Raw genomic sequence first — 72,089 nt, 5'->3', positions numbered from 1 at the left:
CAATTTGAAGAATGTTTTGGAGGAGAGAAAGAATCATGCTCATGATGTTTTATTAATCAGCTACAATCAGCTGTGACAAGAGAGGAAGGAAAAATGGATATAAACAAGGACATCTGCAAGAATAATTCCGATGTTGATCCCCAATTCTACTCTGAGTCCAACAAGGATGCACAATTATATCTCCGCAACACATCCTCAGGGTTAAGCTCCGTCTTTTACGAGCACACATGAACGTTCAAACAGGTATTGAATATAATTGAATCTATTTAGGAAAAGTTGTTCACTACTCAGGAATTAAATAATAAGGACAACTGCTAAGGAAAATAAAATTCGTTCTTTATACTACCAATTACAAATTATCGGGCGAGCTAAAAAACACACTGGATTTACATATATACATGTATGATCAAGCCAACAGAGCACACTGGGTAAAGAGACTATATTTAACAAAATCATAGATTTTGCTCAAAATTTAGGATTTTCTCCAGACAAAGGGTCTGTTCAGGTTTTAAAAAACTGCAATCTCAACACTGTCTTGTCCGGCGGGGATTGCAACAAGGACACTCTGCATTTTCCACGATTGTCGAATAAATACTTCATTAATCGATGCCATTTTTTGAACTGACACCAAACACTTTTATATAGCTGCTAAAACAATAAACAATGACCTACCTGAGCATCACAGCAGGTGTTTAAAGCTCGTTGTTAAACAACGGTCGCACGCTGTAATGTTAACATGAAAACATAAAACATTTGAAAAGTTAACCTAATTTCTTGGGACAAGACGCCAAACACAAAAATACAGCCACTAGACCCCACCCTATATATTATCTTTTGTTCGACCACCTTGAAAAATCTGTACTTATTTAATAGATTTAATGATACTTCTATAAATTTTGGAATCGTAAAACTGGTGAACTATGATGTATATTCTGAATAATATTAAATATGAATAAATTTTACATTTGCTAATAATTAAATAATTTTTCTTTATTAATTAATGATATTGAAAAACTAATTATAATTGAATAATCAAGATTTTTCGTTGTTAAAATATTTTATCTTTTTTCGCAATACGGATTTTACTTTGGTTTTTATCTTATTCATTATAAGTAGTGTTGATGTCAACTCATTGCTAAACATAATTACGCATTTTCAAGTACGTAATATAATAGTTGATAGCTTTTCTGTGTGAGGTCATCTACTCGTAAGCAAGTGTTTTGATTTGAAAAGTTCATCTGGGTATGTTTATACTTGTATTTATATATCACGGCGGAGCCTCGCTAATACAAAAATAAAATTGGATTTTTTTTTGTCAGCTGTGGAAGTTTCTGCTTGTATTCTTCTAGTTAGTGTTCTGAATATAGATTGGTTAAATTCAAAGTGGTTCTTGTTAAGCTGTGAACAATTCTCAAAATGATTGAAAACTAATCCCACAGTTGGAAAGAATTGGCTAATTGCTACCAACTGATTATGGGCCTTTTCCCAGTTTCTTTTCGTATGAAAGGTTGTGAGATACAATAAAGGTAACGATGTAATATATTTACAATCAAGGGATCCACTAACAGGTAGTGTTGGATCCGTCCCACTTTTAGGACTATATTCCTAATCAGTTTTTTTTTCTCCCCCTTTCACACGGTGTTACCTCATTATATAAAAATAACCAATTTATTTTGTTGTCAGCTGCCGATAGCCTCATCTCGCTTCATATGTCATGGCTACTTCATAATATATTCTTTTTGACAAATAAATAAAGCAATCAGTTATTTTATACTAATACTCCGCTTCTAAAAGAACAGGAATACAATTTCTTGTTGATCCCTCATCCTTTATATAATATATAAATTGGCTATTTTATTATTTCTATGTAGAAATTTTGGCTATCATACTCAAATACAAATGTAAAAATACTCTTTTAATAAGATATTACAAAGCAATATTATCATACAATATATAAATATAAATACTATGTAGATTTTAATGATATGTAATTCATTTTAAAAATCGTGAATGAATAATGTGACACATATAGTCTGGACATAAGCTGTAAATGGCAATTGGAATGATTTACTTATTGGGCTAACTACCAGATTATTTCGGACCTTCTTTCTGTTTCTTCTTGGAAGAAAGGTTCCGTGATACAATATAGGTAACGACTTGTTCAGTCTTTTTTTAATCGGTCTAACCCTGAATAATTGTTTTACATCTCAGCACAATACAGCGATCTCGCATTCCCTCACAAATTAAAGTTTAATACATTTTAAATTGTGAAACAGCTCTTAAAAATAGACTATATTAACAAGCTAATTCATTGTACATTCAAGGGAGTAAGGATATTAAGTTTTTGTTTCTGCGAGCAAGCAGTCGTTCCAGCGGTATTGGAATTGATCCACTGTGAAAATCTTCTTGTCCGCGAAAAATTTCATAATTGACCCATTTGCCTTTATCCATGTGAAGATTTTCTTGTTCCTCTCGAGTCTCCTACCTTCCATGCCCTCTGTAAGAAGGTGGCGTCGGATCCATGTGAAAGAAACTAATCCCAAGTTGTGAGTTATAGCCCTTCTGATGGTCATAGGAGCAACAGATAAGACGTTGGCAAGGCGATTGTTGCGTCTTGACGAGGGAGAGACACAATCTTATTTATAATAGGAGAGATCCAGGATGACCGGGAGAGATGAGAGGAAGAATGACGTGGAGGAATGAAACTACACACTGTTTATATGATCATGTGTATTCTAACTCTACTCTAAATATATTTACATAAGACGACACTATTTATAATACATAAAACTCAGTACTTAAATACATAAACGAATATACAGGAAGATAAAAACCAGAAAGGACATATTAAATACATAACATCACCCCCCAAGCACCAAATCCATGGCGGTGCTTAAACAGGTTCCTCTCCATGAACAGCAGCCTATAGATCCGCTCCATCCATGTCCAGGCGAGGACAAAGCATTCTTCCTTGTATTTTAAAAGTTTATCTCCATAGACGTGCCGTGCTCTCAGCACGCGCACCGGAGAAAGGAGAACAATACTCCTCATAAAGGTTTTAAGGACCCGAGCACCTTGCTCGTCCCTGGGAGAAATAACATTCACCCTTGTTGAGGTTTTAAGGACCCGAGCACCCTGCTCGTCCCTGGGAGAAACAACACTCACCCTTGTTGAGGTTTTAAGGACCCGAGCACCCTGCTCGTCCCTGGGAGAAACAACACTCACCCTTGTTGAGGTTTTAAGGACCCGAGCACCCTGCTCGTCCCTGAGGGGAGACATCTTGCTCGATGTACCCTCATCCAACTCGGGATGATCCACAAGAGAGACCGTTCCACATCCATCAACCAATGATGTGAACGGGAGAGTAGGAACAGTAGAGAACCAAAAGTGCGTAGGAACAAATCCATTTTTAATTATGTGGTCCCTCACCCGGACACACACTTCACTTCTTGAAAGTGACCAAGGTTCTCTTCCTTCCTCCACGAGGCCCAAACATAGGCACAGTCCATATTGCTCCGCCTTCCGCAGACGAACGAGCGTTCTCCCCATCGACGAAAAAGGGCTACCCAACTCCAACAGGGCTAGCTTCGCCGACGATCCCACAGCAGGGAGGTCACGTGATCCTGATCCCATCCTCGTCGCCAATGTTGCGTCTTGACGAGGGAGAGACACAATCTTATTTATAATAGGAGAGATCCAGGATGACCGGGAGAGATGAGAGGAAGAATGACGTGGAGGAATGAAACTACACACTGTCTATATGATCATGTGTATTCTAACTCTACTCTAAATATATTTACATAAGACGACACTATTTATAATACATAAAACTCAGTACTTAAATACATAAACGAATATACAGGAAGATAAAAACCAGAAAGGACATATTAAATACATAACAGCGAATCATCAACTTTTTTGCATGTTGCTCCCTTTTGATGATTAAATGACTAAATGATTAGTATAGCTTGTGTAAAAAGAACGGCAGAAAGAGAATATCAAAAAATAATCAACTAAACCTTTTCATAGTAATGTGAAAATAAACATATTTGACAGTCCACGTTTACCTGCCCTACCCTGTACACTTTTTTTTTAAATTTATGATCACGAGGATTAGGACAATTTTCACATCCCTAGTTATAGAAAAGAAGAAGGAATGTTACTTATCACTTCTCAGTTAGGACCTGATTGATCGGTTACTGTTCACTGATGAGTGCAAAGATGTGTATGCCTCCCTCTTTTAGTTGTGTACAGTTTTACTCTCTCCAATTTTTGTGTATATTTAACAGAATCTTTCAATACCTTTCTCAGGAGGTAAATAAAACAAGAGGTGGATGGTGAGGGGATCTTGTAGATGTAAAGAAGGTATTGTATCTTAAGTTAACCAGGCTTGTGAACGGAATTTTTTTTTTGAACGATTAACACTGAACGCTAAAAATGAGATTTTAGCGTTCCGTTCCAATGGGTAATAGTAATTTCGGAAGGGGTGAAGTTGTTCACCGGATAAATATCCTAGAAAGACGATTATGCAAATTCAGGGGCAATTTTTGAATTAGGGGAAGGACCTAAAGCCTCCACCCCTGCAAACGCCCCTGATAATAATATTCATGTTAATGTGAATTAACCCCTCTAAAAAGTACACAACTATAATTTATGTCCCTTTTACGCAGGAATAATTTAATTTTTCTTGTAGTCAATGAAACACATTCTCACGCTCTTTGTTTTTTATATATGGCTTCAATTTTTCGCATGGATTTAAAGTACTTCACATTGAGTGGAAATACGAGTTAAATTATAAATAAGATGTTTAACATTACTGGTTGCAATGTATTTTTTCAATGTCGCCTTCATCTCGGGGTTTAGTTAACACTATTTATTATAAGAAAAATACAGGAATCATATATATAATGAATGGTTCAATCATTTATATTTGTAAAATGAAAGTAAATATTTCAAAGAGATATTACAGTCAATTTAAGGCATAATATAAAATAGAAATATAATTTATTAATTTCCTAATTCTATAAATATGGCGGTTAATTTTGGCTACTTTAAGTAAAATTAGCGGTGCCTCCAAAGGATTAATCAGAATCATTTGTTCATTGAAATTAACTAATATTTGTTGGAAAATATATTTTATGTTCAATTTTGAGAAAAATTATTGTAGCTCCACTTTGGTTTGACGTGCTACAAATATGCAAAATATGTTGGGCATAAGTTAAATTTAATAGATTTTAAAAATTAATTATGACTTAATTCATCTATATTTACATATGGGATTAAGAAAAGATCGATATGATTGAATCACAACGGACATAGCTATTCTACTTCTGTGAAAATAAAATATTGTAATTTGTAGTCGGCTATCAGTGTTTTGAAGTAGAGTTTGATTAATTTTTTAATGATTCCCATAGATATTTTAGAAACAAAAAACCTTTAGCGCAACAGACATACATGAAAGTGTTCCTGTGTTTCTAGATTCCTTCAGATGAAAATAATGGCGGAACAATGAACGCTAAACGAAAAATCGAACGGAACGCTTACAAGCCTGAAGTTAACATATAAATTCCATTTATTTAATTCCACAAGATATTATTGTTCAAATTTAGGAATTAATAAAAAACATGTAGAAGATTTATACTAAGACAATGCCTTGAAAGATGGTGACGTTACATTTGTAATATATACATAGAATACAAAATAGTTAATTTAAAAAAAAATTAGCTTTAATCAATAAGTTAATTTACTGTTTTTTTTTATTCCAATTATTATTTTTTTACGTCGCCTGGGGATACAGTTGTATCTGAGTTCCAAATAGCTAAGGGCTTCTTAAGGATCTCGAAAGGTGGTTTTATGGACCAGACAGTGTAAATAAAAGTGGGGAATATTATGGATCCAGGTCCGTTACTAAGCTTGTCGGGCCCCTATAATATGATAACTATAATATTTCTTAAGCTAGGGGTTCCTCAACTTTACTTTACCTACCTCCCCCTACACTTATACATTTTAAACTGAGATTCCCTTTATACGAGTTTTTGGGGCCCCAGCTGGAACTTGGAGCACTACGCACTCTGTGTATAAGGTAGCCACCCTGTTTCTATCTGTTTTCTAATATTATTTCCTGGGCCCGAATTTACTAGCAACGCCACTTGTTTTAAGTACCTGTTACAAACTGAGCCGGTATAAAATAGAACTGACACCGGAACCGAGAACCAAGACTGGCCCCGAGACCGAAACCGTTGGAATGAAAGAACTGAGACCAGGACCTATAGAACCGCTAAACCGGAACCGGGAACAAACTCGACAGTGCATTTTGTGTACAGCTATTTTGCTTTCTTTTATACTAATGAAGTGTTATGAACATTTATTTGTTGAATTATAATTAATTAGGTATTAGTGCTATTCTAGCTTAATTAAAAAAAAATATAGGATAAATAAATTGAAATGGATTTGAATATGCAAAACTAAATTTAAATAGGCCATCTGGATATGCTGATAACTTGATAAAATGAATATACAAATTGTTAAGAAGGATGTGTGAAAAGTATCTCATTCAAAAAGTCCAATTCGCACTTTTGATGGAATTAATCCATAACTTCCTTTTGTTAATGTCTTTTTAAAGGATAAACATTTTCATGGACAAGCAGCCTAGATACTTTTTATTCATAGCTGATTTCATTATAGGAAATAATTAAATTAATCCCATAAAATAGTGAATAAAACGTCTCCAAGACCTTTCAAATAGAAATTATGGGAGCTGACAATTTTAAGGCAATTACAAACGAGAAGGAATAACCCCTTGAGTCCTTTGATGACGACTAATGCAGGAGCACTGAAATGCAAATCAATATGAAAAGAGCTCTTTTTGTCCTTGACGGGAGTGCAAACGAATTTTCTTATATTAATAAAGTGTAACAGTTCATATTTTACTCATTTAAAAAAAATAATCAATTTTTTTTAAATATAAAGTTTAAGCATTAAACAATTATCATCTCAATGGTAAATAGATCAGGATTAAAGTTACATTTTTACTGAAAACTGATATCGAAATAATAAATAACCGAATGTTATTACTATTGGAACTGTAATGTTCTACGAACACCACCACACAGACGGAAACAACGGACCGGAGTAGAGTCAATAAAAACACCTTTGGATTGGGGGGTACAATCATACACTAAAACATATATTCTGTAAGGGATTGCATTTAAAAGGATGTACATACTATGACTATTAAAATATACAAACTCGTAAAAACACAAGGTACCCACCTATCTATTTAAAACAAATCCCTACGTCATGATTTAAAAGTAAATAAAAGACAATACATAACAGGAAAATACTTATTAGTTATTTTGATAATTATTTTCATAATAATATTGGAGACGTCAGCAACTGCTGTTCACAAACAATTGAATTTTTTGGAAAAAAAATATTAAATATAATATCTACTGCATAATTTGCCAGAATAACATTTTTTGAGAAAATAAATCATTAATCTTAACCAAAAATATTTTTAGTAAAAAGGAAAAATATATATATATATTTTTTTTTTTTTGGGGGAGGGCACTACAGCCCAACCAGTCTAACCCCGGTGGACGGCCCAGTGGCGTTACCTCATCCCCTCCTAGTAATTTTGGAGAACTGTAACTCAACCTCCTATTTGTCTTCAATTAGTAGCTTAATACAGCATTATCACGACAAGCTTTTTTATACACTCTCAACTTCGATTGTCAAAGTGTTTAGGAACAATTTAAAAAAAAAACATATTCTAGTTAGGCTTCCGTATTTTTCTTGTTGGGAACTTTTAATTATTATTTATACAAAAGCTATTAGTTATTATATATCCTGAATGTATTACCTTATCAATAGCCGAATATGATATGACACGAACTCAAACCGAAGGACCTTGATTATTATAAACTAACATAAAAAATCCAAATCCTATCTAATACCTTATTTGAGATCATAGTACATGTAGAGTCAGCTGCTTTAAATCAATCAAGAGTCCAATGGTGAAAATGTATCAAAACAGCTGAAAGAAGAATCTTTGTACATTTCAAAAAGCGTGGTGTCCCTAACTAACAAAAAAATATACTTATACTTATGGTGTGTCGAATTTCCTGGTTTAAAAAAAATCTTATCAGCGTTAGGAATGGTAAAGTAAGCTGTGAATATTTCTCAACAATTATTTTATTATAATAACTTAGTTGGGAACTGATTTTGGTTTTTTTTTCCTTGTTTCTATTTGAAGGAAAGGTTGCGAGATATAATAATGTAACGACAGTTTAAAGGAAGTTGAATTAAAAGAAGCAGACAAGAAGGGAATTTCCGGATTGTGATTGAATGACTGGCGGAAATAATTTGAAATTCTGCGGGATATGGACATATATATATTACACACGTCAGTAAAATGACGTATTAATTATTCCAACGATGAAGTAATATTGTTGATATTACTCGTTTTAGCTAAAGTAATACTAATATAACAAAGAAGAGATAATGACTCGAGACTTAACAAGGACTTGAGTCCATGTTTTGAGGACTTGCAACTCCACTTGAACTCACACTCAAGGACTTGGGACTTGTCTTCTTTCCATTTTTAAAACTCATGCCTAGACTTGGATTCAAATACTATTTTATACTGAAGTCATAAAAAGACTATATTTAAATTATGGACTTGAAATGAGCTCAAAAGATATTTGAAGACTCAAAGAGGGACTGGATAAAAATATTTGCTGTATTTGAATACTTGCAGTATGAGGACTTTCCATCAACCTCTGTAACAAAGTAATAAGTTACGACTCACTACCCAATACTGATTTATTATAATAACTATAATGAATTGATTTTTTTTTTGTAATCGTCTCAGATGTACATAAAGTCCCTACGAATAAATCCGTGTATAATTCTTGTTTAAAGGACAAGCACATCTGTTCAGTATTCACATTGACAACAAAATATTATATGTCATGAGATCATTGTAAAGGACATTCGATCTTTTAAACAAAAAGGCTTTAGAATATGAATTAAATACAAAAGTAGTAACTTTTAATTATAATTCATTAATTATGATTCATTTTCAGATAGAACAATGCGTTTTTGTCCAGCCCCAAAAAAAAAAAAAAAAAATAGAAAATAATATGTGAAGCCCTTTTTTTACCATTTTTAAGACGAAAATAATAGTTTCAAGTGACCAAATTTACTATATCAAAAAGAAAATAATAATTTATTTAATTTTTAAACCATAATTTTTTTGAAAAGTTTTCTTATGACCTTTTTTTTTTTTTAAAAACCGGGAACTGTTTTTTCAAAGAAGAAAAAATTCGATCCTTTTTTATATTTTTTATCCTTTTCCCCCTATGACGTCATTCATGTCATCTTGGTATATTAATAAGATGTTAAGTTGACCCCTTCATTATGAGAATAAATGTGGTTTCAGGCCTTAACAACCCCTCCCTCTAATTGGCTTCGTGGTTTGTGAAGACCTCCTAATTGATTAGTTCATTCCTGAATGATAAATCATTTGAGTTCAACAAATCATTGTTCAGACCACATCAGGAATGATGCTAATGCCTTTTGGGTATATTAAAAAAAGACACCGAAAATCAACTTGAGACCCCTCATAATTTGAGGAATATTTTTGAGGAGAGCAGCTGAGCAACTTAGATGTGACGAGGGAGTAAAAGGAAGAGCAGAGGCAAGAATTACTCCCACGTTGATCCTCAATCATACTCCTTGTCCAACGAGAAATTACTACTCTGTAACAAATCTTCAGTATTACTCTCCGTCTTTTATGAGCAGACACCTTTGATATTTTCAATCTGCAGATATTTAATTTGGTTTCGTACAAACCAATACAAAAGCTTGTATATATTAGAAAATAAAAGTTCCATCCTCAGGAATTAAATAATAATGATAGCTGCTTAGGAAAAGAAAATTCCTTCTTTAGGTTGACAACTCAACAAAAAAAAAACGGGCGAGCTAAAAGTTAAAACTGATATGCATTACTACATATAACTAAAGTTGATAAACCTGTAGAGAAAAATGCGTGCAAGGAGAAGAGGGGGGGGAGAAAGACTTATGGTATCACTGTTTAAAATACTGCTGTGATTATCAGCTGCCTGCTTTTTTATGATTTTTGAGGGTATAACGAAAGCATTTATTAGGAAAATGTTTAATAAAGATATACTACGAATAATTGACTTAGACGTTTTTTATCCGTGACTGTAGATTTGAAAACGTCACACTCCATGAAATTGTAATTTATTATGAACCATATTCTCAGAATAATAACTAATTTTGGATTTTGACACTCCACATCTCAGTAATTTGTATTACTAAATGCATCTGCAATAAAGTTTGGGACAGAGCTCTGATACTGATTTGATTCGATTTGGAGGCCAGTTCAGTGTTTCTGATCGTTTGAGTATCCAAAGTATTTCGTTAGGCTACAATTTGTGTTTCTTTCAAGTTAAAAATAAGGATTATGTTCTTATGTATCACTTGAGAAAGTGAACTGTAATGAAATTTTTGAAATTCAGTAACATAACATTATATTTGACACTTCTGAATCATTTTAAATGCCTAATTGTGTTCTTAACACTGATTGGTTGAATTTGAATTAGTTCTTGTTAAGAGGGGAACACTTTTCAATAATTTTTGAATAATAATTCAAAAGTTTGGAAGAATTGGTTATCTACTTAGTGATTTTTGGTATTTTTTTTTCATATTAAAGGTTGCGTGGCACAATAAATGTAACGACTTGCGCTGTGAAACTTATGAAATGTCAAAGTAAATTCTGCTTGAGATAGGAATCTTGAATCGGTGTTCATCTTTGAAGGAGTCTCAATGTAAAAAAAAAAAAAAAAAAACCTAAGCTACTACCTTAAATGAGGAATAGATTTCCACATACCAATACCTTAGGTACTTTGTTTGGATTGGAAAGGTCATCCACGTACATCTACAAAATGTGAAATACTTTTTTTGTTAATGTGGTAATGCCGTTGATTGTTTGTCAATTGGACAATTATTTATTTAATTAAGGAAATATTGACATTTACATAATTAGTAATTTTATACCTAATCATATACAACGTCTTCCTACTAAACATAAAAATTAACATGATGTATTTTTTTGTCAGCCGTTGATCAATCAACTCTAATTAACATATTTCTTGTAAAGCAATGAACATATAATTAGTTACTGCCAAAGGTTTATCCTGCATTCCTCGGGCCAGGGAAGGAGCGGATAATCACATTGACAATAGTCATTAGTACTTATTCTTAATGTTTAGATCAGGGGTTGGCAACCTATGGCACGCAGATGCATATTCACTGGCACGCACAAATTAGAGCATATTGCCATAGTTTGTGTGTGTTTTTTAATATTACTGTTGGTAGTGGGACACTCATTGATTATAAATATTGAAGTTGGCTCTCCATGTCTCAAAGGTTCCCTTCCCCTGGTTTAGATCCTTTCAGTGCGGGCGAGCATTATTATTTATGTATTATTATGAACTTACAAAAAAAAATTGTGTTATAAACTTCAAATAACATACCAACATACAGGTGTGCGCGTCTAAAACTGAACACTCCTTTAAATTTTATGCCATGCACATATTCGTGATTTTATTCAGTTGAACCCGGTTTATACTTCGAGGCAAGGGGTTTGACTAGTTATAAACAAAACTCCAGCAAAATCTAAATAGCAACAGTGAAACAACAGCCGAAAGTATGGAGAGACGTCGAGTCGCAATTTTGGAACTTTCCGCGCGGGGAAAAACTCCCACTGAAATTGCCAAGGTTCTGAACTGCAGCCGCACCACCATTTATAGCTTGGTAGCCAAAGGGACTCCTGAGGCGACCACAAGATCTAAGTCAAGGCCTTGAAGTTTAGACGAAATAGTTGCTGCCGTGAAAAAGTCTGTCGAGGACAAGAGAGGCAAAGTCACCGTCAGCAGCCTCTCCAGGGAGTTCAATGTCAGCAGAAGGACCATGGGCCGGCAAGTTAAGAAAGATCTACCCCTTAAGGTCTTCAAGTGAACCCCTCGTCAAGCCCTCAACCCTGTAGACAAGGAAAAACGCCTAAAATTTAAAGGAGTGTTCAGTTTTAGACGCGCACACTTGTATATGCATAAAAATTGTCTAGATGAGAAGTCCATTTTTTATTTTTCTTCAAATAATTGCCAATTCGAAGTTCGGGAAGAAAGTCGCAAAAAAACTAAAAAATAGTTTACAACAAAAGCAGCATTTATTGGTATTTTAAAGAGAAATACAAACCTACTATGGTAAAACGTTTTCGCGGGTCCCATTTTTGAATCTGGGTAGTGATACGAATGATAAAAAGGGATATATAAAGTATATCAGAAACCGAAAAATAATGTGATAATACTCATAATTTAAAGAATGTTTAGCTATTAGATCAGCTGCAGGGAGTCCAACTCCGTATATAGCAAAGCCAAGCTGGAATTATTTTTATGTCGATCCTGAATTCTACTCAGAGACCACCATGGACATAGACTTTAATTTTTAACTCCCTAGCAAACCCTCATTGTTACTCTTCGTCTTCACTCACTATTTATTACTTTACACTTAAGTGTTTTCTCCTTAAGAATTAAATAATAATGACAAGTAGGCTATGTTCCTCTTTTCTCAAATCATCATGGTCAACACAACATCATGGTTCGTTTTTTTTTGACTCACCGGTGGATAATATTGTTTTCAATGAGACCTCTCATAATAATTCAGGCCAGGGCCAATTTCAGGGTTATGGGAGATCTTTTATTTCCTTCCATTTTGAAAAATTGAATTGAATTTATTTCTTTTTTTTCAAAGAAATTTCGCACATGTTTCTCAAATGAAATTTTTTCAATGAAGCGTAATTCTTAATGGAAGTGAAAAGTGGCCTAAGGTGGACCCTGCCATATAGTATTTATCAATTGAAATTGACAAAATTATGCTCTGGAAAAGTAAAAGTTACTTCCATATTACACAAATTTCAAAGGACATATGTATTATTCTGTATGGAGTTGTTAAATCAGTATCGGGGGTAAAAGGATAAAATAGACTCTCGTACATTTTTAAATTTTTGTAGAACGATAATCGAGGGTCCTATTTTTATCACTAAGTTTTTTCTTTAGAATTAGTTATTTCTTATTGTTATTATTATTATTTTCAAATGACTTGTTGCCTGTGAATTTGACGAAATTACCTTTCATTTTTCAAAAAAAGACTTTGGAAAAATTGTTTTTTAATCATTTTGCCATTTGAAAGTTTTTCTGCAAAGTGAGAATTATACCGTGATTACAACCATAATTCGTTATTTTTTAGGGATGGGGGGGGGGTCGTTAATCCCTTTAGCCTACAGATGCTCCTGCAAACGTTTCTAATTCTGAACAAGGAAATGGGTTAAATTATTAAGAAAAGTGAAGGGGAAAATGATATCCTTCCATGAAATTAATTGGTTTTTAAACGGAGGAATGTAAATAGTTTTAAAAATATTAGAAGTTGTTTATTATTTATATTTAATTAGATGTATCAATGGTAATCTTTGTGACACAAACCTTCGGATTAAAAGTGAATAAATGTATGATGAGACCCTCTCTTTAATTTTTTCATTAGTTTTTTTTTTTCCTCTAAGGCCTTGAAACAAAAACATATGTATGTATAATGTATGTTTGTATAGAGTACATATTTAGAAGTACCTATGTATGTAGGTACTAGGGGCCCTCTCCCGGGATGATCTTGTTTTCTTAGAAAATCCCGGATTTATTTATTAAATTAATATCAGCTTCGTAGTTGTTATAATTATAGGGTTACCCATAAGTCTTAGGACAGCAACTTCTACTTAATATTTCTCCTAGACGGGGCATATTTTTTGTTTCTTTTTGTTGCATATGAGTCAACAGTCTCCATCTTTGTTTTTTGTAAACAAACTTTTTTCTAAAAGGTGTTTTGAGCCTCTAACGACTATTATGAACAACAAGCGCGCCATCATTTCGCCTTATTTGGAAAGAAGACCTCAATATGTCCAATTGATCGGTCCACTATAGAATCAAGTGGTATTAGAAGACTGGGAGTGTCGATAACATACCGAGGAGTCGTCTCCCGGTGTCCATTAGGCCACCCAGGTTGATTGAGGGAACAGGTCCACAAAAGAAGTGCTCAAAGATAGCTCATGAGGCTGGTTTGTCTCGAAAAACTATCTGTAGGGTGTCAAGAAGGACCTGGGGATGGAGCCGTATCGCCTACGAAAGTGAAAGTTGGGTTTATTTGAGAGATGCAATAGACATTATTCTCAAAGACGCCCTTAGCCGTAAAGTCCAGGGGGTTGAGATCAGGGCTGGAGGCAGGGCAGAAGTCAGCTATATTGTTGAAGCACAAGTTTTGTTCCTTACTGTCTCTATGGGAGCCATGGGATAAAAACAAAACTTGCTTATTTTTGCGTATTGAAAGTTTGCAACTAAAACTTTGTTACTAAAAGTAACTGGAATAAAATTGTAATTAACGGCTACTGCAAAGTTTGGGTCCTTACTCTGTATAATCTGTAGGATTAGCTGAAAATGTATTCATTCTTCTTCAAATACAGAAATAAACAGTTAAATTTTACTCTACGTATGATCCACTAACAATATCTTAATATTTCCCGGTAAAATTGAAAAAAAATATATATATATCCCGGGAAATGAGAAACCCTAGTAGGGAGTGCACATAATATGTACTTCTGATGTACATTCTGTACACTCTTCAACCCCTCTCTTGACATAAAATAATTCTATATTTTCTACCTTGGAATGAATTTTCATATACTTATATGTAAATATGGAGTATCCTTAAAATATATTTCATTAACCATTTGACTAAATTTTAACCTCAGTAAAAACTATATAAACAGAATATTATAATCATGTCAAGTACAAAGTATATATATCTACACAGTGTCCATGAATAAAATTCAGTCATTTGATTGCAAAAGTTATATGTAATCCCGAAACCACAAATTATAATTTGAAAATCCAATAATATTATTATATGTAATATATAATTTTTTATTACCCTTCAAACTACCATTGCGTGACTAATCAACGCATGATCACTTTTACTTATACTTTTTGTGTGTGTGTGATTATTATTATTGTGGGGCAAGGTGCATCTCTTGATCAAATAGTTGAAGACAGATCTTGATAAGGGTTGATAATATTAAGACCAGCAATCTATTTTTGCTATCTTCATATGCCTATATAAAACATAATAGTTACTTAATCATAAACATAAATGTTTATACATATTCAAACCAAATACACATATATATATGATGTGTAGGTATAAATTGCGATGTCTGTACAAGTTGCAATTGCTTCGTCTGTATATGTATTATTTGATTACTGCATGGGTCATTCTAATTACCAACTATTGACAAAACTTGTACAATTTTATACGTATCCAAATATTATTATAGGTAGTTGTAGTAGAGGAAATCCATTATTATTTCAATATATTTCTATAGTAATTTATTAGACAGTTTTGTGATTGCTTCAGTACTGTATATTGCACGTCAAAGATGGGCACCACTAAAGAAAAAAGTCCCCATATTTTACAGTTTTTCTTCGAACAAGAGAAAAGCGAAATCTGATGGCTAAAAATGTGAATAATGTTTATGGGTCGGATACTGTAAAGCCAATCACGCGCAATTTTAGTTTCATCGATTCCGTTCTCTTCATTTTGATGTCAAAGATGTACGATGCTCTGGAGGGCCAACTGTCGAATATCTATTATGTAAAAAATACAAAGTTATCCGATTGGGTTCAGCATTGAAGCTAACCATTCGATAGCAAGTACTCAAAATGGGAACCCAGATCTGGTAATTTTGACGCTCTGGAAGACCAATTGTCGAAAATGTGGATAAAATAATGGACATGGTGGAGTCGACCGTCATGTACATAAGCAATGTTTTGATTGGTTTTGAAACATTGATGGAAAAAATATCCATTAACAATAATAAAATTCATTTTACTAAACCTATTATATATCATATGTTCTACACAAATTTAGGATGTATGTACAAATTGCCACTTGTACATGTTGAAATTAATGACTCTATTAAAATTACATGGTGATTATATATTATTGAGTTATAAACTGTGTGCATTAGAACTTTATAATGGGCCACATAATACTTCTATTTTTGTCATTTGTATTAAAATAGTCACAAATAACACTCATTAATATATCAACCCTTCATGGAACATTCCTTATCCCAAGTAAAGTAAATTCTTCATCTCCTTTTCTTGTTGTAACTTGTACAAAATCCCAACTAGTACACACCATACTATACGAACTCCGTGCATATATTTTTTGTCATTGAGGATTGATTCATGAAATATTTTATAAGTAGATCGATCAAGTTCATTAATTTTTACTGAGGGTGTACGTAGATATATATAACTTTTAAACTGAGAGATGTATACTTGTAAATTAGTGGTGCCGGAACAATAGAGGCCATTGGCCTCCAATTGTAAGGAATTTTTATACATTGCACATTAAAAAAAAAAAAAAATTGGACTTGTCTAAGAACATTTGGACAATGTCCAAAGTTTCCAAAAAATTTGTTTTTCCAATTTCTTTGCTATTAAATAAGGGTTTATTTGCTTAAATTTTATCCCTTGCAAAAAATTTGAACTCTAAAATTTTTCAAAAAAGCTTTTTTTTGGTCAACTCTTGCAATAATTAAAAATACAATTCTGTCAAAAATATCAGCCCTCTCTCCCTCCTCCTAAAGAAAATTCCTAATCCCAGACCAATACATTCTACCACCACTGTTGTGTATATAAACATCCAAAATCTGGACTTGGGACGACGAATTTGGATATTATAAAACAGGGCGGTAGTACCCTCTGTTCCCACTTATAGAGCCCATGATCCGTATTTTATAGTAGTTTCTTTGAATATCAAATTTTACTGTGAAAAGATAAATGTGCGAGCCTTTTAACTTTTAAATTTTGTAAGGGATACCTGTGTATCAGAGGTGCCAGAACCATTAGCCTCCTCCGTCCACTTGTGTAGAATTTTATCGATATTGCAATAGAAAAAATTCATCTGAACTAATAAATTTCAAAAATTTAATAATAGTTTCTTTGAAGTCCAGTTTTACTCTGAGTGGGTAAAGGGCAAAGAAAAATATTCGGGACCTATTTTTTCTCTTAAAAAAATAATAATTTAACTTTGAATGTTATTTTTGTATTAAAAAATTATTTTTTCCACTCCTCGTTTGGTACACTGTATGTTTTTTTAAAAAAAAATAAAATAAAATGTGGGTCTATTTTATTTTCTATGTGACTTTTGATCTTTTTTTTAAAAAAAAAAGGTATTTATTAATTTTAAGAAATCCACCTTGAGAGGGTTCCGATTTTTAAGAATCAAGAAAACGGTCGGAGCAGATGCTACCTCCAAAACGTCAGAACCGTAAACAGTTCTCAAAAATGGCACATCAAATACTCCACCCCATGGACCTCTTACTTCCGATGGTCCATTTTGTGTATTCAATTTTTCCCATTAAAAATATTTAGCATTTATGACAATTTATTTGGTATGAGAAGTAGCACCTTTAATTTTTTTTGAATAATTGATATTATATTTTTTTCTCTGTCTCTGTGTTTCAACCGTTTGAAGCAAATAATTAAATAGTAATAAATGTCTAATCTTTCTCATGCTCTTTCGATTTCTCACAAGATAATTTTTTTTTATAAAGGTTTTTTAAATGTTTTACAACCTAATTAAAAGGGGTGTCAATCCTGATAAGAATTAGTTTTCTTCAATGAATCTTCCATTTATGTCCTTTATTAATTAATTTATTTAGTTGTCAATTGGACTGTTTTTTAATATATAATAAAATACTCTTTAGTAAAATAATGTTGTTGGCGGTTGCAAAATAATAAAAGCATGAATTTTGAGCTATTAATATAAAGTTAAACAAAAAGAGTTGAGTAATATCCGTGCTAATATCCTATTCCCCTTGCAATATAATATATCATCAATCATATATTTGTATAATTGATGGGCCAATTAGGAATAATAACATTTTTATAAGTCAAAGAGCAACTCCATAGTTGAATATTCCTGGTCTCAGGGACTTAATAATGAGGTTAGTCAGCTACTATTGATTTTTGGGTTGAGGGATTGAATTATGAGTCATGGGTAATGTGTATGGGCAATACAGAGTGACACGTTAAACGGTGTCCTGCAAAATTATTGTTTTTATTTAGGACTGAATACTGCAGTCCAGTTGAGTCTTGGTCCGGTCCAATACAATCCTACATATCAGTCCTAAAACATATATAGTTGGTCCTTGATGACCTCACTCAACTTTATTTCCTTTTAAAAATATAATAATATGATTCTGAGTAATTTCATAACAAGATAATATTAATATGGTTTGCAATTTCATTGCAATTATAATATATTCGGAAAATCAAACTAGTGAACGATAAAAGACAATCCACCCATGCAGACGCTTCCCTAAAAATTATGGGCCCCCTTCTAATACCCAAAAATAAACCCGGCCCTCAGGTTGTACAGGTAAATTCTGGGCCCCAAAGTAGTTTAAACTCCACTACTGCCGCGTTTTTAAGCATAAAGTGTTCCTTCTTATATAAACACCCCACCCACGGATTGTGCAGGTTAACTGATGGGAGTATATTATGGGATATTACAAGGGGTTTGCGATGCTCAGAGAAGTAGGGTGGAAGAATTAAACTAGGCTTGGTTCCAGCAGTTCGCCTGCACTACCTCTGGGCCTATGTGTACTATAGGATATTAAAAGGGTTCCTTGATTCTTAGGGAAACATCGTTGGAGAAATTTAATCAGCCTCAGGGCCTAGTTCACCTACACAACCTGGGGGTCGTGGTATGTTATAACATTCTTGATGCTTACAAAGGCGTTGATGGTGGAGTTTCAACTGCCAGCAGTTCACCTGTTCAATCCGTGGACCAGGCTTTAATATAGGTAATGAGGGAAATAGAGAACATTTTTTTAGATCGCCTTTTTTTGGAGTTGGTATACTGAAGAGACTGAGTGGATCATCCAATGACTTACACTTATAATTCACAAGGAGCAAACCCTCAGCCTTACTCTTCAACTTCCGACATTTAGGAGTACACGTACTAGTGATTACTTTATACGTAGATGTTCTCTCTTTAAGAATTACATAATAATGATAGGAACTAGAAAACGCCGCTTCTACTTTCCAGGACATGTTTTATGCATCTCCGGTTAACATCAACTTTTCTTTTAATAAGACGGGAGCGTTTTTATTTTGTACTGTCCATTGGAAAAATAATTATAAAATTTGACTAATAGTCCCATAATCATGGGATTGAAAGGGGTGATTGGAATAACTATGTATGATTCATCATTAGAAGGGCACAAAATACTACTACTGCAAAAATTATTTTGCTATAGATCTTTATTTTCTCGGTTGTTATCACGGGCCTGACTAATCATTATTGGAATTTATTAAGTTTTGACTAATCATTCGAGTTCAAGTACAGGGTAAAGCAACAAAATTTCATTTCTTATAATCCTTGGCAATTAGGCTGTATAGTTATTAGTGGAGTAGGCGTGGTTTTATCCTGTAGGCAAGATTCTAAAGTTTTCTTGAAAAAAAAAAAAAATTGCTATCCTGCGAAAGAGAAGTGAGGAACATGAGTTTGCCGTAGAAGCTATATATTGCCAAAAAAGGGTTCAATATAATACTTTATAACATTTTACCAGTTGCAATTTAGCTCCTGAGTTTTTATTGGTGCGACTGATTAAAATCCGTCTAATGTATAAAAAACAAATTTTAAATCCATTTTAAAATTTGAAATTTGCAAAATTATTTGAACACAAATGATTCCATGGATAATCATGGAAGAGAGCTAAAATTAAAACAATCACATCTGTTGTCAATCAAGAATTCTAAATTGGAGTGATTTGTTCATATAATATGTTTGGAACCGGATGGATTTTTGAAAAACCAACATTTTTAAGACCTCTGCGGATTTACCAAAAACTCATTATATAAATAAGTAATCATCCATAACTATATAAAAGCTATTTTGCTAAATAAATTTTACATCTTTTTGCATTAAGCAACTATTCCTTTAAAACCTCTCAATGAATAGTTATTCAAAGAGAAACAAAAAAAAAAAAATTAAAATCACTGGGTATTAAAATACCAAAGTTCGGTTTATTCAACAATGGGGGTATGTCATATATCTGCTTATGACTTCTAAAACTGTGTTAAACAAAACTTTAATTGAGTAAAATCATTATAAAATAACTTGTTTTATTGCCTTTTGGAGAAAGGATATTATATTATATTGGTGGACTCTGAATTAAGTTAAATTTTTTAAAAAGTATTTCGGGCGAGTTCGAGTAATACTCGAGTCCAACACTATTTGTTTATGTTTGAAGATATAAACATTTAGATCTAATAAACAGTTGATTATAATTTTATAAATAAGAAACCTATTTAGAGGCTAGCTTGGAGTCTGTTGTTTCATGAGCAGGTGTGTATTTTCAAGGAAATAAATTATTTGGGGTGGCTCTGCCTTAGTTAAGTCATCCTTCATACGTAGGTCTTTTATATTAGAATGGTATTTATACATTAATATATTAAATTTTATTACCCGTCCATTCATATATTATGTAGAAAATTGGGGCTTCATACTTTTCGTATATAGTTTATATGTTAGTCACTCCTCCAATTTCCTGATGCTATTTCCTGGAGGTACACATCCCTACAATATAATGGCATATTATATTTGTTCCAGTCTTCCTAAACCATAAATATTTTTCTTTTTGCTGTTACAGATCAGTTTGAGTGATAAAAGACAGACATGCCGTACCCATCAACATATGTTTAATATGAACAATAATGATTTCTTTTTATTCCAGCATAAAGAGACAGAAATACCCGCTTTGTAAAACATCATTAGTGACATTTAAAACCTTATAATTCATTCTATTGATGTCGTGAGTCTTCATTGTTTGTTCCTATTGATGAATGGTTTAAATGATGGGAATCTCTACCCACATCTTGACCAGAAATTATCATGAGTGACATAACAATGCGTCAATCAGGATCTCCCAAAGACTCCACTACTAGGGGCCTGCCCATCCTACTCCTGACAATATCCTGCTACTTCTATTGAAAGGAAGTGCTTTTTTACTCCACACAGTGATGGGGGGATTGAAGAAGTAAAAATATGGAAATAAAAAGAGGATGTGGAGTACGCGTACTCTACCTGTGATCCAATGAGTTGATAATAATAACAATGGTGGGTGCTGTTTTTTCCCTCCTGTACGTAGTACTACTACTAATACAACCTGTAGGTTTCAAATTAATGTATAAAAATATATATACACTCTACTTAATACTATACACACACACGTCTGCTCCCTTCTCACTCTTTAACCTCCAAATTGTAGTATAGTTGTACTATGTAGTCAGTAGTAGAATTCCTTCATTCCTCCAATCCCCTCGTCTCCCTCTGCTTATAAACGTACACTAAACACTATTGTTTATTTTTATATTATAGTTTATAGTTCTCCGTGATATATGTATGAATCATACAAGCCTCACCACCACCCCGAATATTATTCATCATTCCTTCAACGGACTATGAGCTAAAAAAAGGTAAGAAACAATTGCCAAATAGTACTAAGTATATTATAACGTATATTTGATATTGATGTTTCGTGTTTGAACAACTGTCACTTGCAAACAATGTATTTATTATTAATTAAAACATCGTGTTTTTGTTTTTAGACGTGCCCATACAACCAATCGCCCTGGAGTTCTTCATTCAAAATGCCCGTGGGAAGCTGTCTTAACGGGAACAAGAGTTGTGAAGATAATTTACAACATCATCCTGAGCATCACTCTGGACAAACGTCACATATACTCAACATGGTTGAGCAATTTGCCTTTATGCAGCATACACTTTTACTACAAATATTTCGACTCCCAACCCCTATTCCCTGTAGTAGTGGGAGTAATCATCATGGGGCAAGTTCTTTTATTGAGAAGAAGGTGAATAATTGTCCAACCTGTGTAGCCTTCTCAGAGCTCTGTTGTCAGAATGAGAGTGGAAGAGCATTATTCTATGAATTTTTGGACGTGAATACAACTAATTATCTATGGGACTGCAAACTCGGTGATGCAATACAGAGTATGAGGTAGAAATATAACGACATGAATATAAGTGTGTAAACGGTTATGTTTTGTGAGAAAATGTGCATTTGTAGGGCTAAGATTGTTATAATGTTAAATTTTCCCTCTGAGAAAGTTTCCATAATTTTTTGCATAAATTTTGCTTTAGTACAGTACTTTTCAACATCTGTGTACCTTAATTTAACAACAATGGGATTGTTGAATTGCATTCACTGCAAAGATGTATATCATGCACTCATTAAAAGCCTTTAGTATTCATTATGACTTAAATCTTAATCTTTTATAATTAGGTATCAAGGCTATATATGCCCAGGAATCCTCGTTACGATGACAAGCTCTTCTAATCTTGAAATCATTATTGATGCATGGAAACGGAGAGTTATTAATTCACCAACAAATACGCGAATAACGCAAGTAGGGCTCTCTGGAGGATGTACCATAAAACCTGTTCTCCAAAGTCATTGTATATCCCTACCAGATATACTTTGTCTCATTTTAGCTAAGTAAGAATTATTTAAATTTATTATGTGCTTTGTATTTAGTCGAGGTAGACGTGAGCCTAAATAATAGTAATTTACTGTAATTTAATGCCTTCGCATGCTATCTGTTTTCACTTTTTTGAAGCAATGTTTAGAGTTTACATTATGATATCATTTTTGTATCTTTTAAAATGGAATCTATTCTTCATAATAGTAATATAGTCTATGAATGAAACATAATTACTTCTTCTTCCTTCTCACAAACAATTTGAGGCACTCCAAGGTACTTTTTTGAATTTTGGGATTGTGTCTCATTGTATTATTCCCTTTTTATGAACTATTTGCAGGAAATAGGTGAAATATTTTCGTCTGATAGATATATTTAATTACTTCTTTTACTGAGTGTACATAAACTATATCAAGCGTGAAGTAATGTATTTAGGTTACATTTATTAGAAATTATTATTCCTCTTTCCAAATTTGATTATGTTGTATATACAAATTTTACAAGTTACAACTCAAAATAAATGAAAGGAATAATATTGAGACCACGTGATGAGAATAATCTTTAGATGCTCTATATATTGACTTTCTTAATAGAAAATAAACAATTAATAAGTATGTACTTATTCTGCGGAACATTATCAAGTACAAGTAGTATACATCGACAATCAATCAATCTATCATTATTTGTTTAAAAAAATTTGTTTTGTATATTTTATTTTTTGCATTATTTTTATTATAACATTGATTTATCTTTTTAGACTTAAAGGATCAAACAAATGTGCAAATATCGACAAATTATGCTCAATTGTTGAGTCAGATTGGGCAGGGTCTTCTCGTACGGAAAATCTTCGAGAAACCATTCATTCAACCCTTGGCCAACTCATCAAACAAAGAAGAGTCTATTATACTGGTAATTCTGGATATTTTCTCGTGGATTCATTGGGAGGGAACAATTCATCTACTTCATTTGGGAATAGGTTAAATCGACTTCGGCATTCGTTACGGATCAGTACATCTCCTCCGTCACGGAAGTGTGTTGAAAATAAAGAATGTCAGACGTCTGAATCTAAATTACATGAAGATGATACGCAAAGTGCTGACACTTCCCTGGAAGAAGGATCAACTTCCTCTATTTCACCTTCTAAACTTAGCAATTTGGAAAGAAGTCAGTCTTTAAGGTTGTCAAAGAAGTCAGTTAAAAGCAGTGAAACAGCCGGAAATTCTTTCTCAAATGAGAATGGCTCTGTGTTATCCTTCAATAAAGGTGGATCTTTGAGGTAAAACAAGATTTTAATTCAACAAATACAATTCAAATATATAAATTATTTCATTTTTCAGACTTTCTAAGAAAGAAATGTCCGTCCTCTCTACTTATCAGAGCAATGAATTAGGTTCAGATTCCCTTGTAAGTGTTGCAAGAGAGTCTCCTAAAATTATGGACAGAAAGAATTCATTCCTTGGAAAGCTTTTTAGTAAAAATAAAATAAAACAAGAAGCAAAACCTGAAATTGGAACTTTTTCGGCACAATTTCCTCCACCAGAACTTTTAGAGTCTACTAATACATATCAGGGTCAACAATCTCCTAATCAAACTTCTTCAAGTCCTCATTTATCAAAGAATGATCGACAGACCTCGCCAATATTTCAAATTAAACAAGAAACGCAACAAGCTCAATTGTATTCAGTAGTCAATAAAGGAATACCACGTGGAAATATACCAGCCAAAGCAGATTCTGTTTACAAGTGTCCTCCCCCACCATTACCGTATCGACCACCTCACCCACCCAATCCTTATAGTTTCAACAACACGCAAATAATTAATGTCAACCAATCAAATGAAAAATCTACGACTTGTGATTCTAACGATAACTCACCTGGGTTCTCTTCTTATAACGATTACCATCAACATTCTCCTAAAAACTATTCTTCATCAGGTTCCTCTTCATCTGGCCCTAGCTCTGTAGAATCTCAACCCCACCTATATAACAGAACACTTGTCGTGATTGAAAAAAGTAATAGTGATTTAGAGCATACATTAAAAAATCGAAACCCATCATCACCTCCTCAACAAATGTTTAATCGTACTAACTCTCATCTAAATCCACACAAACCACCAAGAATTGATACCATTCATAATAATCGGAACTTAACTCAAGAAGTTATTTACGAAGTTGAGTCCGTCATTGGCGAGGAGGAAAGAAGAAGTCCCATTTACTCGACTAATAAAGATGAGAATCCTTGTCATGATGAAGAAAAGGATGTTCTAACAGAAGAAGAAACAATATTTGCTCCCAGAAAAATGGCAACAAAAATGGTTCATGCTTCGACATCATCCGACTACCCCAGCTTGTCGGATCTGAATATCAAAGATATGTCGAATCAAAATTTTAAAAGTCTTACAGCTCAAAAAACTCATGGCTGGATTAAGTTTCAATAGCATTGACACTCTTTTGGAAGTAAATGCTGCAGCTGAAGTACGGAATCGCATTAATGAATCCACTGAAACCATAGATTTTGGTGTTATTTAATCATATTTTTGAATAGAGGAATATATATTTTTTTAAATTTTTTTAACGATGCCTATATTAATTTTAACGTCCTACTGGAAATATATTCACATATTATTAAATCTATCTTGTGTTTAAAGAATTTTAGCATTTTTTTTTTTTCATTTTTTTTTTTTGAAAAATAGAAGAAAGTTTCTTGACCTCACTTTATATTATATTAATTTAAATTGTCGTTATCTTTGTTCTAAAAATAATAAAAAATATTCAATCTTAAATAATACTTCTTTTGTACCTATGTATATAAATATAGTTATACTATATACTGAACATGTAGAGCAGCACTTTTTAAATTTGTAGTATCCATGTAGCTTTTGCAGCTAATACTCCTCATCTGAACTATTGAACTCAATTTGATCCTTCCACCAATTCTTAACGACATCAACACCGTCATTATGTCCCATCAATTCCTCATTTGTTTGCATTGGTTCCAATGGCGGAAGAGTTTTATTTTTTCTTCTTATCAGCAAGTTCCCAGAGGACGGGTTCTCCGTGTCTTGCTCACTAGACATCTTTAAGTTATCATTTGAAGGGTGCAACTTAACTGTCGAATTGTTTAAATTGGTAAAAGTACTTGAAGGCACACCGGAAGTGCTCTCTGTTCTTCTAACTGCTGTTTTTCGAACAGAGTCTTCATCAGATGAAGAGAATGAAGAGGAGAATTTATATTTTCTCACTGGACCTGATGGGGTATCTTCTATATTTGAACCTAAGATTGGGTGGCTTGAAATAGCTGTCGATGAAATTGGTAGTGGCTCGTCAGATGTTCTTCTTGTCCCTAAAGTACCTGGCGTGTCATCATCTGGAACATTAGACGCTCCTTTCTTTGGAGAACTATTTTGTTGACTGTCTTTGTCTTCATCTTCTTCCATTACTTGCCCCAAGGGTTCTTCTTCTTCTAATGGTCTCAATGTTTGAAGCAATGGTTCATTCATGGCTCGAAGACCAGCTATCAAACTCTGCTCCCTCTCTCTCATTTTTTTAAAGCATCCATCTAACCACTTTCGTATTGTTAATTTAGCAACTTCTTCTTCAATAATATATTCAAGTTCTTCTCTAGCTAATAGTTCCTCCAATTGTAATGCCTTTCTAATATCGACTGAACGATAAGATAACATACTAAGAACATCATGAAATGTAACATCATCTCCATTGTGAAGTCTTTCTAATTCGTAGCACATATGTTTAAAAAGAAGCCTATCCTTCTGAGGATCAACTTCTAAACGACCTTTGAGAAGACGTAGTATAAATTTGACTCTTCGGACGGGGATCATGCCTCTTTGATTAACATCGACAATATTCCATGTATTTTGAAAATTTCGAATGTCAGCATAAGATAAAAGTGCATCCTCTTCGTTAGAATAAAAAAGTGAAAAATTTTCCATGATGATAGCTACCAAAAGATTCAGAACAATATATGTTATGATGACATAGAAGCTAGGAATAAAATGATTTTTATAAATTAGTGGTTACCAAATATATCAAGCATACTTATACCTGCAAAAAAAGGCAATAGCAGCCACAAAGTTTCCACAATCATTATCCCAATAATTTGAATCTGGTTTAAGAGTACAATATGGTGGCTCCAACATAGAATCATGAAGTACTCGGTTCCAGTCTTCGCCTGTAACTATTCTAAAAAGCATTGATATCCCATTCATGGCAGTACGAAAATTTGCTTGCCGATTAATTGCTTCTCCATATTTAACAGATCCAAATAAGATAACTCCCACAAGAGCATAGCATGTAATTAAAAGAAACATTCCAAGTATGATAAAAAAACTTTTGTACATAGAGACGAAGACAGTTTGCATCAGCATTTTTAGTGTTGCATGCTTCCCAGTAATTGTAAAAAAATCTCAAAATTATCACAACATATCCAAATGTGAGAGTTAAATTATTTTCCATAGCGTAATTCATTATGATCCACACAACTCCAAATACTGTTACAAATAAATCTCCTCTATTCCGCCGTGACTGCCAATATCCATAAGGAGTGAAGGCAATCATCTTCATGAAAACTTCAATGACAAAACAGATTGTTAGTGCAGAGCTTGCTGTAGATAATCTATCTCGGAGCGTTGTTTTATTTGTATCATCCTCCTCATAAATTACCGTTCCGTTAGAATCTAAATTGATTCGGTCTGGAGCATCGTCTTCTTCTTTCCATTTGACACACAAAAGGAAGCTATTTGTAAGAACTAGAATAGCAATAAATCGCTTGAAATAAAGATGTTGAATTATGTCGTAGATAAAGGCTTGAAATTTCGAATTTTCTGGCTTGGGTGGAACGTGTAGAGGCTGGGCAATTTTTAAACGTTTTTTTTAAATCACTCCACCTCATTTGATCAACTGTAAGCAGGGCTGTACCTTTGTTTTCTCTGTAATTTGCAATTACAACACCCACAAACAGAGTTAGTCCAATCATACTACCTAAAAACACATACATATGTATATATATGGCGTATGCAGGTCCCATCTTTCCGATTATGACATCCCTCAGATCTACCCAGCCTTTGAAAGATAAAACCTCAAATAAAGCTAGCATTGAAGTTCCGATGTTGTCAAAGTTAAATCTTCTTGGATTCATCCAAACACGGGGAACAACCAAACCTGGAGGTGGACAATCCTCTTTTGGAGGGATATTCATCTTAGTTACATATACATCCGCTCGAAATATACCCACACATTTGGATCGTTCCTTTATATATGAGTCGTTGCATGCAGCGAATTTCATACCGAATAAGTGGACCCCATAGTTGGCGAACACAAAGATTAAAACAATTAAAAGAACCCCGACCAAAACTATCTCTTTAAATCCACGACAAAGTTCACAAACTACTTTTCTCATATGTGGAACAAGTATAAATATTCGTAAAGGTCGAAAGCATCGAAGAAGCATAAGTAACTGAGCCGATGAATTAGCAGGTATTTTTTCGGGCATCCAACATACCCAAACCAAACTTACAAAGAAAATGGATAAATCCAATATTCCACTAACATCTTTGATAAGAGCCTTTGGTGTAAATATCATGCCCTCTGCCAAGACTTTTAAGGTTAATTCTCCTCCCATTGCTATAACAAAAACATAATCCATTATCTGAAGAATCTTTGTATCCATTACTCTATAGTTAGGCCTTTCAAACATCATGGATATCGTTGTTAGTGTCGTAATGAATATCATTGTCCAGTCTAAATAAGTAACTAATCCGAGTAAAGAATGGAATGTTTTGAATTTAACTTGTCTACTCTTTCCTCCAATGGCTTCTTTTAACTTCCCGTCGTAGCGTGCGTTTACAATTGCTTGACATACTTTTCTAAATGTCGATTCTCGAGGTACTGCAAATAATGGTCTATCAAAGTACGGATGATTTTCTCTTAGGTCCTCCTCTTTTTGATTTCTTCGCATTTCAGCTTGTTGCTTCTTAGCATGTAATAACTTGATGTCCATATTTTGTGGCCTTGCACTTGTATTCACTACTGAATTAAGTCCCGGAACAAATCCATTCTCTTTGACATTCTCATTCAATCTATATGTACCACCCCGCTTATGAAATAACTGAGAGCCTCCTCGAATGGATCTTCGAACAGACCATAATATATTTGATATAGACGATTTTTTGATGGACGAACTTTTTTGAATTTTTCTTGTAGGTGATGAAATGAGTCCAGTATTTCCAATCTTTCTATATCTCAAGTGAGTTCCATCACTTCCTCCTGGATGACTTATAGTATCGTTGTTATTATTTTGTGCCACCGAATTCTCTTCATCAGCATCATCCTGCGCCTCATCTGCTTCATATACGAATTTAGAAACAAAACTGTCTCTTACTTTTGGAGTGGCAAAATCTGAAGGGATTCTATGCAGCCGCGTCATTAATGGACGCTCTGGAAACTTTTCAAAAACTTTCAACCGAAGAGGCAAATCTTCTTTGATGTCTGACGATTCTTCTCTTACTTTGAGTTGCTTTACTTTTTTTGATTCTTCATCCAATTCAAGATTGTCAAGAATAACGGCAACAAAGAGTGACATGACAATCAATGTAACAAAAAGATGGTACAGAATGAAATAAATAGCAACGACAAATGTTAAGCTTGGATTTACTCTCTCCATTGTTTTGCTCATCACTTCCGGCCAGGCTTCTTGTGTTAGAATTTGAAACATGGACATAAATGCAAATGGAAAAGTTTCAAATTTGTCTAGATTTGGCAAAAAACAAAATAACTGCATTGACATAGAGCTTGTGATAACCAGCAGACACATTGTAAATATTATGAGAGATCCCAACTTTCTTCCTGGGCCAAAGATTTTATAAACAAAATCTTCTAGCATTGGTGACGCTTTTATCAAACGAATCACTCTCAACACCTGAAAAATGGATATCCAGCTAAGAAATAATCCCCTGATAGGGAGAATGTGAATAGTTGTAAAAACAGCCAGAAGGAGTTCAAATTTATGAATAGTTCTTTGTATGTATCCTTTGAAGCTGAGGCAAAACACTTTGAAGATAACTTCCAAGTCATAGAATAAAGTAAATCCGAATTCCAGAATTTTTTGGTTGGAAAAAAAATATTCACGTGGTCTTTGGTCTCGAGTGTGTTGAAAGCTGATACTTGCTGTCACAATTGCATTGGCAAGAGTAATCAACATTACAAAAATGTGATAGGCTGGTGAGCGTAATACTTTTGAGAATATCTCAGGTGCATATCCCTCGTGGCTATTTTCTTGAACAGTTACCAGCTTCCATGCTTTTTGATCTCCTTCAAGAACCTGTTGTCTCCTGGGATCTTGAGAGGATGATGCAATTCTTTCCCTGTCACTCCATGTTTCTTGAAACTGAACACGAATCTCGTTAAAAGTCTCTGTGATCACTGCAATAAAAACATTTTTCACCATCCAAGCTAAAAAAAATATCATTGTCGTAAAATAAAAAGCTGCTTTCCAATTTTGTGCTGCATCACTGGCCCTATACATAATATAGACCCATCCTTCTTGACTTGCAGCTTGATAAACAGTAAACACTGACGTTGCAAATTCTCCAAACCCAGTGAAGCCCGTTTTAACTTTCCCTAAAGGACTTAATTTCATACAATGGAAGCCCTTTGGACATTTGTGACCAGAGCCATCGTGAGGATTACAGTAGGAATCTGGGATTGTAAGATCATTCAGTGTCACATCTTCTGCTTGTGTAACAGTATTTCTTACACAATGATTATTGATTTCTCCAAAGAATTGTACTCCGAGTAAACCGTAGAGAGACATAAAAAACAGGAAAAATATTGTGACATTATAAATCTGATGGGAAGACCTTTTAAATATTTGATTTACACGAGCTTTTGGCATTGAAAACTTAAGAAATACACGTATGAATCGAATCATGATGAGAGGACGAGCAGCTCGCAGCATTGAGAGAGGTGAATACCTTGGAACCAAAGAAAACATTTCAAATGATTGAAGTATGACTGAAATAACTATGAAGAACAGCATCATAGAATCAAATTGACACCATCGACTCTTAATATAAGGTTTTTTGCCTCCGGATGATGTAAAAAGACCTCGACTATGGATTTTAGTTACCATCTCAATAGTGAACACTAGAACACAGATAAGGTCGGCAGTGTAGGTTACGTAAAATAAAAAAGGATAGTTGTAAAATGTTTTTGGTGTGTTGAGACTAACGGAAACGAGACTGACAAGGGATAGTGTTCTAAAGATTTGCCGAGCAAAGGATGTATTTGTCCAAAGAATTTCAGAGCCTTCATTGATAGTATCATCCGCGCCATAATCCGCGATGGTCGTTGGATCTCCTGAACAGCTTTGTTTTCGTGCTAGCATTTTGTCTATATTTCTTTTTACATGAAGATGTAAAACACTGTGGAACGGTACTAATTTTATAAGAGAAAGGGCCCAAATAATATGAGAAAGCACAAATCTTCGCTTAAAAGCACGCTGCCTTGATACTCCTCTGTTTATATTCTATGTTGGCTCTATGTAGAAAGGCCTTGGTATAAGACATTGCTCTATCTTAATTTCGAGCATTAAAGAAAATACATTGATCTGTACGCTATTATGCAAACCTATGATATGACTGATGTTTATTTTATATTATTCTATTTCTGATCTTGAATTTTGTAATACAGCATAATATACTAGGTTGTGTTTCAATATAACTTTTTTTCGTCAATTATAGCAAGTATTTAAAACTTATATCTTATAATATGATTCTTTTTATATCTAAAAACAAATTCATAATGGTTTTTAACACCAAAAATTGACTGTAAACTTTAACAAATGTATATTGGTCTTTTATTATATTATTTGAATATATCTTATTAATTATCCATCAAATGTATTCCTACGCTTTTGACAAAATATGACATTCATACTTAAGGCAGGTTACCACATCTATCGTGCGTCTACACGTTTAAGTGTATATATAGGTATATAAATACATATTATATAAATGATATAGGGAAAAGAGTTGCTCAAAAATATATATATATATATATATATACTTTATATTATACATTTAGACGTGTACACAAACGATAGATGTGATCAGTCATGGATTAGAAATCCATGGATAAGTCTGTAACAATAAAAAGAAATACTACAATAGTTGCGTGACTTAAATAGAAAAGTACCGTCTTTTTTTAAATAGTAAAATTTTATCTTACGTTCATTTCTTAATTTTAATGTTTAACAACAAATCTGTGAGGTATTTTAGCAGCTTTAGAATCATCATTTGATTTGATTGCAATTTATATTAATCCTCTAATTATTTTATATTTAAAAAAAAAATGTTATATTAAAGGAATAAGAAGTTTATCTGACTTTAAACCATTCAATAAGAAATAATATTATGAAAAAATATTTTCATTTAAAGTAAGATTTTATATTAGAGTAATTTTTTCAAAAAATTTCAACAAACTTTAGCCCCATCAAATGTGAGTAAAATATTATCCATCATTAAATTTAAAAGTATTATTTGTTGATATTAGAAAATTCAAATTTAATTCTTGAAATATAAATACTAATTTTTCTGGATATGTGTATAACAAAATGAGTAGCGATCCACTTCACCTCCAATTTTATTTCTCAAACCACGGTTGGTCTACAAGTATAACCATCTCTTCCCTTGATATTTCAAAGAACACAATCTCACAACATTTTTCACATGAAAATACCTTAAATATACCTTTACAATCCCCTCGAATAGCTAATTGTCTGAATAACTCGAAAGAAACGATATCCCACTCTCTTACTCAGATTATATATTATTAGCATCTCTTCGATTAGCTTGGCAAGGTTATAAATCTTTATTATGAAAAGGTTGCAATCATTTAGTTTCAATTTTTCGCATAGGCTGACAAAAATTTATATATAGAAAGATAAACTATCACATATAGATCAGGGATTATCAAGGTGGCCTCCGGGCCATATCCGGCCCTGAAAATTAAAAATATATGGATTCGATATTAGTATAATAAGCCTGAATTGTATTTTTATGGTAAGACTGAAACCGCCTTTATATAAACCAACATTGTCTACACACTAAATTATTCACTAGGGGCATTGATTCAGCTACCGATTTCAGTGTTACCTGGTTTGATCCTATTTACATTTGGGATCTTGTTTTTGGAAAAAAAAGTCCAAAAATTACAATTTAATCACTGTCTTAGGTGACATGTGTATTTACGAGGTTTCGGACTCAATCATGCAGTTAAGTCTAATTATCTTAAGCTTGAACAAAGTTTTCTCAAGTTTTTGAATTAATGCTTGCGTGAGATTTTGAGATCTCATGTCAATTTACTATATAAAAATATGGGAAAATTCATTTACAAAAAATAAAGATTAATCTTCCAACGGTATCTCCCAACGGGATGGAGATGGCGTTGTCTCTAAAGAAACCGATATCTGAGCCTTCTTAGAGTAGTCAATTACATGAAAGGCAAACTCGTCTAGCAAAACAGCAGAGAGTCATAGATACAGCAAAGAAAATAATATTCTAGCTTATTTTGAGACATAACCTCAGCAGTCTTTTCTTGTAATCTTTAAAATTATTACTTAACCCTCAATTTTTTTGATGTTATCTCATAAGAAGTAGAAACAGAAAAAGTCATAAAAACCTATTTAAATCAGCAAAAATTCGACCAATGTTATCGCTCTTCTAACATTATTAGTGCGCTTCCACTCGTTATTTAAAACAATGAGCGTTCTCCCACACAAGTATTTTGAGCAGCGCTCAATTGAGCAAATTTCAATTGATTTATTATCTGTTCAATATTTTTATACATGAAACTACAGTGTTTCCAATTCATAAGTCTGTTTAGATAATATGTTTCTTTTCGACCCTTCTGTTATTGCCTACAAAACTTTTTTGAACAGTTTATTGAAAAATGAAATTACAAAAAACAATGTCAATTTAAGAAGAAAAAATAAAGGCAGGTGTTTGCAAAGTTGGCCTTTTGCTGCTAAGTTTTTAACTTTTTCACATTCATTAGTCTTTGACAGGAAGTTGAAACAAAGGAGTTATAATTTATTATCGTGAGTGAATGGTAATTGACTATTGTTTTTTTCAATTAGTCAACAAAGATATATTTCAAAAGGTTAATATAATTGATCTGTATCATATTAAAAGTCAATTAAATAGATGTACTAAGGTCACTTGTTAGACAAAAAACAAACAATTGCTCTAAAAGGGACCGTGAGTAGATAATTCGCCGAAAGACATTTGTCTAAAAAAATATATATATATATATATATATGCGTATTTTAATGCAATATTCATTATAACGTAGTAACATATATTTGTCCCATTTGTATTTTTCCAACTGAAGGTACTTTTTGATACGTTGAAGAAAAAAGTTATATTTGCTAAGAATTTTGAATGAGTGATGAAAATCGGTTGCCCGCTTTTTTGGAGTTGCCAAAATGAAGCTCTTAGCTTCCTTTTCTTCTACATACAAGCTATCATTGATGTATATGAAATCGGATGGAACATATGAGTGAGCTCATAAAAGACGGAGAGTTACCCTCAGGATTTGATGCGGAGTTACTCATTCTGTCAAAAAAGTACCGGGAATTGTTTAATAAAGCACAAATTTCACATTTAATGGTTAAAATTTATTTTGTCGTCTTCAAAATAATCTCCATGGGATAACCTTTTCAAAGAGACAATATACTTAAAGTGTATAGGACTAGATGACTAGGGATGAAGAAAATAAAATAATATATAGGCTGGAAAGACCAACTAATCGGTCCTTAGGACCGTTGAATGGTAAAAGAGATCGGGCCGATATAAAAAGACTAAAAAGACAGATTAGTTAATCAGTCTTAGAACCAATTCAACTCAAGTAGGAAATTCTTATAAATAGTATTAGTACAGATTGTATTTGAGTAAGAGCGCGAGAAGAAGGCTGGAGTGAGACATATGGTAGTACTGAATTAAAACCCTTAATTATATCTGCTGCTTGTTATATGATTTTAAGAGGAGAATATGAATTACTGGTATAAAGAGTAGATCCGTTTATATTTAAAATATCATTAATGTAGGAAAGTATTTAAATTACATCTCAATTCATACATATTTATGCATTTGAAAATAATTTACAACAAAAATAAGCGATAATTCTTCATATTTTAGAGGCAAATCTTGACACCCAAACAACTTATTAAATAATGATCAAAAAAGAAGAGAGAGCACGTGAATCAACTGTTTTTCCTTTTCTAATCGCTATACTTAGTTTTTTCTTAACACCGATCCCTTCTAAAAGTATTGGTCAATTACCCAAACTATAAAATAAAAGGTATTTTATTTATGTTATGTAACCTATCCTATATGAATTGGTTTGTGACCATCAACCCCGTCCTCATCAAATCCAAAGAGTCATTGATGTACTCATCGTTCATGAATGAAAGGAATTTTATTCCGTAAAAGAGTAAAGGAATACAATATACTCATAAAAAATGGCACCTAAAACAATCATATCTTATCTTATGTATTGACTTACTCTTGAAGTTATCGTCTACTGAATCCTTCTCTTTTAATAATTTTTCTTTGAGTATATATTGTACTATAAATAGGCTGTTTGCCATATATGTGCATAGTAGAGATTAGTGTTATTTCGGTCCTTATTTACTCAGTGCAATCCAGTGCAGTCTAAGGACCAGTACTTAAGACTGTAGGCCAAAACAAAAACAAGAAATAATGTTGAGTGATGTCATCAAGGACCGAACTTTATTTTTAGGAACTATATGCAGGATTGAACTGGACCGGACGAAGGACTGACACAATACTTGTAGTAGTATTGTAAATAAATATCCCAAATGCATGTTTGTAAACACAAAATCTATATACGTCGCGATGGAGGTAACAAGAACCATCATAGGTAATTTAATGCACGCCGGGAGGACCACCTCAGACATCATGAAGGCCTTAAACGTCAGCAAGGCCACAGTCTGTCGGGTCAGAAATCGTTTATTTGATGGGGAAACAATAATGACAATCCCAAGAGTGGAAGACCCACCAAAGTGAACCCTGAAGATATCGTGTAGCCTTTAAAGTCAACTCAACGATGAAGATATAAGAGTACGCCAAGAAGAAGAAGATGGATCTGGTGGTAGGCTTTGAAAGGCTGACAACAACATCAGGACAGTGACCAATACCAACTATCCGACCTCTGTTATTATGTTTTGGGTTGTGGCATCAACTGGGGGAAAAATGCCCCCAATTTTGTTTCCTGTTGGATACCGGTTACCTGCAACTGACTACATGATGGTGTTGAAGAAAAATGTGGTCCCATAGATCACCAAGACCAAGAAGAAGTCAAACAAGGCCAAGTACGTATTTCAGTTAAACAGGACTCCGGCCCATACTGCTAATATTGTATTAGAGTGGATGGGTAGTAACGTGAACTTCTGGTCCAAGAACCTTTGGCCACCTCAGGGCCTCTGAGTCAACTGGATTACTCAATTTGCTTTTTAATAGATTTTTTTTTGTCAGGAGGAAATAATTTTATGCTGAAAATAGGGGTAGGTAATTTTTTTCCTTATAACAAAAGGGCATAGGGGCAAATTTTGCAGCAGTGCAAAAAAATTAATATTTGGAATTTGTTTCCAAAAAAGTTTTTTTCTGAGAAATTGAGTTTTTCAATTTTTTTTTGAAAAATAGCTTTTTTTTTGTCATTAGCTATGGATCTTTGTCTTTTTTTTCCGAATATTTAATATTGGAAATGTAATTATTAAGTTTTTTTTTCAAAAATTAAATCTTATGTAAATACTTGTAGATTTATGAATAATTTTTGTGAATAACTAAGGATTTTTAAATTAAAAAAAAAAATTATATTTGAAATATAGGAATTCTTGTTTTTTACTAGAAAATTTAATATTAATTATATATATAATTTCCTGAGACTAGCTAGAGATTTTAAAATTTATCTCCAAAAACTTTAATATTTGAATTTTTTTCCAAAAAAACTTAATTTTTGAAAATATATATAGGTCTTTAAAATTGTTTTCCTATTTATTTTTTTTGTAAATAGTAGATTTTTGTATTTTTTGTAAATAGTGGTAGATTTTTGTATTTTTTTATCAAAAATAATTATAATTTTACATAGAACTATTCAAAATTTTCAAAAAATATTTATTTTTCAATATAAATAATTGATACAACCGTTGTTTAACTTTTCATACATCTACAAGCTTTCTAATGAGATTTTCTCCTTCCAACTAAGTTTGAACTACTTTCAATTGATTGATTGATACCTTTTCCCATTTTTTTTGTTTAGACACATCAGTGTTTAAAGTTCTCTTCCCTTCATTTTTTATTTAAAATAATAATATTTTAGCTATATCCTAAGATAAATTTAGTGTTTTAACAATATTGTATGTATAGTAGCTTTTCAAGAAATTTAATCAATTTATACGTCGCTAAAAATAATAGAAATGTTAAGATGGGTTATCACATCCATCATGCGTGTAGATGCCTGGCATACTATAACCTACAAACGTAAACAATGATCCCTTTCAAAATAAAGAGGTTTTGTGATTTAAAAATGTCTCTTATTTTGGGAAAGGAAAATGCGACGTTAGTAATTTATGATTTATCATGAAATACTTCCTCTAACAAACAAAAGGAATTTTTAAATCACAAAACCTTTTTATTTTAATAGAGACGGAGTTTTTGAGGTTTGAACGTAGAGATTGGGGAAACAAAACTAGTAGTTGAATAACTAAATTTTAAAAACTTGATTGTTATGGAATCAGGAAAAAATAACTCAAAATCAATTAGTGATATGTTTCAATATTATGCGCAAGCTATGACGCACCTCTCGGGCAAATGTGGCACTTATGCAGATGACTTTCTTGTTATATAATTTTTTCAAACCTGCAATAGTTGAAAAAATAAAAAAGGAATCAATTGACGAATTTGTTGATCCAAAATATTTGGAAAAAGGCACGGAGCCCTCCTTAGAATATACGGCTGGACCGACAACATAACACTCGTTCGAATTCTGGGGGTCGGTGAGACGTTCGATCGCTATGTAAGGAGGTAATTTTAAGGCCTTAAAGCTCATACAGACAAAGTTCCCAGGCCACATCATGGTGTTTGGGGTAGTTAGCTCCGAAGGCCACGGCATGCCTACTCTTGCCTTCCCATAAGGCCTCAAAGTGAACACTCATACTTACTCATACTATGACACGAACCCAAGTGAAGCCCTGGATTGACATGGTTGTCAATGAGAGGCCTTACATGTGGTAGTAGGACATAGCTCCCTGCCACACCTGGATAAAAAGTTTCAAATAACTCAAAGACAATTTTGTTGGGTTAATCTCGCCGGAGTTTTCGCCTCCAAACTCACTCGATCCGAAGGATCTTTTTTGTGTGGGGTACGATTGAAAGACAAGCCAAACGATTCCTTGGCAAAATTATCAGTCAGATGAAGAAGTAATTCCTGGATTTGCCAAAGGACTAACAGGTGAAGGCCTGCTCGCGCTTTCATCCTAGTATCGAGACTGTAATTGGGGATAGAGGGAATTTTATTCAATAAAATATATCATAATTCATCAAGCTCTCAGAATCTGGTTTATGTTTTTAATCTGACAAATGGTTGGAGAGAAAATTACTTTTCGCAGCACATTTAGCTGGTGCACCCAGTTTAGCTGTATTTTTATTCAATATCATTTACAGACAATAATAGCCTCGACACGGCGGTGAACAGATTGCAGCTCTTGGCGAGGAAGGTCATGCCCATGGGTTACCATGCTGTCATGATAGAAGCTCGTAGGGAATTCAAATTAAGATAAGAGGTGCGTGAGACATTTTTCTTTAGACACCTCAAACTGCAAAAACAAGGGGGGCTGAGGTCATGGCTCGAAAAGGGCCACAAGGAGGCAGGCCAGAAGTAATTTATATTGTTACTGGACTTCTTGATGAAGATACAGACGTTACTGTTTTTTTTTTGTTTTTGCTCCGATATTTTTACACTTAGAGACATGGTAAACTTGTTTGTGTTTATTTCAGTTCTCGTTTGGTTACGTAATGAAGACTTATTAAAATTATCGGGGATACAATTGTAATTAAGTAGTGCAGAAAGTTTTGGGTACCCACTCTCTATAAACCTGTACACGGATAATAGATGTGGCGTATCTTTTAAAAATAAAGCATTTTCCCTTCAAATGGGTTAAATCTTTGTTAAAAGATCAAAGTTTTTATATAATATTCCCATTTACTTGAGTTTCTTCTAAATGTGATGCTCAAGATGACTCAATAACTCAAACTTTTTTAATGTAAAAAAATTCTTTTATTATGTAATGCATATATATTCATAGTATGTAAAGTATTAAAGAAGTATTTAATATTCTTTAGAAACATGCATTGTAGAATTTACTTTGTTAAGCATTCATTTTTGAAAGAAAGTTATGTTGTGTTGCCGCATATATTCAAAATATAATACACATTTCAACAAAATTTTTTGAGAAATATAAGTATGTGTAATCATTTTATTAAATACAGAGGGTAATGTTTCGTTGTTGATATAATTCGAGTTCTTTTCTAGACTTGTCCATGACAAAGCTATTGACCATGGAGCAAAACGATGACCATGTGATCATTTTTTATCCGAACTGAATTGGCCAATAGACTACCTTTTTATCTACTAGGAAATTAACTAACCAAGAAATCCTTTGAGTTACTCACTGTTTTTGATGAGCAGACTCACGCGTAGTTACTCAATACATAGATGATCGATGTTCTTTCCTCAAAAATGTAAGAATAATAATAAAAGCTTGAAAAAAAAAAAAACTAAAAATATGACGTCATGACTGATAATGCAGGGAGTGCATTAACCTCTATTAGGCTAGGTAGCCTTATAGTAAAAATTAGGCCAGGTGGTCTAGCCTTAGCTACACACGGTCGATACTACATGCAAAATGCCTCCGAGATTTTATTAATTCCACTACAATAGAACGACGTAGCTCAATGGACAACGCGCTCTGGGGAGTTATTCTCTTGAACTTAATATGCGTAGGTTCACATCTCGGTCCTTCCTAGAGGAATAAATATAAGAACAATTCCTAGGTCCGATGGAGTAACTTATAATTAATCAGTGCAGCTTCATCTGTCCAATTAAAGTAACGCTGACAAAATACAAAAAATATTACAAATTGTTATTTCTTACATAATATATGTATGATGTACATCAGTTTACCTTGTATTTATACAAGTTCAATGTATCATACCAAACGCCTGCAAGATTTCATTCAAACCCAAATTGGTTTTTGCAAAAAAAATTAAAAAAAACACAGATCTTTCACTCAATTCTGTCAATGTGGATTCAAGATATAAGGAAGCAAGGGTGGATGTTATTATGAATACCCAGGAGTAAAATTTTGTTTTATTAATTTAGATTTTCTTCACTATCCTGTATAACAGCTTTAACTATGTGTCTAATGATATGTGATATTTCACCCACTCCTTGGTAATGTCAGTCCTGAAGAATTCCATATTTTGATGACAGCCCCATAATATATGTATAATTTAATTTAGAAGATTTTGTTAAAGTGGAAATTCTTTCACCTTTCAAACCCATTTTCATTCGACATCAGGTGATGGTCCTATATACTGACAAAAGAATTGAGACCGAGTTCCTCATGATTTTTTTTTATTATTGTGATCTCGGTCAAATTGAGGTGAGTGGTATGTCTCATCATGCTGAAGCGATCCTTCTAGGATACTGATGAAGTTAGCTTTTTTTTTTTTTTTATGTCCACCACTGTCTAAGAACATTCCGTTATTAATCCAGCATTTTTAGCATATTGTATGTACCAAATAGAGCGGACATACACTCTTACAATATGGTAAATATATTTTGACCCAAATGTACTTCATAAAGATCGTGGGTTTAAACCTTGCTGCTCTAATTTCTCGTCAGATTTTGGTCAAACTTTCGAAAAAATACGTTATTGATTCTAAATATGGAATAAAAAACAGATACACGATCCTTTACTCTTTTGTTACAAAATAAGATACATATATTTTTGTGTGCAACCTCTGAACTTTTTAATTAACAGCTCAATCTCCATGAAACAACCCTTCAAATGGAGTAATACATTCTACAAAGAAAAGGAAAAATGGCACCCCTTCCGAGGAATGATAAACTAAGGTGATCTGAGGCATCGCCGAAGCAAATCTTATGAAGAAAAGTGTACGTGTGTCCAAAGAAAATTCATCAATCTAAGAGATAGGTTGCAACTCTGACGGGTAAATTTGGTGTAAGTAATTGATTACATGAAAATTTTGCCACATATCATATGTACCACTATTAGCATGGAAACACATTTTCTAAGAAATAAATAATAGAAAACATTACATTCAATAAAGTTTGACTATCCTTACAACTATCCTTTCCTTTAAACTACTAACGAGTTACACAGCAAGGTAATTAAATAATTTAATAGTATCACCACAATATTTGGTCAAGAAAGAATCATTTTCAAATGATGTTCATGTGTGTAAAATTTGAAGTTATGGGGCAAATATTTTTAAAAGTTTAAGTTACTTAAGACGGGCTCAATGTAGATGATATTTACCTCCTCCAACTTTTATCAAGAAAAACGTGGCCTTTCGGCTCTTTAATAAAAAAACTACTGACCATTTCTTGTGGGACTGTTCTCTTTTAAATATCATATATAGACGCTATTTCGATTTTAGATAACTCTTTTGGATGCAAGAGTCAAAGAAACGATTGTTTGACATTTATTAGCAGGACAGAATGTGGTCCTTTTATTTTGTATGATATAAGGTCAAGGAAGGAGAAAAATCATAAAGCTGAAACACAAGTATTTTAAAATATTTATATTTGTAATTTTTTTAATGATCTTCATCATGACATAGTGGATGGTGGTTTGTTTATTATAGCTTTTACGTGAATTGTTTGGTATGTTCTCTTTTGTCTATTTTGTTTGTTTGTAAAAATTTGAAAACATATAAATGCTGATAAATACAAAAAAAAAAAATGTTCAATTAAAATTATAGCGTGCCTTTTTTAAATAGTTCAAATTACCTAAAATACGTTGAATGTACATGATATTTACGTCCAGCAACGCAGTTGAACGGAGGCTACGTGCCTTCCACTGTTTGTTTGTCTGTTGGACAACAGGATCACGGTAAGGTTACAGATGTATTTTGATCTTATTATGCGTTAGAGTAGTGAGAAACGTGAGTTTGCTGCTCAAATAATTATGTCAAAAAATTTAACAAAATGATCAACAGTAGAGGATAATATTTCTATCACACAGGAATGACCTTCAGAGGTCAACTATTGCAATCAAAAAGAGAAAATCGACCTCAGACGTTTTTGCTTGCCTCGAGATTGGTGATGAGAAAACTGGAAATGCCAAATGAACATGGTCTGTTGACTCCATTTTATATAGCCCTTGAGTCTAATCAATTAAGAACTAAATTAATACGCATTTTATGTCTGACTTCTCAAAGACGATAGCTAAAAGAAGAATCCAACGCCATGGAGAAGAGAGAAGCAAGCATTTTATTAGAATGTTGGTACACCAGAATGAAGAGCCCGTATACCAACTCGAATCAAAAATTGCTCAGATACAGACTCGCTACATCGAGCCAGCCTTTATACAAACAAGTCCAAAAAGAACAAAGAAGAGAGGACATGTTCCTTTTGTGCAAAAAGTGGGAGACCTCGCTATGAGTGTAATAGGACAACTCCATTCAAAAGCAAAGTTGAGGAAATTATCCTAAAGGAGTTTGGTCTAACTACAACGAAGGCAGTCTGGATGTTTGCTGGATCACGTGGAGGCCTCCACACCTTAAAAGCGGACTCAATTCTCCCCAAATCCATCTCCATGATGTAGGCAGCAAGGGTGCAAAGGTCAACCCGTATACACAAGTATAGTCGATGTCATCAGGAGGAATATTGACCTTCTTCAGGGGCTGAAGAATAATAATTTTATATGTTTTACATATAGACATACACAAACCATAATAATAAACACAGGTTGTTTGAGCTAAATTTATAGAATTGCTTCTTTCATTATAAGTTTTATTTTACGAAATTTTGTGAACATAATTTTAATTTGATTTTACAGTTATTATAGAAAAAAAGTAATTATTATCTTGACGTATATGTATACAAAAATAGATTACATTTTTTTTTTTTGAAATAATCGGTATATATAACTTGTCAAGTTGTTGCACCATGTAACTTTATTTTCATATTATTTTCTGAATAATTTTTCAATTATGTACAATTTTTCTTCGATTTTTAGATAAGATCAATGTATAATTTTTAAGAAAAAATACCAAAAATGATGCATTAATAATAATAATTTTAACAAAGTCCATGAAAATTAGCATTCGAGGAGTATGATGGTTTTAAATATCTATCAGAATGTTCAAAATATTTAACTAACTCCATTTAGTCCTTAATTCGACTAGGAGTTAAGTTTTTAATTTTGTATGTATATTATGATTTTTTTAAATATAGTAGGAGGTATATATAGTTATTGAAAAATGAAGTTTTTTGAAAATAATCGTGAAGAGCTATATTTAGACTGTTATATAATTAATTTTACTGAGTACCTCGCTGATGCCTGAGCCCGTGTAGCTCAGTTGGTAGAGCGTTAGGCTTTTAACCTAACGGTCCAGGGTTCGAGCCCCTGCACGGGCTGGATTATTTTTGCTTTAAATTATAAACGTTTTTATTTGCTTCATAATTAATGTATAGCATAAATCATATATATATTTATTTCATAAGAAAAGTAGAAAAATATTTAATATAATATAGTATTAAATCCTCTGTTACATCCCTTGAAATCCTAGCGTGAGTACAGCATTTGTATTTTAGAAAATCAAATTTGAGTTACCCTTAGGAATCCGTAATATATGACCTAGAGGGTGTGCGTGTGTGTCCTTGATGTGTACCCACACCGTTGTACCTAGGAGACTGAAATTTTGCATGGGTGCCACTTTCAAATCTGGTCAGGTTGAGATGGGGTTGTCAATTATTTTGGAAGATCCATATAAGCTTATGCTAAACTCAGAACACAAAAACCACTTTTTGCAGCTCAATGAGACTCGATAGGGGCTGAGTATAAAATATAAATCAAAAAGAGATTGATGTCTCAAAAGCATGAATACGAATAACTACGTTTGTCTATGGTTATTCAAAATCAAAAAATAAATTGGTGAAAATTACAATTTTGTTTTTTCCAGGTGCAAAAAATGAACTTCCCATGAAATATTGTATTTGTAAATAATGTTTGTCAAAATGTGTCTGGAGATTTGTTTGCATATTTATTTGACAGATAAAAATGGACTTTTAACAGAAATATTTGTGAATTTTCTGAATAATTATTCTTTTTATTTTTAATCTCTTTTTTTCCTCAAATATCATTTTTTAAGAAAAAATACCACAAACCGATGCATTTTGTTTTGTCATCAGACCCTGTTTCATGCAATAATTCTAGAATAGAAATGAATTTATTACGGAAAACCCAAAAATATTTAGGTCTTTGTCGAATCGCCAATAACTAATTATATAAACAACTTAACACCAAACCTTTAATATTTATTTCTAGCAAAGGATTACTCGGGTTTTGCTCAGGACACGAAGGGAGAGGGAAATCACATTGACAATGGTCAAAATAATTGAAAAAATTAGAAAAACTATTTAGGAATAGATTTATTCCTGCTACATAATTATATTTATAGTATAAATGTTGCGTTGTTGTCGACAAAGATACTGATAATTGCTATTCACTTACTATGATATTAACGATGGAGCAGGAAATTGACTATACTTTTTACTAAATATGCATACTAATCACTAGACTTAGGATTTATTAGTGATTGAACAATTGCTCAAGCTTTAAGCTGATCTAATGAATCATCATGACGGTTATGCTTTTTTAGTTCCAACCATTCTTCACTTTGCTTGGATTACCATTTTAATTTTTTTACATACCTAAAATGCTCTTGATTTGCATCACAGCTTATATTTCATACTAAATAATATAATCAATGATGGAGTTGTATTATTTTGCTTCCAAACTTATATAAGTAAACAACGGAATACCCTATTGCTATTATTTTTAATTGAAATTGATTATTATTTGTCCATTATAGCTTAGTTTCGTTTTACTATGTTAGTCAATAATTAGTGAATATTTATTCGTCGAATTAAGACTCAATTAGGAAAAGTAATGATTATAGTCTGTTTTTATATTGTCAGGTCACATATGTATTACATTAGTTGGACTACAAGCAGTAGGGTGTCTACAGGACTACCGTGTACGCCGTCAGCAGCCTTAAAACGTTGGAGAGGAAGAAGGGCACTATAAAATACACCAAACCGGACTCGGAGGAGTATAAGAAAATATCCAGAGGCAATCCCCTCAAGTCCATGAGGGTCCATGCAAAAGATCTCGACTTTTTACAACAGACTGTACAGAAATCTATAAAGAAAGTGGGTAGAAAGAGGCTTGTTAGAGTGGGAAGGCTACTTCTGACAACAGGAATGAGAGAAACCCATTTCCTCTATTGCAAGACTCTTTTGAGTTATTTTGAAGACTTTATGAAACTTTTGGACCCCTTATAACATTAATGCTTATCCTCTCGACTACACCTTTTGGATGCATGTTGAGAGGAAGACCTGCAGTGTCTGTCATCCAAACACCGAGGTTACTAAAACTCACTTTCAGCCAGCACTGGGACCTCACAACAGAGTACTACATCCTCAGCGGATACCACATTTCTTTATGACTTCTTTTATTATAAGTTTTATTTTACGAAATTTTGTGAACATAATTTTAATTTGTTTTTACAGTTATTATAGAAAAAAAGTAATTATTATCTTGACGTATATGTATACAAAAATAGATGACCATTTTTTTTTTTTTTTTTTTTTGAAATAATCTGTATATATAATAGAGTTTGTGTGTGTCTTTTATGGACGTCCACACCATTGGTCCAGGAGTTTAAAACTGGGGTCGTGGTCAGTAGGGAGGTCTTATTCAATACACAAAAGAAAAAGTTGTTTTTGCAACTAAAGGTTAATAGATAAGGGGGTTGAATTATCAATCCAAACTTGACTGGTGTCTCAAAAAATAACTGTACGAATAAGGACATTTTCTAAGGTATTAGTAAATCTAAACAATTATAGGCAAAATAAGAAATCGGTCAAAATTGCACTTACGTTTTTTTATTTGCAAAATTATAAAAGAAGACGATGATGGAATATTGGATTTGTAGATAATTAAAGTTTGTAGAAATTTGTCTGGAGATTCTTTATATAAATTTGACACATAAAAATTAATGTTTAACTAAAATAACTGTCATTTTGTGAATAATTTTTCAATTATGTACAATTTTTCCTTATTTTTTAGCTAAGATCAATGTTTAATTTTTAAGAAAAAATACCAAAAATGATGCATTAATAATACTAATTTTAACAAAGTCCATGAAAATTAGCATTCGAGGAGTATGATGGTTTTAAATATCTATCAGAATGTTCAAAATATTGAACAAGCTCCATTTAGTCCTTAATTCGACTAGGAGTTAAGTTTTTAAGGAAGCTATCTATAATTTTGTATGTATATTATGATTTTTTTAAATATAGTAGGAGGTATATATAGTTATTGAAAAATGAAGTTTTTTGAAAATAATCGTGAAGAGCTATATTTAGACTGTTATATAATTATTTTTACTGAGTACTATGCTGATGCCTGAGCCCGTGTAGCTCAGTTGGTAGAGCGTTAGGCTTTTAACCTAACGGTCCAGGGTTCGAGCCCCTGCACGGGCTGGATTATTTTTGCTTTAAATTATAAACGTTTTTTATTTGCTTCATAATTAATTATAGCATAAATCATATATATATTTATTTCATAAGAAAAGTAGAAAAATATTTAATATAATATAGTATTAAATCCTCTGTTACATCCTTGAAATCCTAGCGTGAGTACAGCATTTGTATTTTAGAAAATCAAATTTGAGTTACCCTTAGGAATCCGTAATATATGACCTAGAGGGTGTGCGTGTGTGTCCTTGATGTGTACCCACACCGTTGTACCTAGGAGACTGAAATTTTGCATGGGTGCCACTTTCAAATCTGGTCAGGTTGAGATGGGGTTGTCAATTATTTTTGGAAGATCCATATAAGCTTATGCTAAACTCAGAACACAAAAACCACTTTTTGCAGCTCAATGAGACTCGATAGGGATTGAGTTATTAATCAAAAAGAGATTGATGTCTCAAAAAGCATGAATACGAATAACTACGTTTGTCTATGGTTATTCAAAATCAAAAAATAAATTGGTGAAAATTACAATTTTGTTTTTTCCAGGTGCAAAAAATGAACTTCCCATGAAATATTGTATTTGTAAATAATGTTTGTCAAAATGTGTCTGGAGATTTGTTTGCATATTTATTTGACAGATAAAAATGGACTTTTAACAGAAATATTTGTGAATTTTCTGAATAATTATTCTTTTTATTTTTAATCTCTTTTTTTCCCTCAAATATCATTTTTTAAGAAAAAATACCACAAACCGATGCATTTTGTTTTGTCATCAGACCCTGTTTCATGCAATAATTCTAGAATAGAAATGAATTTATTACGGAAAACCCAAAAATATTTAGGTCTTTGTCGAATCGCCAATAACTAATTATATAAACAACTTAACACCAAACCTTTAATATTTATTTCTAGCAAAGGATTACTCGGGTTTTGCTCAGGACACGAAGGAGAGGGAAATCACATTGACAATGGTCAAAATAATTGAAAAAATTAGAAAAACTATTTAGGAATAGATTTATTCCTGCTACATAATTATATTTATAGTATAAATGTTGCGTTGTTGTCGACAAAGATACTGATAATTGCTATTCACTTACTATGATATTAACGATGGAGCAGGAAATTGACTATACTTTTTACTAAATATGCATACTAATCACTAGACTTAGGATTTATTAGTGATTGAACAATTGCTCACGCTTTAAGCTGATCTAATGAATCATCATGACGGTTATGCTTTTTTAGTTCCAACCATTCTTCACTTTGCTTGGATTACCATTTTAATTTTTTTTACATACCTAAAATGCTCTTGATTTGCATCACAGCTTATATTTCATACTAAATAATATAATCAATGATGGAGTTGTATTATTTTGCTTCCAAACTTATATAAGTAAACAACGGAATACCCTATTGCTATTATTTTTAATTGAAATTGATTATTATTTGTCCATTATAGCTTAGTTTCGTTTTACTATGTTAGTCAATAATTAGTGAATATTTATTCGTCGAATTAAGACTCAATTAGGAAAAGTAATGATTATAGTCTGTTTTTATATTGTCAGGTCACATATGTATTACATTAGTTGGACTACAAGCAGTAGGGTGTCTACAGGACTACCGTGTACGCCGTCAGCAGCCTTAAAACGTTGGAGAGGAAGAAGGGCACTATAAAAACACCAAACCGGACTCGGAGGAGTATAAGAAAATATCCAGAGGCAATCCCCTCAAGTCCATGAGGGTCCATGCAAAAGATCTCGACTTTTTACAACAGACTGTACAGAAATCTATAAAGAAAGTGGGTAGAAAGAGGCTTGTTAGAGTGGGAAGGCTACTTCTGACAACAGGAATGAGAGAAACCCATTTCCTCTATTGCAAGACTCTTTTGAATGAGTCTTTTGAGTTATTTTGAAGACTTTATGAAACTTTTGGACCCCTTATAACATTAATGCTTATCCTCTCGACTACACCTTTTGGATGCATGTTGAGAGGAAGACCTGCAGTGTCTGTCATCCAAACACCGAGGTTACTAAAACTCACTTTCAGCCAGCACTGGGACCTCACAACAGAGTACTACATCCTCAGCGGATACCACATTTCTTTATGACTTCTTTTATTATAAGTTTTATTTTACGAAATTTTGTGAACATAATTTTAATTTGTTTTTACAGTTATTATAGAAAAAAGTAATTATTATCTTGACGTATATGTATACAAAAATAGATGACCATTTTTTTTTTTTTTTTTTGAAATAATCTGTATATATAATAGAGTTTGTGTGTGTCTTTTATGGACGTCCACACCATTGGTCCAGGAGTTTAAAACTGGGGTCGTGGTCAGTAGGGAGGTCTTATTCAATACACAAAAGAAAAAGTTGTTTTTGCAACTAAAGGTTAATAGATAAGGGGTTGAATTATCAATCCAAACTTGACTGGTGTCTCAAAAAATAACTGTACGAATAAGGACATTTTCTAAGGTATTAGTAAATCTAAACAATTATAGGCAAAATAAGAAATCGGTCAAAATTGCACTTACGTTTTTTTATTTGCAAAATTATAAAAGAAGACGATGATGGAATATTGGATTTGTAGATAATTAAAGTTTGTAGAAATTTGTCTGGAGATTCTTTATATAAATTTGACACATAAAAATTAATGTTTAACTAAAATAACTGTCATTTTGTGAATAATTTTTCAATTATGTACAATTTTTCCTTATTTTTTAGCTAAGATCAATGTTTAATTTTTAAGAAAAAATACCAAAAATGATGCATTAATAATACGAATTTTAACAAAGTCCATGAAAATTAGCATTCGAGGAGTATGATGGTTTTAAATATCTATCAGAATGTTCAAAATATTGAACTAGCTCCATTTAGTCCTTAATTCGACTAGGAGTTAAGTTTTTAAGGAAGCTATCTATAATTTTGTATGTATATTATGATTTTTTTAAATATAGTAGGAGGTATATATAGTTATTGAAAAATGAAGTTTTTGAAAATAATCGTGAAGAGCTATATTTAGACTGTTATATAATTAATTTTACTGAGTACCTCGCTGATGCCTGAGCCCGTGTAGCTCAGTTGGTAGAGCGTTAGGCTTTTAACCTAACGGTCCAGGGTTCGAGCCCCTGCACGGGCTGGATTATTTTTGCTTTAAATTATAAATGTTTTTTATTTGCTTCATAATTAATGTATAGCATAAATCATATATATATTTATTTCATAAGAAAAGTAGAAAAATATTTAATATAATATAGTATTAAATCCTCTGTTACATCCCTTGAAATCCTAGCGTGAGTACAGCATTTGTATTTTAGAAAATCAAATTTGAGTTACCCTTAGGAATCCGTAATATATGACCTAGAGGGTGTGCGTGTGTGTCCTTGATGTGTACCCACACCGTTGTACCTAGGAGACTGAAATTTTGCATGGGTGCCACTTTCAAATCTGGTCAGGTTGAGATGGGGTTGTCAATTATTTTTGGAAGATCCATATAAGCTTATGCTAAACTCAGAACACAAAAACCACTTTTTGCAGCTCAATGAGACTCGATAGGGATTGAGTTATTAATCAAAAAGAGATTGATGTCTCAAAAAGCATGAATACGAATAACTACGTTTGTCTATGGTTATTCAAAATCAAAAAATAAATTGGTGAAAATTACAATTTTGTTTTTTCCAGGTGCAAAAAATGAACTTCCCATGAAATATTGTATTTGTAAATAATGTTTGTCAAAATGTGTCTGGAGATTTGTTTGCATATTTATTTGACAGATAAAAATGGACTTTTAACAGAAATATTTGTGAATTTTCTGAATAATTATTCTTTTTATTTTTAATCTCTTTTTTTCCCTCAAATATCAATTTTTAAGAAAAATACCACAAACCGATGCATTTTGTTTTGTCATCAGACCCTGTTTCATGCAATAATTCTAGAATAGAAATGAATTTATTACGGAAAACCCAAAAATATTTAGGTCTTTGTCGAATTGCCAATAACTAATTATATAAACAACTTATCACCAAACCTTTAATATTTATTTCTAGCAAAGGATTACTCGGGTTTTGCTCAGGACACGAAGGGAGAGGGAAATCACATTGACAATGGTCAAAATAATTGAAAAAATTAGAAAAACTATTTAGGAATAGATTTATTCCTGCTACATAATTATATTTATAGTATGAATGTTTCGTTGTTGTCGAGAAAGATACTTATAATTGCTATTCACTTACTATGATATTAACGATGGAGCAGGAAATTGACTATACGATTTACTACATATGCATACTAATCACTAGACTTAGGATTTGTTAGTGATTGCACAATTGCTCAAAAAGAAGCTCATTTTTTTTGGAGGTCGGGGGAGAATTGGCTCATTTTGCCTACTTTTTTAAACTGTTATGAAATTAATATAGAAAAATTTGATTCTAATTATATTACACAATAGCTTTGAGGATGTTTTTAGAGGAAAAAATCATTTGTATTTGATGGAATCAAGTTTATGATTATATGATCGGATATGAGGGAGCCAGATTTTGACAACATCCCAGGAGAGCAAGGATAAATTGCTACCAAATTTTTTATCTAACAATCACCCTTTAACCTTGTATTAAAGGATAAATACTTTTGCGCCAAATTGCAATATCTTAAGCTCCCATTTATGCAAAGGTTTAGACGTATAACAATTAGTTGTAGTTGAAATTTTGAGTTGAAATGCCTTCGTCTAATAAGATTCCTGAAAATCTCACCAACTTCAAGTTTGCTCCAATTACTATTCTAGACGTGAAATGGTCTTTTAGTATCTTTAAAATTACCTATAAACATCAAAGCCACAAATTAACAAAGGGAAATCTTTTTAAAATCTTAATTTGTAGATATAATATACCAAAATTACTCAATAAATTATCATAAATATAAAATGATACTAATGAATTTATATTATCCTTATAAAGCTCTATTTTTCTTTTCATATAAATAGCTTTTTTTTTTGATATATTGGATGCTCATTTTTCTAAATTTTGCAAATTTGCAAAGAAAATCACAAAAAACTGTTTGTCATTAACTTTGATGTTCAGAAGAGGTCCCCATGCAAAATTTCAGCCTCCTAGGTTAAACGGTGTGGCACCCATTCAGGACACACACAAAATCTATTTTGTATGCCTATATAAAGCTGATTATGAAAGAAGAATAAAAATTTTTTGATTCATAAAACTTGTCAAGTTGTTGCACCATGTAACTTTATTTTTATATTATTATTCTGATTATCTTAAATAAATAACACAAACTATTTTTATTCCCTGGGAGACCTATTTATTCATGTTTAAATTCTGTTATCTTTTTCATTTGATAACTACTCTACTAATAGTCAAATATATAAAATAGCATTTAGTTGGTCAAAAAAGGGAGTGCACATGACTTTTATTGAGTAATCCTTACTATGATGAATTTATAACATTAACGTATCAACATGTATCTACATTGTATATATTGAAATTAACATGGTATGACTTTGATATTCACATCCTGACCTAAAAATATTGATCCCTTTTTATTTTAAAAATGGATAAAAGTTGTCAATTTGTAACTTATTGAATAGAGAATGAGGCATGAGTAAACAAAAAAAAAAAAAAGAATATCTCCAAGGCGGTGTGACAGTCTGTAGCTTGCTGTTTAAAAAAATGGTGCATGCTGAGAATAATTTTCAGAGCACCTTCTATATGAGCAATATACAACTATTATTAGGGATGAAAATTGGGTGAATTTTTTAGCTTAAAAGTTATTTTGGAGTTGGTAACCGAAAAAGTAAATTTTCTTTTCTTAAGCTATTATTATGTTATCATCACATTTTAATTCTTGAGTAGTGAGCATCCTTTTTCACTAGATGCAAGGATATTAACTTTGAGAATTTGTTTTACAACAATAATTAGTGAATATTTATTCGTCGAATTAATACTCAATTAGGAAAAGTAATGATTGTAGTCTGTTTTTATATTGTCAGGTCACATATGTATTACATTAGTTACAAAGTTTCTACAGGACTAATTTTCAGCAGCCTTGAAACGTTGGAGAGGAAGAAGGGTAAAAACACCAAACCGTATTATAAGAAAATTTTTCCATGAGGGTCCATAGACTTTTTACAACAGACTGTACAGAAATTATAAAGAAAGTGGGTAGAAAGATAGTTATTGACAACAAATGAGAGAAACCCATTTTAATTGCAAACTCTTTTGAGTTATTTTGAAGCCTTTATGAAACTTTTGGACCCCTTATAACATTAATGCCTATCCTCTGACTACACCTTTTGGATGCATGTTGAGAGAAAGGCCTAGAGTCAGTTCCAAACACCGAGGTCCTGAAACTCACTTTCAGCCAGCACTGGGACCCCACGACAGAGTACTTCATCCTCAGCGGATACCACATTTCTTTATGACTTCTTTTATTATAAGTTTTATTTTACGAAATTTTGTGAAGATAATTTTAATTTGTTTTGCAGTTATTATAGAAAATTATTATCTTGACGTATATGTATACAAAAATAGATGACCATTTTTTTTTTTTTTTTTTTTTTTGAAATAATCTGTATATATAATAGAGTTTGTGTGTGTCTTTTATGGACGTCCACACCATTGGTCCAGGAGTTTAAAACTGGGGTCGGAGTTAGGGAGGGGTTTATTCTATACACAAAACAAAAAGTTGTTTTTGCAACTCAAGGTAACTAGATAAGGGGGTTGAATTATCAGTTTGACTTTCTCAAAAAATAACTGTACGAATAAGGACATTTTCTAAAGTAATCGTAAATCTATACAATTATAGGCAAAATAAGAAATTGGTCAAAATTGCACTTACGTTTTTTTTTATTTGCAAAATTATAAAAGAAGACGATGATGATATTGATTTGTAGATAATTAAAGTTTGTAGAAATTTGTCTGGAGATTCATCTTTATATAAATTTGACACATAAAAATTAATGTTTAACTAAAATAACTGTCATTTTGTGAATAATTTTTCAATTATGTACAATTTTTCCTAAGTTTTTAGCTAAGATCAATGTTTAATTTTTAAGAAAAGATACCAAAAATGATGCATTAATAATACTAATTTTAACAAAGTCCATGAAAATTAGAATTCGAGGAGTATGATGGTTTTAAATATCTATCAGAATGTTCAAAATATTTAACTAACTCCATTTAGTCCTTAATTCGACTAGGAGTTAAGTTTTTAATTTTGCATGTATATTATGATTTTTTTAATATAGTAGGAGTTATATATAGTTATTGAAAAATGAAGTTTTTTGAAAATTATTGTGAAGAGCTATAGTTAGACTGTTATGTAAGTAGTTTTAATGAGTACGTCGCTGATGCCTGAGCCCGTGTAGCTCAGTTGGTAGAGCGTTAGGCTTTTAACCTAACGGTCCAGGGTTCGAGCCCCTGCACGGGCTGGATTATTTTTGCTTTAAATTATAAACGTTTTTTTATTTGCTTCATAAATAATTTATAGCATAAATCATATATATATTTATTTCATAAGAAAAGTAGAAAAATATTTAACATAATATAGTATTTCATCCTCCGTTACATCCCTTGAAATCCTAGCGTGAGTACAGCATTTGTATTTTAGAAAATCAAATTTGAGTTACCCTTAGGAATCTGTAATATATAACCTAGAGGGTGTGCGTGTGTGTCCTTGATGTGTACTCACACCGTTGAACCTAGGAGACTGGAATTTTGCATGGATGGCAATTTCGAACCTGGTCAGGTTGAGATGGGGTTGTCAATTATTTTTGGAAGAACCATATAAGGGGGGGCTTATGCTATACAGATGCAGATAATGGCGTAACTCTGAGAGTTATTGAAACAACTTAAGATGTTATACCTGTTAGGACTTGTAGGGTGAGCAGTGATAGTTCATATATATTAAAATAGAGCTACTCTACCTTATTAAGAAAAAATATATGCTACATACTCAAATAATTAACTACTTAAAATATAATCATACTCCGTCAAAAATAAACTTTTTAAATGCATTATTTCCAAACTTTTTACAAGTTTTCTACGGAAATACTCATTTTTAGTATACGTTATTTGTTGATAGTTTAAAAAAAAATAAAATTTAGTCTACTTATGCTTTTAGAATTAAAAATAAAAACAAGTAAGTGAATTTGACAAACACACATATTTATTATGGTTTGCTCTACACAAATTAAATTTGATAGTTTTTAAAAAGTAAATTCAAAAATAAAATAACCAACACATTAATCATGCTTATTTATCAATCTAGGGCAAAGTTTGAGTGTATACAAAATAATAATTATACTTTTCGACATAGAGTGGAACTTTTTCATATGTACAATAAATAAATATTGTAATATCGTGCAGAATTATACATTCATTCATGACATAGAAAACAACAAAATAAAATGGACGTTTTATTTGTAATAATACTTTTTTCATATAATATTTCCATGGTTTGATTTATATAGAAACATTTGTAAATTGGGAATTTACTCATTTAAACTGTTTAACTAGATCAAATTTATATAGTGTTAAACTTCATATTTGTGTCAATTGAAAGTCCCAAGGTTTTTCAACTAATTCAACAGTATGCTCCAATTTCATAGTGGTGCATACGTTCGAAAATTATAGAAACTGTGTTAAAATCTTTAAACTTCACATATCTGATTAGACTCAGAAGTTCTTAGGATGTTTGGGAAAAATGTTTGAAAAACATTTTCATAAGGAATGCAATTCAACGAATTAAAAAATTTCATTTTAACGAAAGAATTTTCATGGGTCCTCCAGTGCTGATTAAGTCTTCAAGCACTGTTAGGGCTTACTGGAGCAAATGACCAGTTCATGAAAATCAATTATGAACTCTATTCTTCCTATACTAGGAGTAGACAAACCACTGAACATTCAACCATAGATTGAACACTTGAAATGAACTCTTTAAGACATCAGGACTTTCTGCCATTAGACAATTGTTGAGCAAGATCCCAGATCAAACACCAACAACCTTCTTGCTTATTAAAAGAATTAAAAAAAGAAAAAAATTAAGCCGTACAATGCAAATTCTTATTGCCCCCCCAACCACGTGGTCCATGGCGTTAGAAGCCATTGAAAGCTAAATTGTGGTATCCCAGGTGGATTTATTGTGTAAGCACTTTCTTCGTTTAGGTTTAAACCATCTGAAGATGTACTCAAATAAAATATTTTTCAACCCTTTTATGGACTCAATAGAAAAGTGGTTCTGAAACTAGATGGCTTCTTCATCCCTAGAAACTTCTTGACATCTACTTAGGGATTACCCAAAAATTGAAGGAAAAGTGGGTCACTTAGTGTACATGGTCACTGAGTTCTACAAATTACAAATCAGCAATAATGATTGGGGATTGGTTTGTCATGTCACAACCTACACAAATATTTCACTTTAAAATGGAGTACTAAATCACTAAAGTGTTATTTATTCCTTTTGCAGAAAGAAGAAACAACTCTTGTATATCTTAATGGTCTGGACAGTCTCCTCTTAAGATACCACAAAGTACTAGAGAGGTTGGATGTGAATAGAACGCTTATCGTCTGAGTAACTGTCTGAATGGAAAACGACACATATAATCTAAAACCTTTTTTACAAGGGGATTTGACATTGAAAAAATGTCACAATTTGGTCATGTACATATTGCAGATAGTCATGATTTTTTTAATTGCACAACTGTAGAGCATCCGAGTATGTTCTATAAATCATATGGAACCTTTCTCATGTTCAACCCCTTTTTTTCATAGTTGTCCCTCTTATCTAGCAAAAATATTTGGAAAAATTGGTGATTATCATTTCATTTGATCAAATTGAAAATATTTAAAGAATAATTAATAAATTATGTGCCTGGTGTTTTTGTGTTTTAATTACGTGTTGGTACAGCTCCAACAAACTATTTGAATTCATGCCATATTTAATACTTATTAAATGATGTACGACCAAGGTATTTATATTAAAGTTTTTAATTTATATTGATGTATTGAAATATAAAGTCAAGTTACAATACAAAAAAACATAATTAATTCATCTGCAATATTTTATATTAAGCTTTTAAATCATCATATTGAGAAATCATACATAATTAAACTTTTCATACTAAATTATTTATCATGCACTTTATTTAATTGTACAGCTACCCCTTTAATCAAATATGATGTAAATACAATAGACTTAATGTCCACTTATGCATAATTAGTGATGAAAATTCTGTGTATTTTGGGCATGTAAAAAAAAAGAAGAAAAAAAAAGAGAAACCAGACATCAACTTATAGCCCTAATAACTTAAAGAATGTTTTGGAAGAGAGCACATAGATGCTATGACGTTTCATTAGATTAGCAAAAATAAGCTGTGACAAAGGAGGATAAATAAATCAATAGATGTTGATCCTCAATCCTACTCTGAGTCCAACAAGGATTAACAATTATAACTCCTTTACTAATCCTCAAGGTTATTTTCTGTCTTTTATGTGCAGACAAGAATGTTTAATCAGATTTTGAATGTAATTGAATGTAGTGGAAAAGGAAGTTTACTACCCGGGAGTTAAATAATAATAATGATTATAGCATTTTTCAGACTACCAACTCAAAAAAAAAACAACAGGTGAGCTAAGAAATACATCCAATTTTCATCACTATTCATAACATATGTCCCACTGATATGTAAAAAGAAAAGAAAAGGGCTATAAAACGTGGCCAACCCGACAATTTGAAGTATGTTTGGGCGGAGAGCAGCTTATCTGTCATGACGTTTTGTTAGATCAGCTGAAAACAGCCATGAGAGGAAGAAAATAAACACAAATCTCACACCGCAAGGACATACAGACTGGAATTACTCTGATGTCGATGTCCGATTCTACTCTGTATTCAGGTAAACATTTACACGTATCACTTCCATAGAGAAAATCCTCATTGTATCTCTTAGTCTTTCATTTCGCCATGCACTGGTTAGTACTTAGATGTTGTGTCTTCAAGAATTAATTAATAATGACTACAGCTTTGGAAAATAAAAAAAAATCCCGTTCAGATTATCAACTAGAAAAAACCGCCTCCACTTTCTAAGACATCTTTTATACATCTCTACCAATGATCGAATTGTATAGCTACGCTTTTAGTAATATATAACATTAGTACCATAGACTGAGTGAATGTCAAATAATAGTTTGTCAATCATAAATTTCTGCAAGCTGAATAATTGTAATTGTATTAGTTATTTCCAATGCGCCTTAAATCAAAAATATTAAGTTCTTGGTGTGCTTATTATGAAATCCCCTAATAAAGTTCGGTATGAGTACACAGTGGATTCATTTTTATAATTGTTATTATTTCACCCTCCTCCTCCCTCCCAGTCTGGAGTAGATTTGTAAAACGTGGACTGGTCCAAAGTTAGAAAAAGGGATACCTGACTTAGAGTAAATTGAGTCGCACGTAGCACCGATTTTTGTTGTTCTCAAAGCTAATGGTAATGTACTTGTACATATCTATGGTGATTTCAAAATGCTCAATCAACATATATCTATAGATCAACACCCTCTCCGAGACTGGAAGAACTTTTGAATAAACTTCATGGTAGAAATTGTTTCAAAAACGACTTTGTGTGATTATTACATCCTTTAGTTTTTTTTGGAAAGAATAGAATGTTTTTTGACCTGGGCTCAGTTTCAGTGCTGTATGGATACCATGTTAGCTAAGATCCCAAGTGTAGCATCCTATCTTGTAAAAATCATCGGAATCTTTGACAGAATCTTTATAGGTTATAGTTACACTAACAGATTATGGGGTTCGAATTTTAAGAAAGAAAACAGTGCGTGGTCTTATATATAAATTATGTGACTGGTAAAAGATGATAGAGATCCATCTGAAACAGCAATTAAAGCTATTAATCTTTAACCTCAAAATGTAATGGAGTTTTTGCAAAAATATACTATTATACTAATTTCATAAGCAAACCCCTGGAAAAATAATACAGATGCTAAGTTGAAATGAACATGTAAATATAATTAGTCATTCAAGAATCTAAAAGACGAGATTAATACTGCCACTCGTCTTAGTCATTAGAATGATACTCTGACTTTGATTCTTGCAACTGAATCCTCGCAATATGGTCTTGGGCTGTACTCATGCAAGAATAGTATGGTAAAACCCATTCAAACTCTGAATGAGCATCAAAAGAATTACTCTCAGATTGAGCCACTTTCAATTATTTATGGAGTTACAAAGTTTCTACAGTATTTTTTTGGTAGCAAGTTCTTGTTGGTCACAGACCATTTGCCACATGGGTCAAAAAGAAGGTACCTTTATTTACAGTAGAATGCTTACAAAGATGGCTCTTACTCTCATAGCTTTCAAATATGACATTAGCGTGTCTAACTACATATATGAGTTTTTTTAAATAGTAAAGTAAATATTTAATGGTTGAATTAATTAATACGATCGTGTAATGAATATCTTTAGGAGTTGAAATATATATATATATATTCTTTTTGGTTGATCAATTTATTTTATACTTGTAAAAGAGTAATTTAGAAATAAAATATTTTCATCATTTAAGACATTCATTACATGATTATTTTATTTCAATTAATATTCTTCTAATAGAAAAATAGATGATCAAATAAGGAAGAAAAAGAATATTAAAGGTTCCATGTAAGAAGTATTCCATGGCCAGTGCAGTGCATTTTTCCTTTCCCATATGAGTCAATTTTTATCTTATGTGCACAACTACTAGTAGTACCCGAAAATCGGCCGGAGTAATTAGGCGTTGACGAAGACACCCACTTTTTTTATTCATGTAGAAATCCATTTAGAAATCATCAGTGTTACTCTTCATTATTCATGAGCACACTCACACGTAGTTACTCAATAGATGTTATCTACTATAAAAACAGAATAACAGCTTGAGAAAATAAAAAACATTGCTAAAATCAACAATAACAGCAAAAATTGCTCGCTAAATAATGCTTTGTATTTACAACTCTCAATATATGAACTCCCCTTTTCCTTTACTTTTTAATATAGGGTGATAACTAATGAGAAAGAACACTTTAGTCTATAGAACACTCCCTGGTTAAGCATTGACTTCACAGGCTCGTTGCTAAACCTCATAGAAAGCTACATTAATTTATTTTATATAATGTACTTTTTTTATTATTAATATGACTGTTAGCCACACACGGTTCAAGGAGAGTCCTTAATTCATACAAATTTATACAGTATAGAGTTGCATTTAATATGGGTTGACTTTCACGTCTGATAAATTTAATTTATTATCATATAGCGTTTTATACAACTCTATACATATACACTCCCTTATCTTTTCTTTTTTAATATGACAAGCACACTTGATTGAATCTTTTAATATTTTTTATATAAAACAATCGTACCCATGAAGCTTCATGATTAGAATAAGGATTTTTGAGTTTCTTTAACGGCAATAAAGAGTGTTAAATTTTATAAGGATAATTTAATATAATGCGCCTTGTTTTATATTTATCTTATCTAGACTTAGGATTTGTGGGCAATTGCTCAAGCGCTTAAAAAGGGCTCATTTTGACCTTTTCAGGGGAAATGTTGTAATTTGGCGTTCTTTTTGTGGGGGAAATAAATCATTTTTTCAAATATGGTATGTTATAAAATTGAAATATAGTTTTGGTAATTCTTTGATGTAATTGTTAGAGTGAAAATCCACCTGCACAGAACCTCATTCACTTTGAAGAGAAACTATGTATATGATACAATGAGGATTATGATTACATGATCTGATATGTGAAGAAGCCAGATTCCTACAACATCTAATGAGAAGAAGGGAACATTTGGTGCAACATTACTATGTAATACTCCCCTTGGTTTAATTTGTCAGGAATAAGTGGCCAAGGCTACCATTTACTATACAACCTATGTTGAAGAGTGAGTTAGTGTAAATTATATGTGAATTGAGTCATAAAGATGCAATCGCCATTGAAAATTGCCCGCAATCTCTTGAAGATCCAGTCCTTGGAAGCCTTTCATCAAAGATAATTTGTCATGTTTACCTGTAGCTATTACAAATCTTGAAACAAAAGGAAAACTCCAGTATGGTTCTCTGAATATACTTTCTGAAGTTGATAAAAAAGATTAAAGAATTTATGAACGAAGAAAAAGGGAAATATTTAAGAAAAAAAAGAACTTCTTGCAGTCACAGAAATCCTGATCTTCCATTAATATAAAAGGTTGGGCGAATAATCAGTAGTAGTAATAACGAGATACCTCGGTCTTTCAAGACTCCTGTAGATATTGCCAATTTCAAATTAGCTGCAACTACTAATTTAGACGTTGAACAGTCTTTTAGTATGTATAACAATATGATTCTGATCGACGGCAAAAATTAATGGAAGAAAATCTTTGCAAAATTTATCAATAAATTATGGTAAATAAACACAAAATCCTTTTTAAATTATAAAACTGTCTTTTTCTCTAAAATCAATTTATGTATTTTTCGATTTTTTCCCCCCACAAAAATTACAGCAAACAGCTTTTGAGTCCGGAGTGAGAACAGAAGGAGTACCTTTATTTTAATTGAATTCACAAATCCATTTAATTTGAAGAGGGTTAAACATCCTGAAGTCAGAAGCTAACTTTATTTGACAACTTATTAGAAGCGCTATTTATATCATAATGACATGATTCAAGTTGAATTGCACTACCAATCCAAGTTAGGGAAAATTTGGCAGAAAAGTATTTCCCACTGAGTATTCAACAGTCAATTTACCACAAAATATCCCCTTCTTCTAATTGGCTATTAATGGACTCTTGCTCTCCTCACATATTGAATCATGTTTTCACCACACTTGTTGCATCAAATACATAGTTTTCCCTCCAAAAAAGTGTTTTTTTTCCATTTTTTCCCACCTAATGAACAAAGGGTTTTGTAATTGAATTTTTCCTCCACAAATATCATCAAATCCATTGTGAAAGTTGCCACCAAAAATCGAATTAATAATATTAAATGAAGGATTTACAATACTTCTTGGAACGAGGAAAATGCAGTTATTGATTATTCTCTGGATGATCAATATCTTCATGTAGTAGTATTTTTTGACCATTTTAATATAAATTACAATATATAAGTATTCTGTGGCAAAATAATAATTTCAAATCCTCACACTTATTTTACTTAAATTACATAATAACTATGTGATTTTAATAGATGAGATGATAGTAGTAATGATTGAATGAAATAATGCAATGTGAGGCTAAGAATATGAAATGGATTCTTGTACAATTTGCTTATAAATGTATCAACTTGTGCACAAATTACTCGCATATAAGAGGAAGGATTTATTACTATAGGTGTGTCAGTTCTTATTTTTTCGTTCCAGTCCAGTGTTAGGATAGGTCTTATTGATTGTTTGGACTATTGGTCCTTGGAGGTTGTCCTTAGGACTGTCAGTCTTTTGAACTTTTCCTAAAAATGTAGATGGTGTATTAAGCCAAATTATATATGGATGAAATATGTTTTAAGAGTATTACATATTTCTTAATTTATTTCATTATAAAACAGAATCCTTAAAAATAGGAAAATCACCCTTAATGACGTCAGAATGGATCGATTTTACCATCTTAAAGGATCTACTAGAGAGACTGAACTGGGCAGCGATCCTAAATAATGACATACACAACACTATCTAGGGCTCAAGTAGGAGAAAATGACTCCGATAGATTTTCATGTGTCTAGAACTGACTATGACTAGCGTAATTACTTATTGAATATGAAAAAAAATACTAATATCTAAAGTGGCAATTTAAACGTCATAATGATGATATTTTTTTTATTTTTTTTGCATGTTTATTTGTTTGGTACACACTCATCCGTAATTTATGCGAGTTTTTATCCAAATATTATGAGTGTATGTTTATTTCAAAACTTCACATAACGACTATTTAATGTTGTTATCGTAATGTGTGTATAATTTTAATTATTATTCCATTCAATTTTATTTCGATCATTAATTTTGTTTTATTGGTTTTTCTTCTCTTCTTCTCAGTTCTCTTAATTTATTGCAAAGACAGTAATTTAAAAATGGAAGCCATTAAATTCGTGGTAATTTATGGCAGTGGTAACCATTCTATGTGTGTATGGCGTACACATTAATAATAATAATAATAACATTTGTATTTAGCATCCTTAGATGTGTATCTATTCATCTATGTAAAATAATTAAAAAGTAATCAAAGTTCCATTGAAAGCCGCTCTGAGTCCATATCAAATTTGAATCACGGTCTGTTGTTGATATATTAATGTCTCCCAATTTTAAATTATACATATTATATACACAAGATTTGAAAAATATGAGCAAGCTTGTGCTTATCAAGGAATTAATTTATAGGGTAACTTGCAAATAATGGCGATATAAAAAAAATGAGGCATTGACTACCCTATTTTAAGTAACACTAGCGGTAGCCCCCGGCATTGTCCGTAGTAATTAGGTGTTGGCTAAAAATGAAGTTTTTCTTTAATAATATCGAAAATAACTCCCCCAGAAATCATCAGCGTTACACTAAAAAAAAATGTGATGTGATGAGTGCTTTAGTCTCTAGAGCGCTAACTAAGTAAAACAAACCAGTGCTCCCCGTATGCGTTTATAATTTCTTCAAATCTGAATAATCATTGAAAATGGATACGAATTAGGATATACGTAAGGGGGCAATAACAAAGAACCAGTTCACCATGTTTGATGCTACATGGACACGTCTGCAATATTTCATTAACACGGCCTCATTGTTAATTCTTACATCAAACATATTTATATGATATGTATGAGGGATCACTATATATGTATGGCATAGTGCATTCTGCATACAACCTCGACGCTACAATCACACACCTGCAAATTTATAAATACGACTAGATTGTTATTTCTTTGATCAAAATATTTGATGATATACATTTGGGAGCACAATATACTGGGCACCCTGTATGCATACACGGTATTTGGTACATGCTAAACAACTTCGAGATGTACATTTGCTTAGATCAAAAATGCTTTCATTTGGTTCAAAGATTCACAAAATGTCGTCGAACAAGCGCGAAAACGTGTTATCTGGACAAAACCATATCCTGAGATAGTGAGTGACTATATCTTCGCCAATATTAGAGCTAAAAGATTTAAAATTTTGTCGTCATCGTTAAAATTAAGTTATATTTTGTTCCTTGTACCTAAGAGTTCTTATTTATGGGAGCATGTACTCATACTGATCCGTGAATGCGTCACAATTTTATAACATCTTCGCGAGTGAAAAGTGTCGTAAATGACAGCATAAATAACTTTGTTATTGCTCATAGTCAACTTTATCTTCTGAGGATAAAGTGAATACACTGCTCTATCTATGGACACATTGTAAATCAATAATATCACCAATTTCTGAATAAAAATCCTCTCGAACGCGTCTTATATTTCTTTTAATAGAATAATAAAAACTTAACTAATCATTATACGATTAATTAATTATACCCCACTTACATGTAAACACGTCATTATAATAACGTTAATATTAACATCAATACCACATTAATATAATAACCCATGAGTGACCCTTCTTTTTTCTTTTCAAATAACATTTTTCTGTTTTCATGTCGTGTTATTTATTGTAGCACACAACCCGTCAAACAAAAAGAAATACCAACAATCCCTAAAATCCGTTGGTAGTTAGCCAAATAAGTCAATCATACCAAATACTATTTATCTCTTATGCACTCCTAGACAACATCATGCACCAGCAATTTGGCCAACAGGCTGAAACCCACATTTATTATTGTTATTAAAGCCGTAGAACACGAAAATGAATGTTAAAACTTTTAACCTCTACAGGTTTGGCCTTAATAAGCCTTTTAAAAAGATTAAGTTTTGAGGATATAGCTAGGATTCAATGCCATATTTCAACATAAAATAACTATATAGCTGGAAATTCCTCACAAAATATCAAACCCTTTAAGTAAGGTGAATAGCAAATCTTTGAACCCCCCACCACCAAAAAATACTCTTATTATTGCCTCTTGTAATTTGAGTAGTATTAGTATGAATATATATTAAAAAAATAATGTATAATACACTTCAAATAACATACCAATATATAATCATCTTAAAAAATGTCTAGATGAGAAGGCCATTTTTTATTTACGTCAAAAAATTCTCAAAGAAAATTGAAAAAAAAAATTGCAATAATTTTGCAAAGAAATAGTTAATAGCATTTATTGGTATTGTAAAAGAAACACAAGCCTACAAATATTTTTTTCGTACTTGCAAAAACAAAAAAAATATGAAAAATAATGTTGTCGAATAAATAACACTCGATAACTGGTTCATTTTTGCAAAAATTGCAAAAATTATGCTATAACAATTTCTGGAAATTGAAGATACTCCGCTAACAACTGTTTTTTTTGGCACTTTTTTGTGCAAAAAGCATTGTCTTGTGGCATTTCTTCCTACAAAATTAAAAAGTGAAATTGAAATTGAAAAATGGTGGGAAAAAAAGATGAAAAAATAGAAAAATAATTCAGAAAATGACAGATATTTTAGTTAAACATCCATTTTTATTGGTCAAACTTATATGCAAACGAATATTCAGACAAATTTCTACTAACTTTATTCTATTTACTAATCCCACATTCCATTGACAGCTCATTTTTTTGCACTTGAAATAAATGAAAATGCAATTTGTACGGATTTCTTTTTTAACCCCATAACTTTTTTGATTTTGAATACATTTAGAAAACGTAGTTATTTGTATAATTTTATTTGAAAAGTCCAATTACTTTTTGAGATTATAACTCAACCCCCTATCTAGTCTCCATGAGCTGCAAAAAAGGTTTTTGGGGTTTCGGTACAGGCCCCATATCACCTCCCCAAAAATTGACAGCCCCGTCGTAGCCCGTCCAATTTTAAAATGCTCCTGTTTGATATCATGCTTGTTCGTGAATCCATGAGTTTTCTAGTATGAATAATCTATCGTGTCTAAAGATAATTACTAATGAAGAAGTGATTGGCCATTCTTCTAATCGAATCGTTGCCTTGTTTACTTTTTTGTTCGCTATTGTATTAATTTTATTACTTATTCTGTTTATGGTTCGAATTCATTACATAGCGAAGTTTTGATGATACATGAACTGTAATTTTAAGGGCATGATTCCATCTTTTTGTAAAATAAATCCCACCATTTCATGCGTTTTATAGCAATACACCGAAACTATTTTGTTCTAAAAATAGTCCAACGGAATTTGAACAAAAAATAATCAAAAACGACGTATAAATCACATATAATTGATAAATTAAGTTTAAACATCCTTGAGACTAAATGGGTTTAAGGCAAAATTACCCTAATGCTATATTATTTGATTCAATACTGTATTATAATATTGCTATGTAATATTTTATTAAAAGCTTAGCTATACAATTTATAGTATATATTTGTATATGATATACAAAATTTATTCATACAAATAATAATATGACTAGAATTGGCAAAACTTCCCCTTAAAATTAAATTGAGTTATATATCTCAATTTATTCCAAAGTTATCTTCGATCATGCATTTTTACGAGTTGATACCTGTCCTTTCAAAATTTAATGGCCTCTTACTGTGACCATATATAATTTTTGTAGCAAGTTTGGTTAAAATATATCCCTAACTTTTGCCGTAATCCGGGTGACTAACAACAAAAAAAAAACAAGGGGGAAAACATAACCTACATTAACGTCGTTGGCGGAGGTAATAAACAAGATATATCAATATATATATGGTGAGAGATCAACAAAAAATTGTATACCTGTCCTTTAGGAAGCAGACCATTATTATAAAATAACTAATTATTGGTGTATTTATCAAAAATAATAAATTATGAAATAGCCATGACGTATCAAGTGAGACGAAGAAATCGACAAATGACAACAAAATACATTGGGTATTTGTGTAAAACTGCGTGTCAACAGGGATAACTCAAATCAAAGTATCATATTTCTTTAATTTCTTCATCAATTCTTGAACCTTTTCCAAATGGTGCAATTAATTTGATTTTTAAAAAAATATTTTTTTGTTAGAAATTGTATTTTGTAACGAATAATATTTTGAAACCTATAGGAAGGATGTAAATTTTGTCAAAATTTACCCTTATTCCCTAAATCCTGGTGAACTTATCGTTGGCAGAAATAATAATTTTTACTACCTTTTCCAATTATTTTATTGATAGCCTAAAGTCATCTACGTATAAATCAACCAAGTTGCATATTTCTCCAATACAAATCCCAAAACCCTTGTATTTACGATTATTTTCAAATGGCATTATATCGTGTAAATCAAAAATTATAGGTCTAATGTTGTATTCCTGATGTTCAACTAAAATGATGGCTGAGGCTTTTATAATAGTCTAAGTTGCCGAAGATGGGTTCAATATACTTTACATTTTTAATTGTTTTACATCCATTTTAAATATATTTTCATTAAATTAGTATTTTAGTATTTGAGTCAAATAGATTTGAAAATAAAATGTTCATTATATTTTTTTATAATGACAAAATATGACCCGTATTTTAAATTTAAGCTTGTACAAACCCTTCTAAAAATACATTTACCTAGAAATGACCCTTTTGTTATTTTTAAGTGGTGTTAAATGTGTAGCAGAAAATTTATTGACGAGGTGAAAATATATCCTTAAACAAGATACTCTAATTAGAGATACTCTATCTATGGAATGTGAGATTTAAAAAAAAAGTGTACTTACAAACTAGGGTAGACAACAAGACATTGGACAATATATACCTAAGTGTCTTTATATGACCATATTATCCTTAGACCAAAGTGTTTTAGGCGTGAAGTTCTCACCTCACCTGAGAATAATAGCTTAATGAGGGATGAAATCACTGAAACTTCGACAAAAACCAGAAACAAGAATAGATGTAGATTCTGGGTATGTTCGAAGACATTCAGAGGTTACGCAGCTGAACTCAAATTAGAGAGACATTCATCTCATTGTTATTCAAGTACTGGACAGAGTGCCCAGTTGCACCTACAACACCTGCATGAATAAGACTTTAACGTCTTCAGATCAATTACTATCCCCACCATCTAACCACCACCCTCTAGAAAACCACAGAGTACCCAGACTAAAAATCAACTCGGTCCTCTCACTCTACCGGTGTCTCGAATGTTCCATATTCCTCATGATAACCTTCTTTTCACAAAAGGTTAGGGAAGTCATTACAATTGGGTTACTGTTGTCATCAGTTTGACTCAGAATGCTATCATTGGAAATCAACTTTTCAAATGCAAACACAAGGCCTGATTCTCCATGAAAGAATCCCAGGTTACGTCCCTTGAATATGGTTTGGTTAGGAAAATGCCAACACTATTCCAAGTGAAGGACTTTAAAACCACCATGTGAAAATTGGTACTCAGGAAGTTCAGTCCTGATTTGGTCGATACTTTTTCGATTAATAACGCAACATAACTTAGAGCCAATCTGTGAAAGACCAAAATAGAAACGACTTATCTCATCAGATAGTTATTGATTGTAAAACAATCTTGAGAAATAAATCAACTCTGACTCACACATAATTAAGGCTGTACCAGTGCTTGAATAGCCTCCTAATAACGTGGTTGTTGGTGTTTCTATCATTGTGTAGACCGAACCAAACATCTCAGTCAATAGATAGTGGAGGGGAGTGATGATTGTGGTAGAGCAACCATCCTTTGGAAGGCTAATTGTTTGCACAATTAATCAGGATCAAACAATTAATAAACACAAGTTTCTTTCATGACCTCTGCTATCAACAGTTAAGGAACCACGGCCATGAAAGAATAGCCCTTAGTCATGATTTCTGCCCTCAATCTGTGCGCAAGTAGCTGAGATAATTTAACTAAAGTTGTTAGTGCATGACATGGCAAGCCATTCCTCGGATATCAGCCAGTGCAACTTTAAGCATCAAAGAACCCGAGGGAAAATATCTCTGAAGTATAGGTATCAGCCTCGTTTGCATATTAATGAATAATAAAAGAAAATATGTGAGCTCACCAATGGCCAAACAACTGCTTCTTTAACAAATTCCGACTATACCGGGTCTCAAAGCCAATCCTAATCCCAAAAGTTACGTATCCCATTTTCAGACATTATTATATCAATCAGAGGTTATTAACCCCTCTGAAAGCTGCTTCAAATATGAGTATATGCCCATACAACTACACCCCGTAACCCTCTCTATATTTTGTAACTTACAAAGGGATTTGTTCTATCTTTCTGTTAGTATAATATTTATGACATGAAAGAGAGAATGGGATTAAAATAATGGCTGAATGAATATTTATAGAATTCTAATAACTTTATCTATATATCGTTATTCTGATAATATAAAATATGTTATTAAAAAAAACAAACTATTTTTATTCCTTCAGTCATGAATTTATAAAAGTTTTAATTCAATTATCTCTTTCATTTATTAACTGCTAGAGTAGATAACCCGGCATTGCCCGGTACAATAAGAAATTAGAATTAATTTTGAACTCTTCTACTTCTTATAACACAAATAATAAAGATTGCAAAATTTAAGAATGATTCTCACTGCATGTTTCTATGTACCTTTGAACTATTTTTTTTTTAATAGGATAAAGCTTAAAGAAAAAAAAAAGAAGAAGAGCGCTTAACTATCGTTTACTCAACTGCCATGTTATGGTCAAAATTCCCTGTCTTGTTCAATATTATTTATTACCTCCTCTAAACCTTATAATCTGCTTTAATTTTTTTTTACCAGAACCGTCTCTGCAGCCTAAACAATCTACATGAAAAATTTCAGAAAAATCTAAAGATTGGTTTGGCTGTGATTCCCGAGCACAGATACATTCACAATTAATATATTATATAATTAGATTCCACCAATAGTAAAATAGGAAAAATAGCCTTTAGTTGGTCAAAAAAGGAGTACTTTTAACTAAATAGACTAGAGAGTAAACTGTATTCAAGATACTTAATATGTTTGATGAATCTTGTGGTCGAAAATGAGATTGTCATTCATGAATCTCCGGTTAAAGTATTCCTTCATTTAAACATAAAAACCTTATCTAAAACTCTAAATACCTATTGGTTTGTTGATACCGTAATTGACTGGACTTTTGTATTAGATTATTTGAACTAAGAAGTGTTTTGATCGTAAATAAATACATAATAAAATGGTATATAGTAAAAGTATGTTAACAGGGGTACCAATTTATGAACCCAAATTTTAACATGAATACTCCCCTCATCCTAATGGGTAACACCATAGTAATTTTCATGTGATGTCTTGTGAAGGGGCGAATTACTTATAACAATCCTCGTTAAGTCACATACTGTAAATATGAATAAAACCCCACGACTCAATACATTGAGGGATTATATACCATTTTCTTTCCATATAAAGTCTAAACGCTATAGTTACAACAGGGGCAAACTTATAAATATACATCATCATGTCACATATGTATTTCTATCGTTCGTTATACAACCTTCTTTTAAAAAATGAAATATTTCATTATTTTATCAATTTGGGAAGATTTTTATAAATTAAGCGTTATATCTTCATGAGACATATTTTACAACAAGGAAAAATTATGATCATATTATTTTTCTACTTTACTTTTAAAGGTAACATCACCTAAATTTTTTTTATTTAAATCAAACATAAACCTAAAATTTCGGATATAGTGTTCTTTTGTTGGGATAAACACCTCAACCAAAAATTATAAAAATCGGGATGATGATGTCGTAAAAGTGTGTACTCTTGACGTAGAATATCCCTGCAGTAAAATAAGCAGTCCATTGACTTTAAGCACTATGTATGGGCTATCCTTTTCAAAGTATAGAATTCCTAAAGAATAAAGGTTATTAAGATAAAATAATTGTTCAGATTTCTGCTTCTTATTTATCTAAAAACTTTCCCCCCTTTTGCTTCATGTCAGAACAAATATTACTCATAAGCACATATTGATCAAAATATAGATCACAGTTAATAGCCTAGGTTTTATTGTAAGCCTGCCCCCCTCCCCCAGCTGGATCTGGCCTCCAGATCCTCCCTAAATATAGCCTATGGACACTTCATTTAACACCATAAGGTACATGGACAAAACTTTTACCATTGTATTGTACTATGTCAGGACATTGTAAGAAACCAAGACTCACAAAAAAATTCCGTCCGAAAAATCCAGTCAGACCTCCCCTTCCCACACACATACAAAGTGCCCCCAAAACCTCAAATTGACCCCTGAGCTCTATTACATACAAAAACATTATATGAGCCATAATAAGAGACATACTGTAAGCAAAATGTTAACAAAAAAGTTATTGGTCACTACTCGTTTATTATTATACGGATATAAAAGTGAATATCTGACAACTGAGGCTGCAAAATGAGTTGTTGTACTACTAACTATGAGTGTGCTAATTTGAGAATATTACAATCAATGGATTTCTTAATAGTAAAATGATAACAAGATATCATCTTTTTTGACTAGAGAATAAATTATATTACCTTTCGTCAAATTCAAGGGATCTTCATTTTAAGAAAATCTATATTCCATGTTAATTCTCGTTTCTCGTTTTTTTTTTTGTCAATTAATCCTTTTAGTCATATTGTGTACGTCATTTTCTACCTCATTGAGTATCGATTTTATCAGTTTTACAAGTCGTATTATATTGTACATTTTAGTAGTATTGACAGAGATATATAGTCTTATTTTGAAGCTTTGATTTTAAACATAAATGTTTATTTTTAAATATTGTTAGGTAACACACACCATTACCTTTATTGTATCGCTCAGCCTTTCATACGAAAAGAAACGGAAAAGAAGGTCCAAAATTGTGTTGTGTAAGTACTTACTTATTCTGTCTAGCCATATCTTAGGAATGTCAGTCCTTTGGGCTGGTCTTTAACGGTCGTTCCTTGGATTTTTTTTTGCTAAAATGGTCAATGGTTTATTAAGCCAAATTATATATCTATGTATAACGACCATTGCACATTAGACAGATTTGATTTTTGCTTTGGTATATAAAAATTACCTATTTAAAATTGTATTTTCACACACCAAGTCAACTTTAGGTCAAACATCTCGATCAAATTATGAAAATAGGCAAAAAATCTACTTAGTAAATATTTATACTAGGATACTTTTGCATAAACAGTTTTGATAGACATTTTTATAACCTATAAAAAGTATCAAAAATGTGTTTCTTCTAAAATTGTTTTATTGAACAAAAAAAAAAAAAAAGAGAAAAAAGTTAAGAAAATTTGATGATTTTGCATAAATGTTCTTTACAGGTCAAAATAATGTCTATCATAAATGATTAATATAAAATAATGATTAATGCAGTATTTTAATCCTTATTGGTGATATAAAAAACTTTTGTAACCTTTCAAATTTAAACTTAAAGCTGACATCCTAAAAAATGAAGTTTTGTGTTGATAATTTTCAT

The 72,089-nt window shown here is 32.1% G+C and overlaps 2 protein-coding genes and 4 non-coding genes across 14 annotated transcripts; 5 read left to right on the top strand and 1 right to left on the bottom strand.

Moving 5' to 3' along the window:
• The first annotated feature begins 20,480 nt into the window (after window positions 1-20,480).
• Window positions 20,481-25,484, top strand: LOC121123961 (uncharacterized). Of its 9 annotated transcripts, none has more exons than XM_071890873.1 (7): window positions 20,481-20,550; window positions 20,855-21,321; window positions 21,583-21,680; window positions 21,813-22,222; window positions 22,508-22,720; window positions 23,461-23,979; window positions 24,041-25,484. In XM_071890873.1, the coding sequence occupies exons 4-7, from the start codon at window positions 21,855-21,857 to the stop codon at window positions 25,137-25,139; spliced, it is 2,199 nt and encodes a 732-aa protein (XP_071746974.1). In that variant the 5' UTR covers window positions 20,481-20,550; window positions 20,855-21,321; window positions 21,583-21,680; window positions 21,813-21,854; the 3' UTR covers window positions 25,140-25,484. The 9 variants fall into 9 exon arrangements, with proteins under 9 accessions (XP_071746974.1, XP_071746980.1, XP_071746979.1 ...); XM_071890879.1 differs by having other exon boundaries at window positions 20,486-20,550; window positions 20,939-21,321; XM_071890878.1 differs by having other exon boundaries at window positions 20,528-20,615; window positions 20,939-21,321.
• On the bottom strand, window positions 25,209-31,148 carry na (sodium leak channel non-selective protein na). Its single transcript, XM_040719047.2, is given in 4 exon segments — window positions 25,209-26,703; window positions 26,764-27,122; window positions 27,124-27,591; window positions 27,593-31,148. Coding segments are annotated over 4 exon segments (5,454 nt in total). The 5' UTR covers window positions 31,103-31,148; the 3' UTR covers window positions 25,209-25,586.
• Window positions 31,149-43,391: 12,243 nt separating this feature from the next.
• TRNAK-UUU (transfer RNA lysine (anticodon UUU)) lies at window positions 43,392-43,464 on the top strand. Its single transcript has one exon. It is a non-coding gene; the product is annotated as a tRNA-Lys (tRNA).
• Window positions 43,465-46,523: 3,059 nt separating this feature from the next.
• On the top strand, window positions 46,524-46,596 carry TRNAK-UUU (transfer RNA lysine (anticodon UUU)). Its single transcript has one exon. It is a non-coding gene; the product is annotated as a tRNA-Lys (tRNA).
• A 3,061-nt stretch (window positions 46,597-49,657) lies between these two features.
• On the top strand, window positions 49,658-49,730 carry TRNAK-UUU (transfer RNA lysine (anticodon UUU)). The gene has a single exon. It is a non-coding gene; the product is annotated as a tRNA-Lys (tRNA).
• A 4,226-nt stretch (window positions 49,731-53,956) lies between these two features.
• On the top strand, window positions 53,957-54,029 carry TRNAK-UUU (transfer RNA lysine (anticodon UUU)). Its single transcript has one exon. It is a non-coding gene; the product is annotated as a tRNA-Lys (tRNA).
• The last annotated feature ends 18,060 nt before the right edge of the window (window positions 54,030-72,089 follow it).

The sequence above is a fragment of the Lepeophtheirus salmonis genome, chromosome 9 (assembly GCF_016086655.4).
Source record: "Lepeophtheirus salmonis chromosome 9, UVic_Lsal_1.4, whole genome shotgun sequence".
Classification (NCBI taxonomy): domain Eukaryota; kingdom Metazoa; phylum Arthropoda; class Copepoda; order Siphonostomatoida; family Caligidae; genus Lepeophtheirus; species Lepeophtheirus salmonis.
Note: the sequence above shows the minus strand (reverse complement) of the source record. Positions and strands in the feature narration are given on the sequence as shown.

What these genes read in the sequence shown, in the direction of transcription:
- LOC121123961 (XM_071890873.1), top strand. Translation starts at nt 21,855, where the DNA reads ATGCCCGTGGGAAGCTGTCTTAACGGGAACAAGAGTTGTGAAGATAAT. An exon ending in CTTTGTCTCATTTTAGCTAA is followed by an intron (nt 22,721 to 23,460) that starts GTAAGAATTATT and finishes TTATCTTTTTAG; the next exon opens with ACTTAAAGGATCAAACAAAT. An exon ending in AATAAAGGTGGATCTTTGAG is followed by an intron (nt 23,980 to 24,040) that starts GTAAAACAAGAT and finishes TTCATTTTTCAG; the next exon opens with ACTTTCTAAGAAAGAAATGT.